At 46.1% G+C, this 72,089-nt stretch overlaps 1 protein-coding gene across 1 annotated transcript; it reads left to right on the top strand.

Annotated features, from left to right (window-relative positions):
- Positions 1–37,501: 37,501 nt before the first annotated feature.
- LOC112886746 (oxysterol-binding protein-related protein 1D) lies at positions 37,502–45,656 on the top strand. Its single transcript, XM_025952728.1, has 8 exons — positions 37,502–38,105; positions 38,530–38,886; positions 39,619–39,703; positions 41,366–41,817; positions 42,615–42,770; positions 42,966–43,274; positions 44,300–44,644; positions 45,364–45,656. Exons 1-8 carry the CDS (start codon positions 37,728–37,730, stop codon positions 45,526–45,528), a joined length of 2,247 nt encoding a protein of 748 aa, XP_025808513.1. The 5' UTR covers positions 37,502–37,727; the 3' UTR covers positions 45,529–45,656.
- The last annotated feature ends 26,433 nt before the right edge of the window (positions 45,657–72,089 follow it).

The raw sequence follows: 72,089 nt of genomic DNA, 5'->3' as shown, positions 1-72,089 counted from the left end.
ACCATGTTCTCGATGTCAGCACTACTTGGGTCTGCGGATCGTCCTTTCTTCTCACCACTGCCAGCGACTTCACTCTTCCAGGAGTCTCCTTCAGCCGTGCAGATAGTCGCCCTCCCAGTCGTACCACAGCCACTACATTCAGGGGAAGGTGGAGAGGGTTCCTTACTTCAGCAGTCGACACAGCCGGCAGCTTCAGCACTTACTACTTCAGATATTGACACATCTTCTGCTGAGCCGGTTACTACTTCCACGGACCCTCTTCCAGGCAGTGCCAGCACGCGAGCCTCGACGATAGCTACACCCCCCGTCAGCTCAGCTCCAGCAGGCAGTTCTGACCAGCAGCTCCCGTCCGTCACCGAGGATCCACCGTCCGACGACGACGACGATGATGACCCGGAACGTTTCCTCGCCGTCCCGCGACAGCCGGATCAGTAGCTCGCCTTTTTGGGTGCTTTGATGCCAAAGGGGGAGAGGGAGTTGGAGTCAGGGGGAGGGTAGAGTTAGAGAGAGCTCATAGTTATCAGGACTTTGATATTTTGTATCACATTTGGTGTTAGTTCATGGATATGTACATTTGTCACTTGAGTATGCTGTGTTTTGAGATATATCTATGGATTTCGTTTGAGCCGTTGAGCTCTTTGGTTCTCTTCTTTCGAGTTTGCTTGTGTTTATTCTTGCCTTATCTTTCTTGCTCTCTCGATTATTTATGTTTGTGTTGTCATTAATCACCAAAAAGGGGGAGATTGTAAGCATCTAGGCCCTCAAGGTATGTTTCGGTGATTAATGACAACCATTATTGTGACTAATGAGTTTGTGCAGCTTAATAGATCATTATCGCTCATTTGGTCATAAGTCAAAAGAGGCCCCTAATTTTCGTTACTCTAAAAGGCGATCTCGGCATTCAACTCAATTATATGTCAAGACTAAGGATCTTTCTAGTCCTAAGTGTCATAAGGTTGAGAAGGACACTTAGGTTAGTACAGGTTTTTATAGTTTTGTAGTGATCGCACTATTAAGAGGGGTTAAGGCTAAGTAACTTGAGCATGGACATGGTCATTTGAAAATAGATGCACACAATGGTCACTCAGGTTTCTAGAAGCTCAAATAAGTGGTTCTCAACTTATATCTCAAGAATATTTGGATTTCATTCAAGACTCAAATCAGAAAAGGCAAAATCAGAAAAAATCCTTAACACCGGTTTAACCGACGCTCTCACTTTTCTATATGCGGTTAAACGAAGTCAGCAGAGTCTGGACAAGTCAATACACCGGTTAAACCGACGATGTTTGAATTTTACGTCGGTGCAGTTGTCCAGAGACTTGGTTTTTTAGTTGATCAGTGGACAACTACACTCACCGGTTAAACCGATGATACGCCGGTTAATCTGCCCAAGTTGTGACGGCTAGTTTTCAGAAGGTGGCAGTTTACATTCACCGGTTAAACCGACGATGACTATTGGAGGTATGTCGGGTTAACCGGCGCTACGCCGTTTTCTGGCAGCTTTTTCTCCAACGGCTCTATTCGTGTGAGCTGCCTATATATACCCCTCCAATGGGTCATTTTACTGTTCTTGACACCAGGCAACATCCAAATACTCATAGTCAAGAGCCACCTTGAGCTTCATCATTTCACACACTTGTTCATTCAATCAATCAAGAAGCAAGATTAAGGACTAGAGTAGAGAGAAGCTTGTGAGCATCCGTTCTTGGTGATCGGTTCTTGCTCAAGTGAAGGCCTTAGCTTGTTACTCTTGGTGATTGGCATCACCTAGGCGATCTTGGTGATCGAGGTGTTTCTCGCAGAGCTTGCCAAGGATTGTGGGAGCCCGGAGAAGAAGATTGTACGTGGCTTGATCTCCACCACACCGGGATGGTGAACGGAGACTCTTAGTGAGCGCCCTCGTCTCCGTGACTTGGGAGGTGACAAGACTCTTTGTGAGTGTCACAACGTGGATTAGGGGTGTGTGCCAACACATCGATACCACGAAAAAAAATCCAGTTGTCTCTTGTCCACTTTCTTCATTCAAGCATTTTTGTTCATGCAATTTATTCATGTGCTTGACTTAGGGATCATCACTTTGCTCTACCTTGCTAGGCTTTACCTCTCTTTTTATCTCTCCTAGCTTGTGTAGGTAGCTTAGTTATCCGGTTGGCGAATTGGTGCCTTTCTAGCTTTGTATAGGTTAAGGTTGCTTTACCTCGTTTTAGAATTTGAAAAAGGCCCAATTCACCCCCCCTCTTGGTCCATCGATCCTTACAGATGTCAGGACGGCAGTAAATCGAGAGGTGGGCTTCGGGAGCTCGAGCAGAGGAAAAGGTTTAAAAGATTTTTAATCGAGTGATTGGTAATGCAATTTAAATAAGATAAAAATGCAGGTGTTACAAACCTACCCCACTTGAAATGAATCTCGTCCTCGAGATTCGGCTGGCTCCTAAATAGATGGGGAAACTCTTTCTTCAGGGCATTCTCACGTTCCCATGTAGCTTTTTCCACTCCATGTCTGCTCCACTGAACTCTGCAAATCCGTACTTCGGAGTTTCTAGTCCTTTTTGTGACAGTGTCCAAAATCTTGACAGGTACTTCCTGGTACCGAAGATCTGTCTGTAAAGCTATTTCTTCTTCTGGCACACGCTCTTTCTCGGGTTCCCTCAGACATCTTCTCAGTTGGGATACATGGAATACTGGGTGTATGTCAGCCATTCCTTCTGGTAGCTCTAGACGGTATGCCACGGCTCCAATTTTCTTCTGTACTCGGTACGGTCCAATGTACCGAGGGGCTAGTTTCCCATGTACCTAAAATCTTCGAGTCCCTCGAATAGGTAAAACCTTGAGATAGACGAAGTTTCCTGGATTGAAGCTTACTTCTTGTCTCTTCTTGTCTGAGTAACTCTTCTGTCGAGATTGGGCGGCCTTCAGTTTTTCTCTAATTTCGGCCACTCTTTCTTCTGCTTCCTTTATGAGTGCGGGTCCAACTAGGGCACGCTCTCCAACTTCTGACCACATCAGGGGGGTTCTGCACTTTCTCCCATAAAGAGCTTCAAATGATGACATGCGCAAGCTTGCGTGATAACCGTTGTTGTACGAAAACTCAGCATAGGGTAAACTTTGTTCCCAATCCTTGCCATAAGTAAAGACACATGCTCTTAGCATATCTTCCATAATCTGGTTCACCCTTTCTGTTTGACCATCGGTCTGCGGGTGATAAGCCGAACTGAAATCCAATTTGGTGCCCATGGCCTTATGCAAACTTTTCCAAAACCTAGAGGTGAATTGGGTTCCTCTATCCCAAACAATTCTGCTAGGCACACCATGCAGGTTCACTATGTTGTCCACATAGAGCCGGGCTAGCTTTTCTCCACCATAATTGATCCGTACGGGTAGGAAGTGAGCGAATTTTGTGAGCCGGTCCACTATCACCCATATGGAGTCATGTCCTTTCTATGTCTTGGGTAAACCCACAACAAAATTCATCCCTACCTCATCCCATTTCCAAACTGGGATGGGTAAAGGTTGCAGCAATCCTGCTGGCTTCTGATGTTCGGCCTTGATTCTTTGACAAGTATCACAATGGGCGACGAACCGTGCAATGTCCGCTTTCATCCCACTCCACCAATACTTTTGTCTTATATCCACATACATCTTGGTGGATCCTGGGTGGATGGAATATGCCGAGTTGTGGGCCTCATCCATAATAGTCTGCCGGAAGTCTCCTTCCTTTGTCATCCACTCGAAAATTCGATGCCTTATTTTCTCCAATATGCATGCGGATTTTCATCAAGTCCTTGTCTGAACCTTGGGCCTTTTCGATCTTATCCTCCAGAGTGGGTTGAACACTCAACTTGCGACTGGAACCATGGGGGGCGATGTGCACATTTAATCATGCCATTTCTTCTTGTAGGTGGGCATCCTTAGGTCCATAAGATTTTTGGCTTAAGGCATCTGCTACCACGTTTGCTTTACCAGGGTGGTAATAAATTTCCACATTATAATCCTTAACTAGTTCTAACCACCTTCTTTGCCTTAAGTTTAAATCTGGCTGGGTGAAGATGTACTTTAAGCTCTTATGGTCTGTGTAGATCTCACACTTATTCCCAATCAGATAGTGTCTCCAAATCTTGAGGGCATGCACTACGGCTGCAAAATCCAAATCATGGGTTGGGTAATTCTGCTCATGTGGCTTGAGTTGTCGGGAAGCATATGCCACTACTTTCCCATCTTGCATAAGGACACATCCTAATCCTTGACGGGATGCATCACAATAAATAAAAAAGTCCCGTTGAATATCCGGCAAGGTTAATACCAGGGCGGTTGTCAGTCTTCTCTTTAACTCCTGGGAGCTTGTCTCACATGACTCAGTCCAGGTGAACTTCTTCTCTTTCTTGAGTAGTTCTGTCATGGGTCGGGCTATCTTGGAGAATCCTTCAATAAATCTCCGGTAATATCCGGCTAAACCGAGAAAGCTCCTGATTTCACTGACACTGATTGGTTGCTGACAATTGGAGACTGCTTCGACTTTTTTAGGGTCCATTGCTACTCCTTCTGCGGTCAAGATATGACCAAAGAATGCTACTTTCTCAAGCCAAAATTCACACTTGCTGAACTTAGCGTAGAGCTTGTGTGCTCTCAACTTTTCCAAAACCACTCGTAGGTGCTGCTCATGTTCTTCGACACTCTTAGAGTAAATAAGTATGTCATCAATGAAAACTATGACAAACTTATCTAACTCTTCCATAAACACCTTATTAATGAGGTTCATGAAATAGGCAGGTGCATTGGTGAGTCCAAAGGACATCACCGTAAACTCATATTGCCCATAGCGGGTGACAAAGGCCGTCTTCAGAATGTCACTTTCCTTAATCTTGAGCTGATGATATCCTTACCTTAAGTCTATCTTGGAGAAGTACTTGGCTCCCTTCAGCTGATCAAAGAGGTCATCAATTCTGGGAAGAGGGTATTTGTTCTTGATGGTGACTTCATTTAGTGAACGGTAATCCACGCACATCCTCATGCTTCCATCCTTCTTCTTGACGAACAAGACTGGAGCTCCCCATGGTGATGAGCTTGGTCTAATGGAAACCACTTTGTTGTAACTCTTCCAGTTGTTTCTTTAGTTCTGCCAATTCAGAGGCTGCCATCCTATAGGGTCTCTTAGCTATAGTGGAGGTTCCGGGGATAAGGTCAAACAAACTTTATATCCCTATCTGGCAGCATTCCTGGGAGTTCTTCAGGGAAAACATCTAGGTATTCATTTACTACTGGAACTTCTTCCAAGGATTTAGCTTACATACTAAAAATCATTGGGTCCGGTCCACTTCCCCGAGTATGGCAGGTTACTAATACTCCTTCTAGGTTGGTTAGGTGTACCACCTTATCAGCACAACTTATAAGGCCATTGTGCAGGCTTAGCCAATCCATTCCAAGGATCACGTCTATACCTTTAGACTTAAGTACTACTAGGTCTGCTAGGAACTCTACCCCACTTAAAATGATCCTTACCCGAGAACAACCCAGTTGACACTTAATGTCACCTCCAGGCATTTGGGTTAATAGGGGTGTTTTTAGTAGTACTGTAGGTATATTGTGCTTTTCCATAAAACTTGAGGATACGAATGAATGTGATGCTCCAGAATCAAATAATATTGTTGTCAAAACTGAGCTGACTAGAAACTCACCGAGCACTACGCCCTAAGCATCCTGAGCCTCTTGCGTGGTTATGTGGTTGATGCGGGCTCGTCCGAAGGACTGCTGGGGCGGCCCCATCTGCTGGTTGTTGTTGCCGGTGTTGTTGTTGCGGATGGGTACACGATTGGCTCCTTATAGAGCTGGCCTTGGTCCATTCACCGAGTTGGAGAAGGCTGATGCTGCTGGCCTGTTGTTGGCATATGGACAGTTGGCCATGAAGTGCCCTATCTCACGGCAGTTGAAGCATGCTCTGGCATTGTTGCTGGTAGTAACTTGGCTTGCATTGCTCTGTGGGGCCTTCATGGTATTCTGGCTCTTGAACTGTCTGAACTGGGTGTTGGGGGCCTGAGAGCTAGTAGCTTGTGACTGGGTCCTGTACTGCATAGGGGCTTGGAACCTAGGCACTGGAGGGCCGAAGTGCCTTGGCTTCTGGAAACGGTCCTGCTGGTGAGCCTTGGTTTCCAGGAACTTACGCTTATTGTCTCTCTTTTCCTCTGCCATGGCTCTCTCGATGATGATAGCCATGTTCATCAGTGTATTGAAGTCTAGGTAGATGCATGGGAAAAGCAGCTTCTTAAGTTCTGCATTCAAACCCTTTCTGAACATATCCTGCTTCTTTTCATCCTTATCCACTTCCTCCGGTGCATAGCGAGCTATTTCTATGAACTGATATGTGTACTCTTTAACGGACTTGTTGCCTTGTTGCAGCTCACGAAACTCATCTGCCTTGTGCTTCAAGGTGGCTGCTGGGATGTGATAGCGATGGAACTCATCAACAAATTCCTTCCAAGTGATAGTGGAGGCATCCTGAGCAGCTGCACAGTAGTTCTCCCACCAAGCCAAAGCAGTTCCGGTGAGCTGGTGAGCAGCCAAATGGACCTTATCGCGGTCTCCATGCTCAAATAGCTCAAGTTTTCTCTTGATAATACGCAGTCAGTCATCTGCATCCAAGGGGCTGTTGGATCCTGCAAAGGTGGGTGGCTTGGTCCTCAGAAAAAGCTGTCAGTTTGTCATTTGTACTCTGCTCACGGGGCCTTGGATTGGTAATGACATTGGTCAAAGCTTCCAGTAGGAGGTTCTGGTTGTTCAACACTTGCACCAGGTCAATGGCCGGTGGGTGGGGCCTGACGTGCTCCCACTTGGCTTTCTCCTCCCTGCTGGCTTACTTCCTGATCTTCCTGATCTTCATGGCCGGGGGCTTGTCCTTGTACACCCTTGCTACCTCTCTGCACTTGGAGTGGTACGTGCCTGACTTTGGGAGGTCCTGGTGTTACGCCTGGGGGCCATCTATGGATTGGGTCAAACTTTTATGAGACTTAGATTTGGAATTAAGTGATGTTTAAGTTATTTATTTTCATATTTTCGAAAAGGCAGAATCCACCTCCTGCCGACAAGCACACAAACTAACAAGCATCAAGCACAAACAGTTTTATTTATTAAGCTAGGGGTACAACACTTGGGAGCGTACAGCCAAAACACGCACTACACGGTCGGGTATAAAGGGTACAACAGATGGGGGGGCACAACCCCAAGCCTGGGGTCGGGACAGCTTCATTCCTCGGAGCATCTCTGAGGCATGCTACTCGGGGGGGCAAGCCATATTCCGGGGCGGAGTGCACTTCCAGTGGGATGAGTAGCTCTTCCTCGTCGTCCTCGAGGATCCCATTTTCTCGGGGTTGTTCAACAGCTCCTTCTTCTGCGGCTGCAGCTGACCTTTCGGCACCTTCGGGTGGAGCTTGCGGGCTCCCAAAAGGTCCTCCCCATCCTATGACGGGTGTTCCAATTAGGACTTGGGTCTCCCCGATTGCTGGGACGGGTGTTCCACTGCTGGTCCACTCTTGCATACGCCGATCCTGGATCTGCCTGAGGTTCTCATGAGCGATGCCTTCGCTACTTATAGCGGCCGCGGTTCTTGCTTCGGCTTCAGCCACCCGGATTTGGTGCATCCTCACTGCAAGCTCTGCTTGCTCGGCCGGTGGGTTTGCTCCCTTAGGAGTCGGGCTTGCTCGTTGAAGAGCTTGTCCAAGGAGACAAGGTAGGCAACCACATGGTACAAAAGGTCTTCTTGATGGCGGCACCGTTCCAAGTTCCTCATGTGGGCCTGCCAGACTTGCGTCCTGATGGCCGGGGGAAAAAGCCGCATTGGTGTGAGAATGAGGTGTTCTTGAAGATCCGGCACAGGTAGCGAAGACCCTTTCTGATGGCCAAGGGATAGGCATCCCGATGTTGAAATCCTGTGGCAGTCGCTCGCCACGGCTCGATGTCGGGGTAGCGGGTGCTTCTGGCAATGGAAAGAACCACCCTACAGCGAAGAGTGCTGAGGTGTTCGTACTCTCTGCTGTAGTACCTTGGGCGCTCAGTAACACCGAGGCGCTCTAGGGAGTTGATCAAAAGGCGGGGGAAACTAGGCTCTTCTTGGCAAATGCCCTGGGTCTAACCATTCTCAGCCATCTGAAAACAAAGGTAGAGTGAACAAGCCTTGCACACATGGTAGGGTACAGAAAGGATAGACGGTCTGCATTTTTCAACAGGGTCGGGTACATCTCCCAAGGATACATTATTACTAGGATGATTGCTCTAGCTTAGGTACTCTACTCTTCCCAAGGGGATTCTTCCTCGATCCGGTTAGGGCGCTTCTTTGGTGGAAGACATTGCTCCAATACCTCATCTTCGGTCTGAGTGCCCTTATCCCAATGGGTTTCTTCGAGTTCTCCTTCCAGTAATCCAGCTTCTCTTCTACGTGCCTCGATACGTTCCCTCTCTCGAGCGTTGCTTCGCCATATGTCTTGGAGAGAGGCTAGGGAACTCTCAGCTTCCGCCTCAGCTTCTATTGTTCTCCTCCATTGTATTTCCAACTCTTGTTCTACCTTTTCTGCCCTGCGGATTTGGTGCTTCAGTTGTCTTGCCTGTTCGCGGTAAAGTTGGTCTACGCCAGTGAGGTAAATGGACAGGTGGGAAACCGTATCTTCTAGTTCTTCTTCCCTTCCCAATCCTCTAATCTGGCCAATCCATGAGCGTCCTCTTCCTCCAGCAGGTGGGAAAAATCCCATAGGAGTTCGCTGAAGATGATGCTTATAGACCATGCGTAGGCGTCGCAGGGCTTTTCGGGTAGCCTTTCGGTAGGTGTCTGGGAACCCAAAACTGGTGGTGGAGATGAACCAGGGATCCACATTGGGGTAGAGTGTGCTTTTTCCCACGAAGATCATCAGGCCACACCGAAGGGTGCCTCTGAAGTTGTACTCCCGGTAGGTGTACTCCGGTGGGTCCACAACTCCGACGCGTTCCAGGCTGAGTAGCAATAACTTAAGAAGGCCAGGCTCTGCATGGTAGATTCCATCACTCCATCCATCATCAGCCATCTGAAACCAGACAAGGGCCAAAGGTAAATGTCGTGTGGAAATGTGAGTTAAGTGGGGAAAGATCTAGTGGGAAAAGGTTTAGAAAATATCCTCAGTCCTAAGGGTCACGTCCTAAGGCCAACCTATGGCTTTGATACCACCTAAAGCGTCCCCTCATCCAAGGTGACTAAATGTGATACAAATATCAGTCCCAGGAGGCTGATAACACATTTATTACATCAGATAGTTCATTACCGTGCAAACCGTCGAGGTAGCGGGCACTAAAGTGCCACTATCATGAGGGACAACATAAGGACTACAAGCCAAACTAAAGTGCCAATGAAATCTAAGATAACATCAGAGTCTTGCGCCATGGTAAGCTTCCTGTGGAGATCCTGAACCACAGGCAAGGTTGGGTGCAGGACGGCGACCTACTCGATATCTTCAGGAACGAAGTTCGGATCCTCCTCTGTAAAAACTAGGCAAGAATGAGTACATACATATCAACAAGTCCAACCACACCCACGGAGGGGGATAATAAAGATCATGCACAGGATATATCAAGAATAAGGCTAGGGTTCATTTGCGATAAAGCGAGGTTTTACACATGCAAGGGTTCATTTAATAAAAGAGTTTTCTCAAAACATTTCTGTAGTATTCGAATAATAAATGGGGTTGATCCTACACAAAGGATCCAAGTTTTAATGCTATCGGACTCCACATCCACAGTAGCTCACGGCACAACTGCCGGACACTTTCAAAACAACTCACGCCACAAAACCAACCATCCCAAAATATCTATTGAAGTGACCATGCCGTAACTCGTCCAACACCGTGGACACGGCTATTCGAATAGATTTTACACTCTGCAGAGGTTGTACACTTTACCCACAAATAGGGTACCGTACTACGAACACCTTAGTGTCGCTGCGGATCCTAACAAAGCCATTACCCACCTTAACTGAATCTAACTAGCCAACACGGAAGCAACCATGGGGTTAATGACCTATCAACAAATTCATAACTGGGACATAACTCACACAGATCGTATTTCTTCTCCATGATCTCTCGTTGCTCACCAGCTCTCCTTTTAGCTAGCAGAACAACTAGTGGGGTTTATGCTAAGTCGTTGCCCACACAACGGTAGAGTGGTTGTAAGATAAGTGGGTTAGGCAAGATGACACCTCAATTTATCCTTACATTGATAAGATGGACATCTCCCAACCATGCTCAGCCACAAAGGTACAAGCTCACCAGTGGCATTTCACACAGAAAACACCGTCCATCTCGTCAGGTTATATCTTTCTTTTATTTTCCCGAAATCCTATTTTATCTTTTGAAACACTCACACCTTTATTTTTTATAAAGCGTGTTATGGTCATAGTTAAAATATAATAAAGGGAATAAAAGGTCCTAAGCATCTCTAGCAGTAGTTAACATCCAACAGAGCAAATCCTATATAGACATTAACCTAGGTCATCATGGAATAGTCATAGCAATCAAGGGGTGGCTATCCAACCATGTCTTGCAATAAAACAATGCATTTTATAAAATAGGCCAATAGGTTATGTTTATAAAACTAGGATAAATATGCATCAAAAGATGGGATTGGACTTGCCGTCCTCAAAGCCGTCCGAAAGCTCCTCCTCGAGGCCCGGGTCTTCGGGCTCCGGCTCGCGGTCCTGCTCCTCCTCGGTCACAATATCGGCTACGACACACAAACAATCACACAATAAAAACAAAGTTCGCCAACGAGCTTAAAAAAAGAGAGGGAAATAGAGAGCTTCGATTAAAAAAAATAGAGAAGACTATAATATTTGTCGGATGTGGATCCTGAGACTTGGAGTGAATATTTGAGGTGTGGTGGAGTTTGGAATCGATTCGAAACAAAATGTCGCATGAACTGATGAGTTAAAGGTCATTTAGGGAGTAGTTTAAAAGGGCGAGGACCAATTTGTAATGAAATAAAGAGATAGAAGGAGCTCTGGTTAAATATTTGGGAGAGGGAGGTGGAGGGCTGTGGACTGCGTAGGGAGAAAGAGTGGAGGGGGTTATGCACAAGTCTACCTTTCTTCTTCCTCAAGACAGAACAAGAGGGGAGGGGAACGGTAGGGGGGGCGGTCAGGCCATGGGCGTTGGCCCCCTGGTGCATGGCAACACCCGGGGAGGAGGGGAAAACGGAGAGGAGGCCGAGGAGGTCCGATTCCGGCCCTCACCTCGTGCGGAGACGGTCTACGGCGGGCCGTCCACGCAGATGGGTGGTGGCCGGCAATGGTGAGCTGCGGCGGCGAGCTGCAGCGTGAGGTAGAGGAGGGGAGGTGCTGGGGCGGCGTGGGCGGAGTGAGAGGCGGCTCGGAGGCCGATTTATAGGCCGAGAGGGAAAGGGGAGATGGCCGGCATGGGAGGGTCACAGGCAGCATAGGAACCTCAGCATTAATGGCGGCCGGGATGTTCGGGGACAACACGCAAGCTGCGAGGGCGAGGGGACGCGACGGAGACGGACCGGTGCAGCAGCGGATCGCACGTCGGCTTGGCGTGCACGGGCAGCAAGCACACAGTGGCATAGCGAGCGGCGGCGGCCGTGGCGTGACACGGGCGGCGCGATGCGAGCGCGTGTGCACAGCCAGCAATGGGGGCAGCGTGCACCGCCAGTAGCTCAACAATTTAAATAAGCAAAGATATGAAATTTAAATTGTTGCCTTACTCAATAATTTAAATAAGCAAGCGGGAGGATTAAAAGAGAGAAATAAAATGGATTTGAACAAAAAATGGGAAAAGAAAAGAGGGGACACGCGCGCGGCACTGACGATCGCGGTCGGGCAGGCGCACGCGGCCAACCGCGACACGATGGGGATGCAACAGGACGGCGGGGCTGGTGGAAAAGAAAAAGGGACAGGCGGCTCCGCGAAGAAATAGGAAGAGACTGCATGATGTCAGGATGGCGGAAAATCGTGAGGTGGGCTTCGGGAGCTTGAGCGGCGGAAAAGGTTTAAAAGATTTTTAATCGAGTAATTGGTAATGCAATTTAAATAATATAAAAATGGGGGCATTACACTCACATGAGGAGCAATTTTGACTACGCCCAGAGTCGTTGCACCCGGGGTAGTTTCGATTTTCTTACCATAAGCACGACAGTCTCGCGATGATGCTCACGTTCTTTCCTAACTGGTTAGACCTGCTCGATCGGGTTATGTCTAACTTGTTGGATGGGTTCCTACTCGGAGCTACTATGACTACTTCCAGGGTCACTGCACCCGGGGCAGTGTCTACTACTTAGCTTTTCAACTTGGATGACAATTCAGTTAAGGCACATACAAGCGGAGACATCAAATAAAAAAATATATACAAGGAAACGAGTACTTGTTTTTTACATCTCAATCCTGCAGTACACTTTTTACTAGCTGTTCTGCTACAGGTTGTGTTTCTTGGAGGTACTAATTGAATTGTTCTTCAGAGCACTCCGCAGCCACACCCTGCGCAAACACCTCTAGTCGAGCCTCCGGCCAAAAGGATTTTACAAAGGAAAGAGCGTGGCTGACACACGCGACCGGGGCTTCAGTGAGGAAGTTGACGACCTTCTGCGGCGCTCTGAGAAGTCACTCCAGCAAGGGCCACTCGCCTGCTTCGCCGCCTTCTTGTGGGTCCACCATGTCCACAAGCTTCTGGGCAGCTCCCCTGAGGTCCTCCAGCTCCTTTTGCCGCTACTCCTTCTCCTCGCCCAGCATCTTGATATGCTGAAGGCAATCGGCGAACTGTTGTTCAGTGTCGGCGATTACCTTCTGCAACTTCTTGACATCAGCTGTGCGGCGATACAGCATATTCTTCATGTCAGTAAGCAGCTCTTCTTTATATGTTAAGATTTTCCTAAGCTCTGCGGTGAAGGTTTTTTCAGAATTCAAGATAAATTGTTAAGTGAAAGCACTCGAGGGAAGAAAGGGCTTGCCTTGGTGCGCCTTCTTCTGGTCTTTGAGTTGCTCCTAGAACTCGGAGTTGGCCTTCTCGAGATTGCGAAGATCGTTCTTGAGGAGCCATGTCTCTCGCGTCCGCTCCAACTTCAGCTTGTCAAGCTCTCTCTGAAGATAAATGTTCTTTATCTTCTCTTCGAATATGCGTTTTTCTTTTGCAGCGAGCTCCTGTGGCCACTCACAACTGCCTTCAGTTTTTTGGTCTTCTTTTGCGAGTGCTTGATCCCATCCTGCATAAGGGGGATGATTAAGACAAGCAACTCGACAACGTATACTGGCAGAAGAATAATCATGCCTTACCAGGGTAAAATTGTACATCTCTTTGGAGATCTTCTTGAAGTATCAGATGTTGTTGTCCGTCAGGATTGGATCATCTACTAGATCTATGGTGATGATATTTTGGTATCTGCTCCCGGACGTCAGCAGCTCATCAGTGCTCCTTGTGGTCCTTACGGATTCTTCAGCAGATGGTTGTTGGGCTCCTGCAAGTCAAAGATGCATTCAACACATAATGTTTGTGGTCTAAGTAGCTAGCCGTAGGCGGTCAGACACTTACCTGTGCCATCTGCAGGAGCGGCTTCAGTGCCCTCAACTTGTTCTTCACCACCAGCTCTGGCTTCGGCTTGCTGGGGCTCGGGGGGTGGCAGGTCGGGCAGTGTTGTGTCCGCCTTGGGGGCTGGCTCCTTGGGCGTGGGCTCCTCTGGGGCTGGCGGCTCAGGAGTTGGGGTAGCTGCGGCAGGCTTCGGCTTGTGCCTCATGTTGCTTGCAGACCTAATGAAGTAGAATCAATTATATTATTACACAAGTTGAGAAGAACAGGATGTTTATTATGCAAGAAAAGATCTATACTTACAGTGAAGATTTCTTCATGACAGCCTTCTTTACTCTTAGATCCCATGGTGTTTCAACCACCGTACTCGTTGCTGGTGGCGGGGTCACACCAGCTGGTGGCGCGGTGCCCGCCACGGCAATAGTAACCGTTCCTGTCGCGATAGTTGATGGGTCCATTCCCACCTCTTGGCGCTTGGGGTCGGGAGGAGAAGCAGATGGACTGCAAAAAAGGCAGTGTTAGCATGCAACAATACCGATATTCGATAATTCAACAAGGCAGCAACTTCATACCTGGAGGACTCGACTACATGCGCTTTCCGTTTGCGCATTACCCGACGACCCTGCGGGACCGAAGGCAGAGTTTCGGTCAACTCCACGGATGGTCCGGGGGGTTGTTCCCTCTCGCCTCCCCTTCGGCTTCCCTTTCCGCTAGGGGGCTCTCGCTTTCCGTGGTCTCGCTGTCGGGCTGAGCCTCGGCTGCTTGAGCCCTTTTCACTTCGGCTGCGGCGCTGGGGAGAAGGTGGTCCGGTCGGGGGATGTCGGGTTGCGGTGGGTAGCTCCGGTACAACTCTGTGTCCCTGCAGAAGAATTTCAGTTAGCAGTAGCAGAATAGCAGAACTTGTTATAAACAAAACATAGTCGAACACTTAACGGTTTCGGAGGATTTTGTGCAGAAAACAGCTGCGGGATGTAGGGAACTGCATCCAGGTCCAGCAGCACTCGCCTGACCCGGATGAGTGCGTCGTCGTCAGTCAATTCTTCTACGCACATCCGAGAGGGATGTTCAGCACCTATGTACTTGAATCCTAAAGTGTGGCGTTGTTGGATTGGCTGGATCCGGCGCTTGAAGAAAGAAAACATTACGGACGCTCCGGTCACTCCTATCTCTTTGTGAGCTGCTATGATGGCCAGCAACTCGTCGACTTGGTCCAGGATTTCTCTGGAGGGTTCGGTGTTCCATTCTGGCCTCATGATAGGGGGTTTACTGGATTTTTCAGGAAGCTGGGGGGCATGGTTTTCGATGTAGAACCAGTGGTTCTTCCATCCAGGAATGTTGGAGGGGAATTTATAGGAAAGGTACCTATCGCCGGCTTGCTGTCTAAGCTAGATGCCGACACCCCCTACAACGGATAGGTTTTTGGCTGTGGGCAGTGGCTTTACCCGGAAAAGGAAGCGGAAAAGATCACAATGGGGTTCAATTCCGAGGAAAGCTTCGCAGAAATGGATGAAGATGGCAATATGGCAAATGGAATTCAGGTTGAGGTGATGGAGCTCAAGCCCGTAGAAATAAAGAAGGCCTCGGAAGAAAGAGCAAGAGGGGAGGACCAGACCCCGTTCGGCAAAATGGTAAAATATGACGATTTCGTCTATATTTTCCATGGGGAAAGGTTCACGAAAAGAGGGGCGCCAATTGACAAGACTCTTGTCTTGGAGCAAACCCTTGAAAAGAAGTTTTTTGAGGTCGTTGTTGGAGCACTTACTGTGAGTCCACTCCCCAGACGGCGGCTGCGACTCCTTCTTCTTCCCATCCTTCTCGGAAGATCTCTTTGGCGCCATTTCTCGATCCGTTTACCACGAGTTGCTCGGGGGCTGTGGAGAAAGGGGCGGAGAGATTTGGTTGGATTGGGGCTCTCTAAGGGGGTGAAGGCAGAGTGCGGCTTTGATTGGAGGATTTGGAAAGTTCTTGGCGGATTGCAGATTGGAAGCACAGATTTTACTTGGCGTTACCGTGGGGTTAAATAACCAGCGGTTGGATACAGTTTTACAGTTTCGAAGTTGAAGAGTCATTTCAGTGAATATTCGGAAGACGAGGGGTCTTTTGGTGGATTGTTTAGATAAAATATTTGATTAATTATTTTTCAGGGTTAATTGTCCTAAAAAAGGGGTTTTTCAAATTCCAGGTCTAACTTCCATCATTTGTACCATCACACTAATTATTTATCACGGGAATATTTTTTCACTGCATGCCACGACCTTTGGATCCTTATTTCCAAACCCTAAGAGATTTGGATACAAGGCTCGGGGGCTGCGGGATACGTGGCATCGGCTACTTATTTTTTTGAATTTATCTGAAAAGTAAGTAAGGAAGATTCAAGACTAATGTGACCCTCAGCCTGATTCTCCGATTCAACCTAAGGCTCGGGGGCTACTCCATATGGAGTGCGATTTTTCAATCGCACACCATACCAAAGGAGTAATTCGGGGCATGAGCACCTCATACCTTCGATGCAGCCAAGAAAGTACTCGAAGAAGAACTTCAAGACGGAGCTTCAAAAGAAGCCGAAGACTATTTCGAAAGTACTCGAGAAGCCTGCAGTACTCAGCTACGAAGAGCTCGGGGGCTTGTCAGACCCGGGGCTACGGGACTGTGTACATAACGCAGTTTAAACGAGATTAAGAGATAAAGCCTGTCTTATCTCTTATTTATGTTGTTTTCTACTCGTATGAGTAGGAGATAAAGCTAGTCGGTACAAAAGGAAACTACTCGAGTTATACTCGGGTACGATTCCTTGGCTAGTATTGGGCTAGGATTCATGTAACCCTATCCTCCTGGATATATAAGGGGGGGCAGGGACCCATTCAAAACACAACAACATCTACACCCAAGGCAATACAAACCACCATACAGGACGTAGGGTATTACGCACCTCGCGGCCCGAACCTGTCTAAGTCTTGCGTTCCTTGCACCTTCGAGTTCCTGATCTCAGCGTCTCCTCACCTAAACTTACCACCTTGGGTATATCTCTCGGTGGGCAGCCGGTAAAACACCGACATGAGCGAAAAAACCTTGCATGTACTCGTGTTGTTGCCTTGCCCACTCCTCTTGCCTTTGCATCACCTCTCTATGCTGCCTTATCTCCTCCTGCAATTGACTTTCCCTTTCATAGCCCTGAGAATTCTGAGAGAACTGAGAACACCTTGCCTCACTCAAAGCACCACTTGTGTTAATAACATCATTCAACATGCTGAACCTGCCATACTTCTTCCCTCCCCCGCTTGAGTATAAGGCACCGACATCCACATCACTCCGCCTCCAATCGTACTCCTCCCCATGATGTGCCACCATTTCATCACCATATCTCACCTACCATTCAAGCAAGCAATATTAAGATAATATTTGTTTCATCGCTTAATTGAAATCAAATTGTTGTATTAACTAGAGTCTGTGTGGTATTCTCACTGTAAAGCAACTCTAGCTATGTAGGATCAGCGCCGTGGTGGCCTCGAATGTATGTCTCAATATAGCTTGGGGCCACCCCACTTTGTGCCTCCTGCCAAAAAAGAAATTGTGATATTGCAAACAAGTACATAATAATCAAATTGAAATAATAAACAGCTACCATTCGATGAGCCAAACGAAGATGTCCATCGGCCCCATATCTTTGTGTAACCTGTGGTTCTGCTTGACGATTAGCTCTCTTCATCCTGGGCAGCGGCGCGCGGGCAGCGGCGGCCGGCGGGGCTGCGGGCAGAGGGCAGGGGCGGCGGCCGAGCGCAGGGGGCGCGGGGGGCAGCGGGAGGCGTGGGCTGTAACATTCAAGTAATTAGAAACATAGACACTAAGTTTTAACATAATGTATGCAGGCTTGTTATGGTGTATGTGAGTAGTACGGAGAACCAGGGGTATAATTGTAATTTTGAAACATACAGATTCTTGAGTGTAATTGGGTAAATAGGAGATAACATTAAAACCCAGGAAAAATATAATATTAAGTGTCAAATCTAAATGACCATAGAGAAGAAAAGTGTAAAAGGTAAGTTAAAACCTAAGAAAAATAGGTCTTTGTATGAAACTAGGGATCTATGTGAGATTAAGATAAAAATTAAAGGGCCTATATGCAAAATAGTGGAAGTGTAATAGTAATATTCAGGTTTATTTAAGGACTAATATGTAAGAATACAAGTCATCATGACATTCCATGACAAAATGTAATCCTACCCAAAATTTGATCAAATTTAATTGGATAAAGACAAAAGTAATTCAAGATCCACCTTTACTCAAAAATTTAACATAAAAAGCTGTAAACTTTGAGTTTCTGAACTTGAGCCCTAAAGCAATGTTGTAGAGTTTGCAAAACTCTACAACTTTCATTTTGGGCACTTGCTCATTTGACCTTTGTAGCAGTGAGAAACCTTAGTTTACCGAGAGGTCCTTGAACTTTCTAAAATTTTCAAATAAGTCCCCCCGGACCTACTCTCCTCTCTTCTTCTTCCTCGCGCACGTGCCTCCCCTGCTCTGCTCGCCTGCTGCCGGCAGTGCTGCGCCTCTAGCCGCCGCTCTACCGCCGCCGTCGCGCCACCTCCTGCTGGGTTATCTACCACGCGTCGTCCTCTCCCTGCCTCTGATCTCTTTCTCCTCCCCGCTGTCCCCTTTTGCGCGTGCCACGGCTTCCCCGAGCATCCGCCGGCCGCCACCTCCTCGTCGCCGTGGAGAGCCCACTGCGGAGCTCTAGACTTCTTTCTCTCGCGCACTTTAGCACCACATCAACCTCCACAGCCCATTCCTCTGGTTTCCTTGCCAATTCTCGAGCACCAGACCCAAATCCCACCGCCGCCTTTCTTCCTCCCCTCCGGCAACGCTCGGCATTGCCGTGGGCAGCCCCCACCAAGCATCCTCCGCCCCAATCAACCCTCGTGCAAGCTTCCCCGTTACTCAATCGTACTCGTCGACTCCTTGCTGCCCTCCAATTGCGGCCGGAGCTTCGTCACCAACGAGCGCCGCCGTCGCGGCCTTCGGCCTCACCGTGGGCAGCACAATTCAAGCATTTCCACACCCCCCACGACTCCCTAGCCAGCACCACATCATCACCCCGGAGCTCTACGACCACTTAGTGGAGTCTCTAGTGCCCTACATCACCCTCCCGACGCTCGCCGGCGTCTGTCCTCGCCGCCGCCACCCCTGTCTTCGTCGATCACCCCTAATCCGAAGTGTATACCTCCAATTGACCACATCACCACCATCCCCACGTCTCACTGATTCTTGCGCGCAGGTTCTTCACCGGTGTTGGCCGCCGGAGCACCACCGTCATCGTCGACCCCTCCACCGCTGCCACGGGCTCTCGTCGGGATCCCCTTTTCCAACCACCATGACCCTCGACACGTGGTGCATTCAAACCCCCGTGAGCCCCTGAGTCCTCTCCTCCCCTCGGACCTCGCCGCCGGCGACCTGTCTCGCCGGAACACGGCCGTCCTTTCTTTGCTCTGCGTCTGTCTCTAGCCCAGGGACCTCGAGTTAGAAGAAATAGAAACCCAGGGGGTTATCTGCAAACCATAGACTCATATGAATAGTGCTGAAAGGACCCCTTATTGTTATTTCTGATGCAGACTTTGAAATTTGGTATCAATTCAAGGAAAAATCACAAAATTACAAACTAAAATTTGTTAGGATCCTCTTTTTAAGATCTATAACTTTACTTAAAGGATGAAATTCAGTTTCTGAATGTTTGGTGCTCTAATTTAAATGTTAAGTTTAATTAGTTATAGGCTTAGAAAACACATAGTAATTGATAGAAAAATAATAAAAATGTGAAACCAGTTATGGTAGTTTTCCTTTGGCATGTATAATTCAAGTAAAACAATTATTCTATCATTTAAGTACTATTTTCTTAATATACAAGTTTATTTATGAATAATGCATAATTACCTTAATGAATTAATATCTATGGTTTTAAATGCTCAAAAGTTATGAAAATGTTCTAGGGTTCTGTTTTTAAATAGTATAACCTATCTTTAAATTCCCAACCTAGGCTTAGGTGTCAAACAACGAAAATAGATTGGACATATTATAATAGGTCCATAATTTAATATTAACATAGGGTTCATGAAAATACTTGGTATAGCAAATGAATAAAGCTATTTAATATGGTTATTGGAAACCCACCCTAACCTGTTACCTTATGCCACTAGTTAGATGCTTAGTATAGTTAACCCCGCTGCTTAATGTATCTAGGTAAAATAGTTAATACTCAATAAATGACTGCCCAGTGCAGGAATAGATTACCTAGGTAATAAATAAAATCTACTTTCTTTGGATTGCAACTTTATTGTGAAATAACATAAAAGAATATGCATTCTTCAACTTATAGTTTTGCATATCATGTAGACTCGACTACTCTCGCCGACGGTGATTACGAAGTGGTTCTGGAACAAGGAATAGAACCAGCTGAAGACCCCGGGAACGCCGTCGAAGGTTTAACTGAAGCTCCGAACCAAAGTTCGGAAAACTTTGATCTTACTACCCTCAGCCCTACGCAAGAAGGCAAGCCCCGGATATAATCCACTATTTTATTTACACTGCAATTTATGTCTATCTATATATGTTTATGCATTGAATCCTTAGGAATTGCTTGGAACCCTAGTTGCATAATTCCAGGAACCAATGTACTGAACACTAGAACTGGAGTCCGACTAGCTGCTATGCTAATAGGACCGGTAGAAGTCAGGTGATTTTCTGTCACTCGCGCGATATAGGAGTTGTAATGTTTACATTCCGGTTATCACTATAAGGATGACGGACGGGAGTTTTGTGGAGTATCATATTCGAGATAATACCCTGTCTGTGTTGTTGAAGTGGATAAGGCCGCAGTGTGTGGTAGCGGTGGTTAAGCATTTGAAAGTACTAGCCACATGCCGCGAAATATAGTAAGCGGTAAGCCTAGTAACCAATCAGCCCGAGGAGTGGACATACCCCCCACCACATGTATTTGGTTCTTTTGGTTACTTGGTTTGACGTGTAGGAATACGTGTTGCCGGGCAACCAGGAGTACGGGTTTTGTAGTCGCGCTACAGACGTACGTCCTGCACTTTCGAAGTGCGTATGGTCCTGCAGTCGCTTGTGGTGGCTCTGATCCACGAGTCGGAATGAAAGGCAAACGGTTGCTTCGGAACGACCCTTTGGTGTTCCAAACGTGTGAGTTAGGTTTATCATTGCAAGGTTGAATTCGATTCAGAATCGTCCGCTTCTCACGAAGATTGAGACTGCTTGATTCCTTTACCACATAGAGTAACAAGAGCAATGTTATGATTATCAAAGATGATGTTTGGTTAAAGATTTTACCATGCTTGAGTAGTTATAGGTGCTTACCTAGAATGGATAATCAACTAGAACCTGAAAGCTAAAATTTGAAATTAAGGATCTACTCTTTGTTGCTTTTCAGCTGAAAACTCTACTCAAAACCTGAAAAGCCTGCATAAGTCTAGGTACATGGCTAAGTATACCATGAGCGGGTAAGTCTTGCTGAGTATTAGCATACTCAATCTTGCATTATGACTTTCTACTTCAGGTAATCTCCCTGATGAGCTAGCTTTCATTACACCGTGGCCCTACCCCCTACCTGACGGTTGGTCCGTGGAGTGGGATCCGTCCCCGGCCAACACAGATTCCGTCGAGTGATATCACGCCAGGGCTAGCATGATAGCCATAGTGACGACGTGTACAATATCCGTGTTTTCAAACTCCGCTGCTGTGACCTAACACTTAAACTGTTTTGTAATAATGTCCCTTCATTGGGAACTAATGTTGCTTTTATATACTTATGTAATATACCTGCCTGTGATGTAAAGTGCAATGGTATTTGTATCTCTGGACTTACCTTCATGCAAGGTACCTTGTTTGATCCTGCTTTCGATGGTTTATCGGGACGTTACCCGACAGGCCAAGGGATTATACCGTTTGAAGCATGAGGTAGCCCTCAAGAGAGGACTCGCGTACTTGAGCCGGTGTAATTCAGGTTGGTTCTGCCACATGGGCGGCGGCCGAGCGCAGGGGCGCGCGCGGGGCGGCGGGCTGGGAGAGCGGCGGGCGGCGGGGCGGCGGCGGCGCAACAGGCGAGAGTGAAATGAAGTGAAAGCAACGGGCGGCAGTGGGGTGGAAGGTGAGCTGCTGAAGAGATAGGATAAATTCAATTTCATCGGCCAAGTTAGGTCGACGAAAATACTTTTATTTTCGTCGGCTTAGATCAAGCCGACGAAACTATTGAAGAGATAGGACCAACTATAATTTTATCGGCTTAGCAGGCTGACGAAAATATAGTTACTTTCATCGGCTTAGGTCAAGCCGACGAAAATAGGTCATTAGTTTCATCGGCCACTGCCAGGCCGACGAAAATAAATGTATAATTTTGTCGGCTTTGGAGGGAAATTATACATTTATTTTCGTCGGTTTGCCGTGGACCGACAAAAATAAATGTGGCCGACAAAAATGAACTGTTTTGGTGCAGTGGCACAGTGGCACAGGGACGAGGACCCCCTGGCCACGCGTTGAGCAGTCTGAAACAGTTTCGTTTCCGGTTGAATTGTTTTCTACCATGAACAGTGCCACATAGCAACTGAAGGCTCCGGCCATAGAATTTTTAGGGCGTAAGATCGGTCTTAGTGAGGAGTGTTATCGCACATTTACTAAAATTGGAAATTTGGTATCTATACCGGAGGAGTATTACGGTGATAACAGTTCTCTCTCGTTACATTACACTTCCCTTCTTCTAAGTGATTCTATCATGTCAGCAAATTTTATTAATATGGTATAATATTTCATGCTGATGACTTTACATTAGCCTAACAGTTAAGATTCGCCTTAAGAGAACATATACACGTAAATACGTACAATATGCCTGGTTGGGGACACCGGAAATTAGCCGTTGCACAAACCTCCGACTCTCCGACCATTCTCCCTGAAAAGGATGGACACGTCTCCTCCGAGTCGCGCCCCACAAACGGCAAAAATGTCTCACGAAGCGGCGGCATCCGGCGACGCAAGCGCCACCCTCCACCCCTCCTCCACCTCCACCAGCGCCTTCGATGCCGTGGCGGAAGAGCTCCTCTCCGACCCCGCGCAGGACGACGGGATCGAGGCGCGGGTCGTGGCGCAGCTCTTCCGCGGGGCGAGCCCCGGGGCGCGCCGGCGGGCGGCCGCGCGGCAGGAGGCGCTGCGGGCGCAGAGGGAGGCGCTCCTGCGGCAGGTGGCGTAGTGCCGGGCGCAGGCGCGGCGGCTCAGGGGGTACTCGCGCCTCCTGCTGCGGGCCGACGTGTCCGGGTACACGGAGGCGCAGGCGGAGCAGTACCGGCGGGAGCTCCGCCGCCGCAGCGAGGAGCTCTTCGGTAAATAGAATTATCACTACAGCCGCTAGCCCGCTTGCTAGTAGATGATGGATGCTGTCGGCTTTGTGTATTCAGTACTAGTAGGTAGCGCAGCAATCTGGAACCTTGTCCTAGTTGTGGGTTCAGCCAACTAGCAATCTGGAAGTGTACTGTAAAAGTTAGTACTAGTAGGTTGCTATGGATGGGGCGGATTCAGAAATTTTACTCAGGGGACAGCTTAACATATCGATATAATTGCATGGTCAATAAATAAGAATTCAATATATATGTTATAGAAAATATTCGCTACATACGAGTCACTATGTACTACTGGCTACACAATAGCACAGACGAAAATAAATTAAATCAATAAGAAAAAAAAAGGAATGATTTAGCGCACAAGCCATAGACTAGCAATGTCACCGATCATTGGCTTGCTGCATCCTACATGACGGTGTACCATACCATGGAGAGTTGGAGTTGGAGACGATGTGCAGCATGCAGGTCGGCGGAGCACGCCTAGAGGCCGGATGACCGTGCCGGAGCAAAGTGAAGCTAACGTCACGAGACGAACTAGGATCGTATTTGTGATTTTAGGATCACGTGTGTTCTTGAACGAAAGGAAGGGCATGCCCTCGTATATCCATGGCGAGGGCCATGTAAATAAAAAATGATCCTCTGGTCCATTCGCACTAACACTATAACCTATATCAATGTTAGCGATAAGCATTAGGTTGTCTGTTATACATATAAACGTGACATAGATCCTAATTTTGCCAGAGTTAGTTAGGAGTTAGTTGTAAACGTGACAACTGCATTGGATCATTAGCCTCTTCTAAACAAGGGTAAAAAAGTTTGTGCTGCATTGTTGAGGGGGGCCATGGCTCCTGCTGGGCCCCCTTGCCTCCGCCAGTGGCTATGGATGTTCTTGGCTGTCCCATGATGATCAGCAAGGATTTTAATTTGATCCAGTTGACTCTTGATCGCTTTAGACCGGCATTGAAATTAGTTTGCTTGCCCAGCTAATTAGTCCGAGCAGATTGTGACAACATTCTTGTTCACTTGACATAAGATAAAAATGAACAAGCAAAGCAAGACAATAAGATGAAAGTGTAATTGTTGTTCAAAAATCCGGTTTGCGATACATTTCGGACGAGCTCTTTTAGTGGCAGAACTGCACACGGGATCTCTGGTACATTTCGTGGTCTCAATGTGAAACTAGCATCATCCCCACCATGGTCCCATACTCCCATCCGTCGCAACAAGCTCATGGGGATGTTTTGGGTGTGTTTGGTTGTCCGACTAAATCTAGCCTGGCTAGGATTCTGAGCCAGGCTAGCCTAAGCCAGCATAGAGTAACGCAGTCACCCCGTGTTTGGTTACCTGCATTTGCTAAGCCTGCAGAGGAAAGTTCTTGTTTGGTTGGGTGCTTTGCCCTGTGTGAAATCACCTGTTCTTCGGAAGGGTGAGCTTACCCGGTAGCTTTCCTCCACCGTGTAAAAAGGAAAAAAAAAACTCCAGGTAGAGTGCCGCCTGGTACCCGGCGGCAGCAGCAGCAGCAGCAGCTGGCCTCGAGCGCAATGCCCTTGAGCTTCTCCAGGAACGCCGGCCACCTCGGCGGCGACGAAGGCCACCTCGGCGAGCACCTCTCTTCCTCTGCTCCCATGAATCTCCCCAAGATATCCTCCTTGCAAGCAGTAGCTGCCACGGAATAAACAAGCGACCTCCATGTTCATCACCACGCGCCACACCTCTTTCTACCCACCGAAAGCAATCATTGGCACCAGCTCCAGCCATATCGTCTCCCGATTCAAGAATTGATTATTTCAAAAAAAAAAGATTCAAGAATTGAAACAGCTCAATCGAACTCCACTGCCGCGAATTGAACTCCAGCGGCCGAATCAAAGCCTCGTAGCCCACGAAATTCCCTCCTGGCCTCCTCCCAAAAACTCATCCTTGTCTAATGTCTACTCTTCTCAGACGCAGAGCTGTGCCGCTGTCCGTGCACCTCCCGGCATCCGCGCGGCAAATCCGTTTATGGGACTCGACGGCGCTGCTGTGGTGCCTCAAAGCCGCGCGCGCTGCTGCGCCCAGAAGTGGGCCTCAACGGCTGCGGTGCCGGCCACCTCGGTGGCGGAGGGCGCGCGGATCCAGCATTCGACGCAGTCAGCGGCGGCGAGGGCAAGAGCGTGCGTGTCAGAATAACTCTTGATCGCTTAGTGTCAGGTTTGGTGTTTGTTAGTTCAGAGCACGACCGAGTCGTCAGGTTGTGCATGTTTTCAGCTCGAGGTGTGCATGTTCACTTCGGAGCGGGTCTTTAGCTAGTGCATGGGACGGCATGCCTGGACGAGCGGGATGGCGCACGAATTGGAGAGGCATGGCCGGTGGCCATGAGTCCTTAACAGAGTCTTCATATTCAGTTAACAGAGTCCAGAAAAGGCTGCTAGTTTGCAGCGCCAAAAACAAGACCGTGTGTTCCATTACTCGCGTGAGTCGTTGTGTTCTCGCCGGCGGGGTTGTGACGTTGCTACTCCAGCGATCTCCGACAAGTGGCATCAGAGCCGATTGCAGGCGGAGGTTTGATCGCGGCGAGGTACCGCCTTTGGAACCATGACCGTGCGATCAATTATGAGGAATTTGTCACCACAACCAGACGGCGACGGCTAGGTCGTCAGCAAGGGCGACAGCTCAAGCGGAGCCAAGGACAGTGGCGTCATGATTCGGCGGGTGGTTCGTGAGGTGGGCGGCGGGACTGGCTATCCTGTCCTCACCAAAACCAACTATTCCGATTGAGCGCACCTCACGAAGGTGAAGCTCAAGGCGTGGGTGCTCTGGCGGGCGATCGACGTAGGTGGCGAGGACCAGCAAAAGCAGATGATGGCGCTCGACGCGTTGTGCAGCGCTGTTCCTCCAGAGATGGTGACTGCGATTGCCGACACGGTGAAGGCGGCGTGGGCCACCATCGCCACCATGCGCATCGGCGATGGACGTGTCAAGAAGAACACCGCCTAGCAGCTGCGGTAGGAGTTCGAGCTCGCGACCTTCAAGGACGGTGACACGGTGGAGGACTACGCGCTCGGTCTGACAGCTATGATGGCCACCCTTGCGACACTGGGAGAGGTCGTTGAGGAGAGCAGGGCAGTGGAGAAGATGCTGCGCAGCATGCCGTTGCGGTTCAAGCAAATCGTGATCTCAATCCGCACGCTTCTCGACACCTCCACGCTCACCGTCGCCGATGTGACGGGTCGACTGAAGGCCGCAGAAGAATCGTTCGAGCCACCGCCGACGCTCCAGCACGACGGCAAGCTATATTTGACGAAGGAGGAGTGGGACGCGCGGCGCAGGCGGTGCGAAGCGGAGAACCAGGCCGGCGGCGGCGCGAGCGGAAGCTCTGGACGTCGCGGCAATAGGAGGGGACGCGGCCGTGGGCGAGGAGGCGATTCGGCGTTGTCTTCGTCTATTGGGCCGACCAACTTCTCCGGCAAGGTGGGTAAGGACCAGTGCAGGCGATGTGGCAAAGTTGGGCTCTAGGCCCGAGAATGCCCTTCCAAGCCCAAGAAACACGAGGCCCATGTCGTTTAGGAGGAGGAGGCCTCTTTGTTGCTGTTACGGGCGTCGGTGGGGCAGTCGAGCTCCTTCCCGTCGCCTCCACCCAGAGATTTTTTTATCGGCCGATTTTTACCGATATTTCCGATATTTCTCGTTTATCGGTGGGGTCCGATTTTTTCCAATACCGGCCAAAAATTTCGGCCTTTCCCGTGCGCGCCACCGTGGTCCAAAATTTACCCAGGCCGGCCCATTTACCTTTCCAGCCCATCAAACCCCTAAAAAATTTGAATTTGATCCGATATTTCCGATATATCCTGTTTATCTGTAACCTCCGATAATTTCTTTTTTCCGGTAATGAAAACTCTGCCTCCACCTCTGCTCCGCGAGTCAACATCATCACCGCCAGCAGGATCTTGCGCCGCTCCACCAACGCGGGCGCGGTCCCCATCATCGGCGAGGGCGCCTGCGGTGGCAGCGCCTCCTCGCGGCCAGGGGCATGCAGCGGCCGGGGCAGCTCGCGGCCAGCCGCCGGCGGCGGCCGGGGTACCGCGCAGCCGGGTGCGGGCGGCGGCCGGGGCACCACATGGCTTGGCGCGGGCGGCAGCTGGGCCTCTTCACGGCTGGGCGCCGGCAGCGACCGGGGCCCTACGCTGCCTGGTGCGAGCTGCAGCTGATTCCCCACGCAGATCGGTGAGGCTATGGGAACAGAAGATCTTCTGCAGCTCGGAGCGGAGGAGGAGAACCGCGACACCTCGCGGTGGATCCTCGACACGGGGGCGACGAACCACATGATGGGTTCCCGCGGCGCGTTCGTCGAGCTGGATACGTAGGTCCGCGGCACGGTTCGATTCGGCGACGACTCCATCGCGCGGATCGAAGGTTGTGGGACAATGATGTTCGCCTGCAAGGACGGCGAGCATCGCTCGTTCGCCGGGGTCTACTACATCCCCCAGCCCATAAGTAACATTGTGAGCGTGGGGCAGCTCGACGAGGATGGCTACAAGGTGCTGATCGAGGATCGCGTGATGACGATCCGCGAGCCAGGCGACGACTGTTAGCGAAGGTGAAGCGCTCGCTGAACCGCCTGTACGTGCTCAACATCACCTTGGCACGGCCGTTGTGTTTGGTGACACGCGGTGACGATGAGGCCCGGCGCTGGCACGCACGGCTGGGCCACCTCAACTTCCAGGCGATGAAGAAGATGGCGCGTGAAGGGCTGGTGCGAGGGCTCCCCGAGCTCTCGCAGGTGGAGCAGCTCTGCGATGCCTACCTAGCCGGGAAGCAGAGGAGGACGTCGTTCCCTGACCAAGCTCAGTACCGCGCCGAGCGGGTGCTAGAGCTAGTGCACGGGGACATCTGCGGCAAGATTGCGCCGGCCACCCCGAGCGGTAACCAGTACTTCCTCCTTTTGGTGGATGACAGGAGCAGGTTTACGTGGATTGCTGGGACCAAAGGATCAAGCTTCTGAGGAGATCAGGCGGTTCCAGCTAGCTGCTGAGGCAGAGACAGGCCAGAAGCTTGGTGGGCTGTGCACCGACCGTGGCGGGGAGTTCAACTCAACAAACTTCCACGAGTACTATGTGGAACGTGGTGTGCGGTGGCAACTGACGGCGCCCTACTCACCACAGAAAAATGGTGTGGTGGAGCGCCGCAACGCCACTGTGGTGGGCACTGCTCGGAGCATGCTGAAAGCAAAGTGGCTCCCAAACTGGTTTTGGGGGGAGGCTGTGCTCACTGCAGTGTACGTCCTCAACAGATCGCTGACGAAGAGCGTGGAAGGTATGACCCCGTTTGAGGCCTGGTACGGGAAGAAGCCATCTGTCCATCGTCTGCGCACGTTCGGCTGCATCGTCTATGTGAAGAACATGACGCCGCTCTTGAAGAAGCTTGAGGGCAGGGCCGGCGCATGATCTTCGTCAGCTACGAGCGGGGTAATAAGGCGTTCCGCGCCTATGATCCCTTGACATGGCGTGTCCATATCACCAAAGACGTGGTGTTTGATGAAGGTGCTCAATGGGACTGGAGCAGCGAAGAGGGAGGTGGAGCGGACATCGACGGCTCCTTCACGATGGAGTACATGGTCACGCATGGGCATGGTGAGCTCGAATGGGAGTCTGCAGCAACGTCAACATCTCCACGGGGCACGTCTGTGGGAACGGACATCACGGCGTCGAATCCAATGTAACACCCTAATTTTCAAATTAGAAATCTAAATAAATTTTGCTAGAATTCGTTTAGGATCCATAAGACTTTTATTCCATTATTTTGATTTTAGAGCATTTCCCATAAATTATAAATTAATAGTAATTTACTTAACTATAAAAAGAAATATAAGAAAATATAAAAAGAATTGCATTCAAATGCATTTGAATTTAAACTTTTAAATTCAAATGCATTTGAATGCAATTCTTTTTCTCCCTCTTTTTCTAATTGGGTCCGGCCCACTCTCTCTTTTCTTTTTCCCTCTCTCTTTTCTTCCTTGTGGCCCAACCCAAGCTGACATTTTCCTCTTTTCCCGCATGGCCCAGCTGGCCCGGCCTTTCCTTCTCTCTCCCTCCACCGCGTGGCTCGCTTCTCCTTCTCCCTGGCCCAATTCGCCCACGCAGCCTGCTTCCTTTTCCCCTCCCCCATCGCTCGCTGACAGACGGACCCTACCTGTCGGGGCCGTCTTCTTCCCTGAACCGGGCCCAGACTCGAGTCCGAGTTCGGCCGGCACACGGCACCGTCCCACGCTGCGCGGAGCCCCGGGCCTGCACGCCAAGGCTTGCGACCGCCCTATAAAATACCGCCCCGTGCCCTAGGTCTTCCCCAAGCCGCAGTCGCCGCCTTTGCCCGAAAACCCTAAGCTGCTAGAGCTCTTCCGCCGCCGCCGCCTCCACGCCTTGGCCGCTCGCCGTTCTACCGCTCCACCGCTTCTCTGCCCCCGCAAGCCACCGCCGGAGCTCCGCCGTGGGGTAAGGATCATCACTGGCCAGTTATCCCTGTTTCCTCGCCTTCCCGTGCGCACAAATCGCTCGCTGTCGTCCCAGGCCGCGTCTTGCCACCGGCCGCCGTCTCCGGCCACCATCGCCTTCTCCCGAGCCCCTAGATGCACTCCTCACCTCGCTCTCTTGCTCCCAGGCCAAACCCGAGCGTAAGCCATGCCCGGAAACACATTTACACTTTATTCCGGCGAGCCACCGCCGCCCACCGCCGCTTCCCCTCGCCGCCGGCGCTCAGCGCCGCCGCCCCGCGCCGTCAGCCGTTCCTAGCCGTTAGATCCCGATCCAACGGGTTAGATTAGATCTAACCCGAGTCAAGTAAGCTGGATACCGGTCAAACCTAGGCTATTTTGCACATAAGCCCCTGAGTTTCGTAGAAATCAACCCGCAGTCCACGGCAGTTCAAAAGTATTCACGAATAGATCCTTTTTCTTCTGTTTAGGCCCCTGTCCTTTTCTAAAATAGAACCCACCATCCCTAGCCCTTCTGTTTTGCAATCTAAACCGTAGATCTAAGGTTTAATTATGTTCTAGCCCTCGGTTTCTTTGTCCAGAGACCTTCTAGTTTCAAATCTCCTACAAATAAGCCCTTAGAATCATGTTTTAGCCATAACTTCTCCGTTTTAACTCCGTTTTCATCGATTCCTGCGCTCACGCGACCCTTGCGACATATACAGTAGCTTTATAATGTTATTTTGCTCTGTTTATATTGTTTGATGTACCATTTATTATTTATTCTATCGTTTGCTTGTATGTACTTGTGTGTTATGATAGACGGTGCGCAGTTCGAGGGTCCGCAAGAGCCAAGCTTTGAAGACGTTCCCGAACAGCAGCAGTTCTTTGACGAAGGCAAGTGGTTCTTGATCATACTTCCATCCCAATAATATTATAAATACACACATTTACTTTATATGCATGCATGTGTCTAGAATATGATCAATCCCAAACTAAGGATGTGCCTAGTTTCTTTTAAACTTCCTTGATTAAACTTGGGTTATTATACTTATGTTGTAGCTACACTAGTTGCTTTTACTTAGACTTTGGTTGGATAACCTGAAATCATGCTACACTAGTTTACTCATGTTCTAGAATACTTTTATGAGGATAATTAAGATCATTGCATTAATTGGAACATGAAGAACCACCTAGGAAAACAGTGCAACCACAATACTATATGGCTCTGGTCTTGCCTAATTAATTAGAAACTTTAGATTGTAATGGTCTAACCGAAAGGGCAAGAGGGGAGTGCGTTGATGGGGTATAGCTCGGTCCTCTTGAGGCGTAGGTATGATCCTGGGTAAAGCGTTTTCCTCATTAGGGAGGGTTATGACCACTGCGGCCTGAAACCTTAGCGGACCGTTGCAAGTTAGGGAATCTTTGTAAAGGCCTCGTAGTGAATCCCTGCCACTCACCTTGGAAGTGTTTAAGAGTCTTGCAAACCCAGGCATCAAGAGAAACACGAGTTGTGGGTAAAGTGTACAATCTCTGCAGAGTGAAAACTGATATATCAGCCGTGCTCATGGTTACGAGCGTCTTGGACCCTCACATGATAATTGAACTTGAAGATGATCTAAATTGATGTTCTTTATTTATTATTGATATCATATATCTTTTATTTATTTAAGGGTTTGTATATATACTTACACTTAGTTAACGCTTGCTAAATAAAACTTGATCAACTAAAAATACTTATTACAGTCAAACCATGTCAGCTTTTCCTTAATTTTGGCCTTGCATGTTATATAATTTACTCCACTTGCTGAGTACCAACCATGAGTGTACCCACACTTGCTTTATTAAAATCAATGCTGCTTAGAACAAGATAATTGTCATGAGTTCGCCGAAGATTTTGAAGAATACTAGGCGTATGTCTCCCAGTCATCTGCTTGTGAAGTTGAAGTTCGCTGCTAGTTATAAACATTTATTTATTCGCTTAAGATTAAAACTTTTGGTCATGTAATAAAGTACTATGATACTCTGTTTCGTTAATGCATTGTTTCGAGTATTTATTCCGAAAGCATGGAATCAGAAGCTGGATGATAGCTTGGCCTCCTGGGTTTCAGGAGGAGTCCATCAAATCATGCTGTTTATTGCAGAGGTGCTGGTGGTGAACGTCTGGTGCTAGGAGTATATGTTGATGATCTGGTGATCACAGGCTGCAGTAGCTCTGGCATTCAGAAGTTCAAGAAGGAGATGACTGAGCTGTTCAAGATGAGTGATCTGGGGCCGCTGCATTACTATCTTGGGGTTGAGGTGAAGCAGCAAGCAGATGGCATCTCACTCAATCAGAGAAACTATGCTGCAAAGGTTCTGGAGAAGGCAGGGATGTCTGATTGCAATCCATGTAAGATACCCATGGAACCAAGGCTGAAGCTCAGTAAGGAAAGCACAAGTCCGCCTGTGGAGGCAACCATGTACAGAAGTCTAGTTGGCAGCCTCAGGTGCTTGGTTAATATCCGTCCTGATCTTGCATTTTCAGTTGGGTATGTCCGTAGGTTCATGGAACAACCACATGAGGATCATCTTGCAGCAGTGAAGCATATATTGAGATACATTGCTGGGACTTGTGGATCGGGAGTGTTCTATGCAAGGAAAAAGGGAATAGAACCAATTCTTGAAGGGTACAGTGATAGTGACCTGGCTGGTGATGTTGATAGCTGCAAAGAGCATTAATGGTCTTATCTTCTTCCTTGGTGGGGGTCCTATTAGGTGACAGTCAACAAAATAGAAGGTTGTGGCTTTGTCTAGCTGTGAAGCCGAGTATATTGCTGCTGCAACTGCTGCCTGTCAAGCAGTTTGGTTAGCACGGCTGCTAGCTGAAGTCAGAGATTCAGAGGTGAGCAAGCCAGTGCTGAGAGTGGACAACAAGTCCACCATTTCACTTGTTAAAAATCCAGTGCGTCATGACCGGAGCAAACATGTAGATACAAGATTTCACTTGATCCGGTAGTATGCAAATTCAGGCCAAATTGAAGCGAAGTTCATCAGAACGGAGGAGCAGATTGGGGATATTCTCACAAAGCCTCTCTGCAGAATCAAGTTCCAGGAGCTTTGCATGAAGCTTGGTCTCCAATCAGGTCAGTAGTCTAGCGAGTCAAGACTTAGGAGGAGATTTGTCAGAATAACTCTTGATCGCTTAATGTCAGGTTTGGTGTTTGTTAGTTCAGAGCATGACCGAGTCGTCAGGTTGTGCATGTTTTCAGCTCGAGGTGTGCATGTTCACTCCGGAGCGGGTCTTTAGCTAGTGCATGGTACGGCATGCCTGGACGTGCGGGATGGCGCACGAATTGGAGGGGCATGGCGTGCATTTCGGATGGCCGGTGGCCATGAGTCTGTAATGGAGTCTTTATATTCAGTTAACAGAGTCTATAAAAGGCTGCTAGTTTGCAGCACCAAAAACAAGACCGTGTGTTCCAGTACTCGCGTGAGTTGTTGTGTTCATCAGGGAGAGCTCGCCAGCGGCGTTGTGACGTTGCTACTCCGGCGATCTCCGACAGTGCGGAGGAGCGGTGAGGGGGCGGAAGGGTGGATGTCGCCGAGCCGCATGAAGGGGAGCTCGGGCGGGGAGCAGCAATCCCCTGCAGCGACGACCTGCGCTGGGTCCCATCATGTGGCGGCGTCGAGTGCGGCCTGTACGCCTGCAATTGGGTCTCGACCTCCGCGGCGCTAGCCACCTCGGCGGCGATGAAGGGCGTCAGAGATTGCGGGGACGGTGGCGCTGATCCAGCGGTTGGCGGCAGCGAGGAGTAGCGGTGAGGGCGAGAGCGTGCAGAGGAGCGAAGTGAGGAGAGAGGATGGAAGTCCCCGAGTCGCAAGGAGAAGAGTCCGTGGCGGAGCAGCGGGAGGAGCGGCGAGCGGAAGAGGGGCGTGACCGCGCGAGGGAGGTGAACTCTGGATAAAGCTGCATTATGAGAGTCTGGTCAGCATCTGGCCACCCAACCAAGGAGGCCCTTTTGTGATTTTCGATGTGAAACTTGCATCCCGGTGTCTGCCCTAGCCTCACCGAAGAAGTACAATCCAATACATTGGATCACAGTTTTGTCGCCTCTTTATTTGTTTCTTTCCAAATATTTTTTTTCCAATCCATGATCAATGAAACTGATTCATGTACCAATAAACATCCTACTCCCTCCGTCTATAATTATTAGTTATTTTAATATTTATAGATATATAGTCTTTGTTATGCAATGTTCAAATTCCTATTCATATTCATCACAGGAGTAACAAATATTTAGACACAACAGCATTCTTCTTTTATTTTGTAGAAATGATACTGATCTTTCATGTCCAATTCTAGATTTAAGCAACCAGAGCCTTTATGGCCCGTGTGTTTTGAGAAATTTCAGAATTTTGAATTCAATCCGCGCGCCTCAAAGGGATTGACATCCAATCCGTAAATCTTTCAGATTTTGATACTATGCACGTGAATTATTTTAGTTTGGGTGTTTCTAGTTCTTTTCTCCCATTCTCTCTTTTCCCAATTTCTTTTTATTCACATTCACCAGGCCACGGGAAAAGACGGTCCTGCCCCTGGCCATATCGTTGGTTGTTTGCTTGCGTGCTTCCTACTGCATCCAACCCGAATTGCTTTCTTGTTGCGTTACCAAATCCTCCAATTGGTTCAGACGAAATTCTCTTTTGAATTGAATTGATCTCCTCAATCTCTCTGTGCGATCAGATAGGCGTGCAGATCGAGCCGGTGTTCGACGCCCTGGCGCGGACCAACATGCGCCGACCAAAGCCCACCGCGCCGTCCTCCGAGGCCGAGACGCCCAGGACGGACAGCCTCGTCGCGCGCCTCATGGGCATCGACGGCCTGCCGGACTCCCAGCAGCCCTGGTCCGCGGCGCACCACAAGAAGCAGCCCGCTGGCAGGCACTCTTTCAGGAAACAACAAGCCGCCGCCGCCGCCGACAAGGAGAACCACTGCGGAGGCGGGGAAGAAGAAGCGCGTCATCCCGGAGTCCATGAACCGGGAGCCGCTGCGGAGCCTCAGCTGCAACGTCGGTGGCGACGATGCCGAGGCGCGGTCGCTGCCGGACACGCCGCGCGGGTCCACGTCGGCACGGGCGTCGTGGGATGGGCCCAGGCTGTCGCTGCAGGCGCTCAAGGAGAGCTTCCTCGACAGGGCCGCGCAGTACATGTCCATTCCCAGCTCGCCAACGTCCTCCTCCGCCGGCAAGAAGACGAACTCATACCAATTTCCCTCGGCGGCCTCCGGTAGCGGGCTCCGGGAGAGGCGAACTGCTCGCAGGAGGGAGCCGAGTCCAAGCCACCGGCGAGTGGCAGCGGATTTGGATGCGGGAGCTCCTGTTCTTGGATGAGAGAGAGAGAGAGAGAGAGGGCGGCGGTGGCGGCGCTGTTCTTCGCGCGCGCGAGAGGGGGGAACGGGAGAGATGAGAGAGGAACGCGACAGGAGAGAGGGGATCAATCGATCAGGTGATGAAGTTGATATGGCCAGGGGTAGGACCGTCTTTTCCTGGGGGCGTCTATTTGTAGCCGCGTGTGATTGCAGTCGCCGTCGTCGCAGAAGGCGGCTCTCGGCGCTGGGCAGTGCACATGTTCAGCCATGCTTACAGGAAGGTACAACCATTTTAATTTTAAATAAAAAATTATTTTAGAATACAAAGCAACGTTCTGAGAATATTATTTCTAAGAAGAAAAGTTCATCGAAAGAAATTGTTCTAAAGATAAAATAAAATTAAATATTCTAAGAACAATGTTATAGAAAAAATGTTCTAAGAACAAAGAAAAATGCTCAGAAAAAAGTTGTTTAAAAAGTATTTTCAAATGTAGGCAAGTGTGATGTAGTTTTGAAGATTTCAATGCAAGGTATAATTAAAATTTGATTTGAATGATTAATTTGCGAAGTAGAGAATTTTTAGGGTGAATAAATATGTTGCATGCTGGTCGAGACATCAGCTGCAGCAGCGGGGACTCTTCTACGACGTGTCGGAACCTACAGGCCTGGTGATTAAAAGAAAATTAGAAAAGAGAGAAATTGGAAAAAAGATGAGAAACACCCAAACTGAAACAATTCGCGTGCGAATTGGGTGTCAATTCTGATGAGGCGTGCGGATTAAGTTCCAAATTCTGAAATTTCTCATTTGTTTTAGCTAATTGGGTGTCAATTCTGATGAGGCGTGCGGATTAAGTTTCAAATTCTGAAATTTCTCATTTGTTTTAGCTTGCTATTGCTAGGTTAGAATTTACAATTCAAAGCTCAAACAAACACCCTTTTTTCTTATAACAAATTAAACACCTAAGGTTGCAATACTATACTACTACAACAACGTAGCCTTTAGATTGTATCAATAATTCAATACAGCAACATGAGTTCACCAATTTTTAAGAACAATCTATAGTTTCAGAATCTGCAACTAAAACAAACAGAACGTTACTATATTAGTTATGCCACCACAAAATGAGCCCTTTCGCTAGTTGGGATTGCGGCAATTGCTAATCCACTGGAAGTTTCTAGCCCTTTTGCACCCAGTGTGTCCTATTCGTTCTACAAGAACTACGCTACAAACTAAAATAAAATGACAAGTACATATTCAGATTACTTAAGGATGCAATGTAGCAACAGTTCTATTTAGGGTGCTAAGATTTCCATTGCGAAGGTATTATGTCTTTAGTCTCAAATAATGTCCGCCGGTTGAAACGTCATTATTCTCGGCAAGAGGGAGTAGTAAGTTCAAATAAAAGAGCCAAAAATCCGTATAGTTTGTTGATGGGGCTGTAAATTTTCTTTTTGGCTTTTCTGGTGCATTAACATTGATTGAGATTGATCTGCGTCTCAGTAAAATGAAAAATAAAATACAAATGGACTAGGATAGCAATCTAGATTATTCCATCCATTCTAAACAATAAGTCATTCTATTCAAAATTATCCAAACAATAAGTCATTTTATCCTATTTGGTAGATGCATGTGTATACAGAAGTCAATTAGTTCTAGATATGATTAACAAATAAGGGCAAGCAAGATTATTTTATATCTCTAATAATCTGTCATAAGCTCTAAAATAATTTATTGTTTTAAGACGGGGCATACACTACTGTCATCTGTATTTTCTTTGCGAAATACAATACAATTATCTTTATTTGCTCGAACAACGCCTGAATATACTAAGCCGAGCTCAAACTTGCACTGTTCTAAAGTGTGGGATGCAATGCATCATACGTGACCGAGTTTTAGGTGATCCTGTCGATCCTACTACCGGTGGTCACTCCACTCCCGGCTTTCGTCCAAAGCGTGTCCCTGTTTAAAGACCCGTCCGGCCATCCATCCGTCATCGTGGATCCATCCACCCTCCTTCCAACGGAGATCCACCAACTGCATTCGCCGCCCGCCACCGACGCCACCGTCCCTTCCACGTGCCCCTGCAGAGGCAGCCACCACCACCACCGCCCGGCGCCCGCGCAGCGGATCCCTCCTCCCAGCCACCCACGCGTCTCCACGTGCCCCGTACGCTCCCGGCGCCTCACGTGGCGAGACCTCAACGCGAGGCCACGCCGCTGCCGGCCGCACCGGATCCCGCGCAACTCACGTCGGCCTCGCCGCACCCCCTTCCGCTGCCCGCCCTACATCCGGCCACCTGACGCGGCGCCCGCCTAGCCAATGGCAGGTCGGCTCCACGTACGCCCCGAACCCAGCAGTCGGTGTGACCGCAGCCATCGCGGGGCTCCGTGCCCGCTTTCCCGTTGGGCCCCACCCGCTGCTGCCGCTGTCTGTGCTGCAGCGCTGCTCAGCGATGTTAATGGATCGCCCACAAAAACAAAAAGGGTCCAGCTCACCCGCTGACGCGTGGGCCCGACCCGGCGCGCTAGCACCACACCAACGGTCTCCGTCCGTCTCACTCCCCAGCGCCGCCGTTCCCAACCGAACCCACCTCGCACCCCTTGCTCCCACTGACATGCGGGCCGAGTGACTTCACGGACACACTCGTCAGTTGCGCGAGCGGCGATGCCCGCACCGAAGCTGTACGCCACCACGCGAACCCATAGCCCCCTACCGCTCGCGTCCCTTCTCGCTGCCTGCCTGAGATAACTTTGTTGGCCTCTCTCTCTCTCTCTCTGTGCTGCCGTCGCTATTATTAATCGCCATCAAAACACACTACCAACGCCGCGGTACTGGCCAGTACTCCTGCTGCTACCGCTACGCTGCTGCTGCTGATGCCTGCGAGGCGATCTCGATGGCCGGGCGAGCCCTAGGCGCCGGCGGCGGCGGGCGCGGGGCGGCGGCATCCTCCGCCTGAGCGGGGAGCGGGGCCCTGATCCGCGCGCGGGCGGCGGGCGCTGGCGCGATGAACCCGCTCTGCTGCATCGCGCCGGTCTCGCTCGAGCACGCCGCGGACCACCTCCACCACCAGCAGCCGCCGCCGCGCATCCTCGCCGCCGCGCCGGCGCCGCCTCTGCCGCAGCCGGCGGCGGCGGTCGCGGGGGTGCTGCAAAAGTGGGTCAACTACGGGAAGGGGTGGCGGTCGCGCTACTTCGTGCTCGAGGACGGGGTGCTCTCCTACTACAAGCTCCGCGGTGGCGGCGGCGGAGCGGGCGGCGCCGGGGAGGCGGTCGCTTTCGCGGCGGCGAGGGTGATCGGGGAGGGGGCCGCGCTGCGGCGGGCGCGGGAGGAGGCCGCGGCGGCGGGGAAGCAGTGGAGGCCGTTCGGCGAGGTACACCTCAAGGTACGTACGGTCCCGCGGCGGGGTTTTAGCACTAGCATTGCGTCGGATTGGGTCTGCTCTCAGGCGTGCCATGGGGTTGCGGGCGGCTGGGAGGAGTGAGATTTTTGAAGCCGCATTGCTCGGGTAATGATTGGGCGATGAATATTGTATTCGCGGAATCGCAGTGGGGTAGATGAGTTTGCGGTTAAAAGCAATTGAAGGCGATGTGCACTCTTTTTAAGCTCTCATTCTGCCTTTTGCAACTGATGACATGTCATGGTAGGGAACCCTGGTCATAGGTATGCTTGCGTCCATGCAGAAATTTTAGTTTAATGAGGAAATTGACCATAATTACGGAATCATCTGAATAATTTGGCACAATGCTGGAGCAAGCAAGACCAGGATTTCTTAATCTTATAGGGATTTCCTTCTCTGGTGTTTATAGGTTTCTTCAATTCGTGCAAGCAAGTCTGATGATAAGAGGCTGTATATATTCAGTGGTACCAAGACGTTACACCTGAGGTGTGAAACTGAGGAGGACAGGAATGCCTGGATAGATGCATTGCTGGTGGCGAAGGATCGCTTCCCGCGGTCGCTTACTAGCAATGATCTTGGTCCCATGGCAGACATTATGTTGTCCACCGAGAAGCTGAGGGTTCGGCTGCTGCAGGAGGGTCTGGGTGAAGCAGTGGTCAAGGAGTGTGAGTCTATTATGATGAGTGAGCTGCTGGAACTGCACAACCAGATAAAGTCTCGGCAGCAGCAGCATTCTATTTTGATAGACCGCCTCAGGCAATTGGAGGTAGTCTTCTATCTCTGGTTTGTTTACTTCTTGATGTTCTGATTATTCTTTTGTTAGTACTATACTCATGATGATGACTATTAAAAAATACTAAAGTAGGAAAAATATCTCTTATCCATTTTGGTGAAGTAAAAAATTTAAATAATGATTTTGAACAAAGCTTGATCTGAGTTAGGGCTTCAAGTTACATGCTGTCTTCTAAGTACTAGCATTAATACCTTGCATAACTTGTTTGTCTTATTTATGCTTGCATACCGTCATCATTGCTAGCTTCAGTCTCATTATTATGTGGTGCTTGCAAGTGACAGGAATAATGGGATCACCATTATCATATGCTGATATGCATGCAATGCACGCCTAGCATATTTTGTGTGAAAAAAGTCACTGACATTTTGTAAATACAAGCTATATCAGATTGAGGGATATAATAATACCGCCCATAAATGGAATTCATTCGCATTTCCATTTTGTTTACTGGAGAGCAAATTTGTTGTGTTAAAACCATTCTTTTTTTTGAAATACTTGGTCTGTAGCAAAGTATGTTTATCTGTGTCTTAGTCTGGCATAATCTCTTTAATAGTTATAGAGCGCATTTCAACTGTATAAGTGCATCGTTGTCAAGTTCCTTGACGATTCTTTTGTTGTTTAACTTATGCAAATGATTTTTTTCTTCTGAAGTAAAAGAATTTGACCATAACTTTAACAGTCAATATGGTCCATTTCTTGGTGCAGACAGAAAAAGTTGAGCTGGAGAGAACAGTTGTACATGAGACTAAAGAGAGGGAAACACATGGTTATGCTAATGGCAGACAAAGTGGTTAGTAATTTCATTACTCACACGCTTATGATTTTGCTAGCTCTTTGTGTTTGCAACCTGTTTTACATCATCTTTCAATGACATTATTAACCTCCAGAATTTTTATGGTTCACATAGCTCTTATGCCATTTTGGTGTAAAATACTTAAAACATCTTTGTGCTGCATTATTATTCATTTGTAGAAAAATGGAAGTATTTAGCCTATGCAACTTGACTTAGCTCCTCCACATTTGACATAAGCTGATCTGATTATGATACTGTCATAGTTTCAATTTTTAAATTTACATAACTAGCCAAGGTCCAGCTAATGAGTATGGTTAAACATACTTGTCTCTATTAGACATTATAATCAGGTTTCTGTTGTGCAACCATTTTCACTTGGTCTGCTCTCACCACTTCAGTACTTGTTGTACAACTGTTGCTGAATGCTCAATTTTCAATATTTTTTCAAGATGGTCTGTCCATATGTTCCAACTTTTCTGGAATCTGGTATGTTCCAACTTTCAAAAACTGTCTCCAACAATTGTCCTTCTGTAAAGATATTTTCTTCACATGCTTCTTCAGATTCTATTGCGATGAATGAAAAGAAAAAAAAAGCTACATGTCATACCAATCTATTAAGAACTTGAGCAGTCTTGCCTGTTGGCCCCATTGTAACTGTTCGATATTTGCTTTCCTTGTGTTAGATATAAGGCTTAAGTGCCACCTTAGTTGTATTTATATACAAGCATATTCTGCTCTACATGTGCTAATGGCCTAATGCTGTGAGATATGGGCAAAGTTTTGTCTGTTTAGTGTTTACTCATCTAGTCTTGTAGCTGGTATGCATATACATATTATCTTTTGTAAATAGCTGCTCAGTGAAGATGGAAAGTTCAAGAACTAAAACATCTTTGTAGAGCTTGTGGTAATTAGTAATACAGTTTCTGCGAAGTTTATATGCTTCTATCAATCAGACACCTTGTGGTAATTAGTTAGCAAGCCTTAATTAAATAGTTGATACAGTTTCTGCAAAGTTTGTGATTGGCTTTCATCTTCTTTAAAGCTTATCTCAGGAGATGACTGTTCAGTTCTATGTTTTCTTTTGTCTTAAGAGTATGTAGTCACATGGCTTGTTGTTTTGGTCCCATTACATATGCCATATTATGGAGTACTGTAATACAAATTATGTACTTCCATAGTCCTCTCATATTGTTTTCAGCAGAAAAATAGTTCAGATGCTTCATTTGTTACTTTGTTTATATATTTAACAATTTGTGAGGAAGCAGTGAGTTTGAGTGATAATATGGCATTTTTTTTTATTTGCATCATATCCTGTGCCTGTAAGTATTTAAATTCAAATATGGAAAAGAACATTCTGATATAAGTTACCTTATAGGCTACATATGCTGTTTTGTCCAATGCTAGTTACCTTATTAGGCTACATTTTGCATCATAACCTGTGCCCATAAGAATTGCTAGTTAACACACATTGGCTTAAGTAACGCATATTTGTATGGTTTATTCCAGCGATATACACCTGGAAGCCTGCATATTTCCCCCATGTATGGAAACTTGGAATGTTGTTGGCAAAAAGAAACTTTAAATTATTTTGAGTCTAAATTTATGTCCGACAAATTCCTACACTTCGAGCTCATTTTTGACTTTTTACCAAATGTGCAGATTTCTATTCAGTTTTATCAGGAGGAAGTACAAGTGAATCAGACCCTGACACTGCAAGTCAAGTGGCTGAAGTTGAAACCGAGGAAGATGAAGTAACATACTTCGATACAAGAGACTTTTTATCTGCAGAATCTTTACGAAGTGCTTCATGTCGAAGGAAGGAGCTTGTAACAAATGGTTGCAATGGATCAGAATATGTTGGAGATTCTGTTACAAATACTGTCAAAACTACTAAATATCCATTTGTGCTACGTAGAGATAAGCTACCAGAACCGAAGGAAAAAGAGAAACCTATAGGATTGTGGTCAATAATTAAAGAAAATATAGGGAAAGACCTCTCAGGTGTTTGTCTACCTGTTTATTTCAATGAGCCTCTCTCGTCTTTACAAAAATGTTTTGAAGATTTGGAGTACTCTTACTTGGTTGACCATGCACTACAGTGGGGAAAACAGGTAGAGTTCCAACACTTTCTGTAAAGGATTGGTTGTGTGGACATTTTGTTTGGTGTTTCTTGATAGTTCTGTTTTAATTTTGTAAAATCTTTCCTATATTTCTTCATCTATTTAATCGAACATTTTTTGGCATAGGACAAACTTTAAATATTAGTGCGTGGCTGATGCTTTTTCTTTTTGGTAACTCTAATTGTCTTTTTGGTAACTCTAATTGTCTCAGGTAATCTTAGCGTACATTGGGTGCTTTATGTGTTGTGACATTTTAAGTAACTAAACTTGGTCCACGTAACAAGACTAACATTTAAGGCCTTATTTTGCTAGTCCTATCGTGGCCAAGCAAGGATAGTCCTGGATTGGGCTGAAATCGTAGCCAGTTTTGGTTTATCCAAACAAGTTATGTGAGGAAATTGGATAACTGTAGTAGCTAATGTTTAGCTCTGAAGAACCTCCATCAACATCTAATCATAGGATAATTCGATATCGTATTATTTCACTTGCTGCTTGCTACATATTCTAATGTGTGTTGGAGTTTGTGTCTTGTATTCTTTGGTACACTTTCTTCTTAATGAAATGACACGCAGCTCTCCTGTGTCGTTTGAGAAAATTGTATTATCGTATATCCTGTCTCCTCTGGTTTCTTGTTAGGCTACGTATTATGTCGTTTACCGCATACAATATGCATCTTTTTTGGGAAAAATGTTTTTTTTAGCCTTTACCCTAATTTTGAGCACTATGCTTCTCTCCCTGTCAATACTTTATTTGTTGCAATATAACGATTCTTGGTAAATACAATGTAGGGTGACAGCTTGATGAGAATACTTCATGTAGCAGCGTTTGCAGTATCAGGTTATGCTTCAACTGAAGGTCGGCAATGCAAACCCTTCAATCCTCTACTGGGGGAAACATACGAAGCTGACTATCCAGATAGAGGACTTCGCTTTTTCTCTGAAAAGGTTGCATATCTGTTTGTGAAAATTATGAACTTTTTCTGAGCAGTGTAATTCCTAGTTCCTATTATTGCTTTTGTTAGTACCATGCAAGTTTTCCATTAGTAGTAGTAACCTATAGAGCTCTCTTAAGTATTTTGATTAAAAAAGTATTTTTAACATATAAAATCATTATTTTTACAAAAGTAAAATTTATTTCAGGTCAGTCATCACCCTGTGGTTGTTGCATGTCACTGTGAAGGTAGAGGTTGGAGATTCTGGGGTGATTCCAATCTGAAAGGGAAGTTCTGGGGTCGGTCCATTCAGCTTGATCCAATAGGCGTTCTTACCCTCCAATTTGATGATGGAGAAACATTTCAGTGGAGTAAAGTGACTACCTCCATTTACAATATCATAATTGGCAAAATTTACTGTGATCACTATGGCACAATGCGTATCAATGGGAGTGGCCAGTACTCCTGCAAGCTTAAATTCAAAGAACAGTCGATAATTGATCGCAATCCACACCAGGTAAATTGGTAACTTCTACATAGAATGAATTTACATCAAGTAAATATAGTTACTTGTGTGCTGTGAACTGTCCAAAGGATCTTTTGCTTTATTTTTACATTAAAGTCTAAGTTTATATTTTTTCAAACAAACTTTGAAGATTTAGAAACCACACCATGCATTTCTGTTGTATTTTGTTTAGGTTCTTCTATACTTCTGCTAATATATGCCGCTTTTTGCATGAAGTAGTTGTTAAAAAGAATATTGTATTGAGGAGACAATACATCTGTACTGAGCCTTGCTAGGAACACATCATGTGCCTTTGTTTTATTTTTATGTGCTTCTATACTTTTGCAATTACATGTCTGTTATCATATGGGGTAGTTTAATACATTAAAAATAGAGTATTGTGAAAAGGAGATTATCATGGTTTGCCTAAATTTGATAATAGGTCTTGCTTACTTCTACGTTGCTACAAAGCTATAACAATTTGTCTGAAATAATTTTTCTTTGCTAAGCTGTACGCAGTTAAGGCCATTCTCTTTCTTAAGCTGTACACAGTAAAGGCCCTGTTGGATTCCTTACCATACTTTACCACTTTGGTCCCAAAAGTTCAGCATGGCCACAGTTTTTGTGGTGATCAAATTGTCTACCACAACTGAGGCAATATTTGGCAGGAAGCTGTCCTCAGTGATAAAAATGTTGGGCATGCCACGGATCTTACACTGAACCAAACACCAGCCACTGTAGGTCAAAACTGCCATAGTTGGTCAAACCAGCCTGCCTAAACTGTTGTGATGAACCAAACAAGCCTTAAGTGTTTTAAAATTGCAAAAAGGGAAAAAAACTCAAACCTCTAGGTTGTCCTTATATCTTGATATTTATAGAGAACTGTTGGTGATGTTTGCTGATTTCTGAACCAGTTATGAGATTCAGGGGTAGGCTAAAGTCAGGAGCACTCTTACTTTGTAGCTGTATAATTTCTTAAATATATATTTGAACAAGCTTATGTTCTGACTTTTAAATTGTTCAAATCAATTGTGCAGGTGCATGGATTTGTGCAAGATAATAGAACAGGGCAAAAAGTAGCTATGTTAATTGGGAAATGGGATGAAACTATGTATTATGTGCTTGGAGATCCAAGTGTAAAACCCAAGGGTTATGACCCGATGTCAGAAGCGGTTCTCTTATGGGAGAGAGACAAGTCTCTTAATCAGACACGATACAACCTTTCGCCTTTTGCAATTTCTCTGAATGAATTGACACCTCACTTATTGAAGAAGTTGCCTCCTACTGATTCTCGTTTGAGGCCTGATCAAAGGCATCTGGAAAACGGTGAATATGAGATGGCAAATGCAGAGAAACTTAGGCTTGAACAACTGCAACGGCAGGTAACCAGCAATTTTATATGATATGACTTGGCCTATTTGTCATATATGTTTTTACTTGGCTTTTTCATTGCTTCATAGATTTTGCATGTTGTCATGTAGTGATAACAATTGACAGTTTCATACAATGTTCAACTCATAAATAAAGTTGTTAGGACATGCAATGTGGTGGCTCTGAATGTCTGATGTCTCCATCTTAGTGAATCTTCTCTATCTGAATTATATCAGTGCCAATTGACTTGGATTGATGAACTACAAGTATGTCAGCAAATAAAAAATAGATGCAGTAATTGATCTTTTAACGCTAAACACACTTATCGTTCATTATCTCAGCACAGCATGATCTCTGCGAATTAGTAAAACAGCAAATCAAATTCAATCAACATTCTATTATGGGGGAGGGGCAAGTCTGTACATTCGTTTGACTTGCTTAGCATTCCTGTTATAAGGCAATCATATGTTTTAGTGATAAACACGCAGCTGCTAACTTCTAGAGTCTTCCATGTCATGGAATAAGACAAATGACTAGTTACCTCTTATGCTGCCATCTTATGGCTCACAATCTGTTGGTTCCTTGAACATTATTTATAGCGAACAAAAATCTTAAATCAAAGTTCTTACTCTAATTCACAACGTGTTAGTTGGTTTTTTTGAGTTCATGACCAAACAAGTATTCTCCGTGCTCCTCTCGGTTATTTACCTGTAACTATTGCACTTTGCAGGCTCGGCGACTGCAAGAAAAAGGATGGAAACCAAGGTGGTTTAAGAAGGACGATGACGACAGCTACCGCTATGTGGGTGGATACTGGGAAGCAAGGGAGAAGGGAAACTGGGAAGGCATTTCGGACATCTTCGGCCAGAACAATGTATCACCAGGGCTGCCGTAGTTAGTAGCTACCCTGCTTGTGTTATACTAGTAGCGTGCATCAGAGGGTTTCGACGCAGAGAAAATATTTTGCGGGCTACATATACGTGGTAAAAGAATGTCAATATTGCCAATTTCCTTGGTCGCGAATCCTTGTATTGAGCAGTGAGCGCTCTGGCACGCGTCCGCAGAGCATCGATGTCCGCAGCCCCATCCAGGCTTTGCATTGCTATGGTGAGAAGTGGGACAGCAGGTGACAAAGAACTCGCTGGTTCCTTGGCCAGCCATTGCCGTCAAGGTACTATGGTAGCCTGCCAGCTGTGCATCGCGCATTGCAGTAAGGACTTGGATCCTTCTTGCAATATATATTGCAAATTATAGGTTGTTTTGGCAAATTTAGATATATAGTTTTGCTATATATCTAGATAGTAAAATTATATATTTAGATTTGCTAAAATGATCTAAAATTTGGAATGGAGGGAGGAGGAATTGGTTTTTGTTGAGCTTCTTAGGCACCGGTAGGCAAGTGTAGGAACTCACGATTGATGATGTGTAGGGACAGTTGCTCTACATGGATTGTCCCCTAAATTCGAGTCCTCTGTATTTTCTAGGGCTTCAGATTCAGCCTAAAATTTCAACAAAAATCCCTATACGTTGGCCCCCTACTTTCTTGCGGCAGGTGGGTCTCCCCTGTCAGTGGCTTAGATTTTTTTTCTTTTTTCTTCCTTCTATCATTCTATCCTCGCTCCCGTCCACCTAGAGCTTGGCAAATCCAGAAGCGGCCGATACTCCCCTGAATCGACGACGTGGGACGAATGGAGTGTGCAACAGTGATTCTGATAGGGAGCACGGTGGGAAGCAGATGAGAAGTGATTTTAGAGTGATTCTAGTATAGAAGGAGGTGAGTGCAAGCAGGTATATTTAGCTCCTAGCTTGTAGTATAAATGAAGAAATGATTCTTGTCAATCCCCATCGGAATTAAGCTGTCATTTAACTATTTGGTATAACTTATGGAATCTGTTCTGAAAAAGCTGGGAGCGGATCTCCACCAAATAAAGCCTTAATTCTTGACAAGGCTTGTGGAGGCAAAATCGTGCCTTCCTCCACTCTTTGGGCGCGAGCGGAGGAGACGTTGGGACGGCTAGGTAGCAGAGCTCACTTGGTGGCGCATGCATGGAAGAGAGGATGAACGGACCAATACCAAGTTATAGACAGCTAAAAGGGTCGACCATATAGGTGGCATGAAACATGATCTAGAAATACGACACTAGCACGATCTAGCCTAACAGTTACAGTGATGGTGCCGACCCGGTCACGATGGCGCTAAAAGGCTAGAGTTGATCTTACTATCAAACTAGGTGAGAGTTTTAAACAAATTGTCATTTTGTATCAGATCGGATAGATACTTCGTGTTAATATATAATTATGCACAAAGTTATGTCTATAAAAGGGATAAAGTTACATGTATACAGTCATAGAGGGAGTTTAGCTTGGAAAAATCTACATTAACCAAATATAACAGAAAATCTATTTTATTTATGAAAATTAACCTATCAACTCTAAGGGCCCGTCCCCACTGTAGCACTAGTCAGTGAAACCGAAAAAAATGCCATCTCTCAGTTTATTTTGTCATAAATTTGCAAAACAACGTATCACAGCTGGAACGTTATGGTTGCCTGGCGCCCTCCCTGGTTGGTGAAGCCAGCAGGTGCAGCACTTGACAAAGTGACGAGGCTTCAACTGCAGATTGCAGAAGATGCCAGCACGGAGCTGGCTCCGGTGAAAGGTGTGCCAAATAGGACGTACACCTGACAGGCAGTCTACCTGTGTGCCGTGACATGTCCCTCTACTGATTACTGAAGGCTGAACTCGCTGGCCAAGAAGATCCAGCTGCTAGGCTGCTACACCTGTTGCTTGTAAACCACTGGGACCATCAGGCCCTCCACAGTGTGATGCCTGGAAAAAATGAACTCCACGTTGAGTAATCTGGCACCGATGCTATCAGAGCTGCAGCGTGCAAAAGTTTAGACATGGAAGCCATCTAAACCGGTGGGTCTACATGAAATAAATTATTGCTACTCTTTGCTTCTATTAGAGGTGAGCAGCAGCACACCGAGGCTGCGTTTGGTTCAACTTTCTGAAAGCAGAAGCTGAACCAAAGAGGTTTAGATTTTGTGCAGCTGCTTTGAAAAAGCTGCTTTTCTGTACTATAAATTTGAAAGAAGGTTGTACCTTGCTTTTGCAGCTTTTCCAAATTTATGAAAATTACACACCTACTATTGTTTACATATATACCCTTTCAATTCCTTTTTATATATAAGAAAATAAAGATTTTCATATATAGGAAAATAAAAATAAAAAAGAATAAAAAAAGATAACTCCAAATATTTTCATATATATAAAAATAAAGATTTAAAGGAAAAAGAATTTGGTCTACACAAAGAAATATTGTATACTGTCAATTTGCATAAAGACAATATAAAACTTTTTTACGGTCGACAACTCACAGCAGTTTGAACCAAACGACTTTCAGCTTTTTCATAGCAGGCATCTCACAATAGCTTTTTCACAGCAGACATCTGATAGCAGCTTTTCACAGCTCACAGCTGAACCAAACGCACCCTGAGGATAAGTAGAGAAGCAACGAAATACTATTTTATTGAGCGGGCACCGGAGGATTTTTTGGCCATCCTTAGGAATTGGCATCGCCAGCACGTGAGGAGTGATGCTCTAACACCCTCTCTCTCTCTCTCCTTTTTAAAGATCATTATTGGCACACATTGTGGAGGATGTTATGAAGCTAAGGAATCTGACGACAGTGTCAGGCATATCGGTCTCGTCAGGAGATTGATGGAGATGGGTAGACGGCCACGGATTGCCGGGATAGTGATTCTAATTGGTAGATAGATAATGGTGCTTAGAATAGATAGGAGCACTAAGTAGTTCCATGTTAACTCAATGACAACATTGGTATTTGATATTAGGGCATAGGGCCCCTCGATACAAGAAGATTCTAAGGTACTGTTTGGTTGGGTCATTTTTCGTTTCTCCTTATGGCTGTTAAGTTTCTTAGCAACCTATTAATTAATCTCCATAATAAAAAGGTGTGTCGCTCTTATGATGGCTTTTCTAATTTCCCTCATCGGTCATAAAAATTTAATTTTTAATCTTCAGCTACAAAATCGGATAATAGAGACAATCCAACCGTTAAAACTACACAAATTTGATCTTTTAAAGATGGTTTTCTATTTTGTTCAAATTTTAAAAAATCAATTTTAATCTAAATTTTTTTATAAATAATTCTTTTTAAAGTAAGACATGAAACTACTACCAATATTTTTCTACAAAATGTAACAAAACTTATCAATTATTTTGATCCACTTTTTTTATTTTTTATTTATTATTATGCCTATTATTTTTAATAAATAAAATCCAAATAGAGCACCAATAGATTGGCTACATTTTAGAAAAAATTTAGTACCAATTTCATATTTTTTCTAATTTATAATGAATTAGTTTTAAAATTTTAGGTCGAACCAGATTTTTTTTATTTTCAGAAAAATAAAGGACCCATCTTTAAAACTATATTGCCCAGTTTTAACAGTTAGATAACTCCTGTTTTAAGGTTTTGTATTGAGGGTTGAAAATTGGACTATCCTGCTATTCCGTCCGTAGGTAAAAATTAGACTTAAAAATACATCGTCGCTATAGAAACCACCTGTACTGGTAGCAGCATCGGTAGTTTGAGCGGAGGGATTCGTATTTTGTTGCATTTGTACCCTCCAAAGAAAAGTAATGGTATTCCCTACTTACATGATCCTAATTTTTTTCTTAAAAGCCCCCGCTCTCCCACGTCTCTCCAGATTGTGGCGAACAGACCAAAGATCTTGTATCTGAGGAAAAATTGTGGATTTGAGAATGTGCAAAAACCTGTGGCGTGGTTGTATATTGAGAATGGGGTAACATGTATGCTTTTAGGTTCTAGGGTCAAGAGATCGGAAGGATTTGTACGGAGTAGTCTTTCCTTTTGTTGTCTTTGCAATTGGACAATTCTAACCTTTTTCTCCCAGAAATATAAATTATGTTATAGAGCCCGCTGATCCTTGTGTATGACAATTTACATATAAATTATGAAATACTCAGCGAAAAGATCTTACAGCTGATTTGTACATCTGCAATACCTTGTGCATTCCTCATCAGCAGCTACCTTGCAGTGTTCCCAGGCGGTAAGAAGCCTGTATTTTTACCCTAGACTATGTTAGATAAATCTCACATATGTGGGTCCATTTATCTATCTATTGTGACACCCTAGGTGTCAAAATTGTAACATATTAGGAAAGAAAGTGTAATGTATGTATTGAATTGAGTGAATGTGTGGAAATAAGGACTTATGTGTAATTTTTCAAAAATATGATTCCTTTTATGTAAAATATTTGAATTACAAATGTAACTTCCAATTTTGACTAGAGGTCAAAGTGTAAGAGTGATAGTCATCATTACATTACAAAAACTTGCAATTAAGTCCAAAAATACATGAAATTTACCCTAATAAGGAAAAACTTTATAAAGTTTGAAATAAGTCCAAAGTTTTAAAATAAAACTCTATCCCTTGAGTTTTTGGATTTGAACTCTAAATAAAAGTTGTAGGGTTTGAAAAGTTCTACAACTCAAACCCTACAACTTTTATTTTGACCATTTTCTCATTTGAGCTTTCGAATAGTGGGAAATTTTGTATTACAGTTAGGTACCTGGAATTTTTGAAGTTTACATCTCAGCCCCTGGCGCCCCCCCTTTCTTCTTCCTCTGCTCCCCCTCTGCCGCGCAGCAGGCCGCCGCCGCTCACCGCCGCTGCAGCTCTGCGGGCGCCACCTCCTGCCTCTGGCAGCTCCCACGCGTCGCCCCAAGGCCGGCCGCCGCCCTAGCCCCTCTCCTCTGGCCTTCTCCCGCACACGCCACGCCGCCCCGCCTCTGCCCGAGCTCTGCCCAAGCGCCACCTCGCCGCCGTCGTGGCTAGCGCCGTGCGTGCCTCCCCCACCTTTCTTCTCTGGTCCAAGACCTTCAGTAGCTTCCCCTCCCTCCGATTTGCTCTCTCTTGCATTCGCATTTCACCCCGAGCCCCGGATCCACCAGCGCCGCCTGCTCTTCATCTCCAACGAGCTCTGCTCACCGTGGGCAGACCACCCCAACCCTTCCCGATCCATGACAGCCCCTTCCATAGCTTCGCCTTGACCCTATGAAGCTCGCCACCCTTCACTCGACTTCTTTGAGCTCCAGTTTGGCCTTTCCGACACTCGTCGGTGTTCTTCTCCTTCGCCGTCGTCACGGTCACGGTCGGTCACCTCTTTCCTGAGCCGTTAGCCTCAATTGAATGTAGCAGTGCATCACCCATGGCTCACCGATGCTCGTGCGCAGGGCCTTCGCCGACGTTGATCGCCGGAGCATCACCGTCACCGTTGACCTCTCCACCGCCGCCTCGGTCTGCCATGGGGACCTATCTTTCCGACCACCCCAACCCTCACCAAGGTGCTCAATCGAACCGCCTTGCTCCCCTCGAGCTTCTCCCCAACCTCTGGACCGCTGTCGGTGAACCCCCTCGCTGGAACACCACCACCGTAGTCGAGCTCCATCACCGCCACCTCGGGTCGCCATCGTTCCACCCCCTCCGGTCGACCCCGACCATCAGATCACCCCCAGCAAGGCCCGCACTAGCCCCCTGGTCCTTCCTGGCCGGTTCCCCCTCGCCGCCGGCGACCACCGTCACCGAAATTTGGTCGGCAAGTCTCGGCTCTCTTCCCCGATGAGCCAAGGACTTGATTGCAAAGGACTTGATTGCAGTACTCTAAATCTTTCTGAGGGCCTGACTGCAAGATTCCAGTCCCTCCCTCCAATTCAAATCAGTGATCTTTAGAAATTTGTAAAAATTTATTGGAAATTCAGAAAAATGTCAAACCAGTTTTGTTTGAATCCTTGAAGTAAACTCTACAACTTTTGTGTTATAACCTTAAGCTGAATAAGTGAATATTTTGAATTAGAATAAATACTAGGAAATGGGTGTGCTAAATAGATCTTAATATCGCAATGCTGATTTTGTTTATTTTATAGCATAATTGCTATAAGGATAAAAATCTTGATAAAATCACATTAGCTTAGATTCAGATCATCCTTTTTTCAGTAAAATTTTTATCCTTAGGTTTGCAGTAGATCAAACTAGAAAAATAGTTTATGATCTAAATATTGTTTGATTGAATTAATTATTCCGATTACTATGCTGCATGAAATGTTCTAAAAATTTTATGATAAGCTTATCTCAATTAGACCTATTGATACTAATTTTTATAGCATTAGTAATCACTCCTAACTTAGGGTTTTATTATTTGACCAAGAATTAAAATAATAACCCTTTTTCTTAATAAGACCATTAGTATAATTGATAAAGTAAACTAATAATGTTTAAGGGAATTGGTTAGATAAATTAGGATCTTTTCCAATGCTACTTAATTTAATTAGCTTAGTTGTTTAGAGTAACTCAACATGTCATTCAATGCAATTAGGTAATTATGTTTATACTCGATAAATGACTGCCCGTAGAAGGAGTTTAATTAACTTGTTGGATTGCAACTTTATCGTGAAATGAAATGGAAGTGTATGCATTTCCTCAACTGAGATGTTTGCATATCATATAGACTCGACAACTCTCGCTGACGGAGACTACCAGCTGATCCCGGCACCAGAAGGGGATATTTCTGAAGACCCCGGGAATGTCATCGGAGATTTGACTGAAGCCCCGAACCCCGGTTCGGAAACTTTTAGTGTTGACATCTCTGACCCCAACCCCACCAGCGAAGGCAAGCCCTGGACATAAATCGGTATTTCTACTACACTGCAATTTATATATTCATATATATCTACTTATGCATTTAAGTTTTCAGGAATTGTATTGAAACCTTAGTTGCATATTCCTAAGAACCTATGTATTGAATACTGGAACCTGAGTCCGACTAGTTGCTAAGCTAGTAGGACCGGTAGAAGTCGAGTGATTTCCTGTCACTCGCGAGCTTTATAGGAGTTGCATTGTTTGCATTCCTGCAACCACTATAAGGATGACGAACGGGGTTGTGATTATAATTCATGACTTTGGCAAAAACCCCGTCTGTGTTGATGAAAATTTGATAAGGTCACAGTGTGTGGTAGCGGTGGTTAAGCATTTGAAAGTACTAGCCACGTGCCGTGAAATATGGTAAGCGGTAAGCCTAGTAACCGATCGGCCCGAGGAGTGGACATACCCCCCACCACTCGTAATTTGTTTTTTTCGCACACGCACTGATGTGCGGGAATACGTTCCGCACAGCGGACAGGTGTACGGTCATGTAGTCGCGCTACAGACGTACGTCCTGCACATTTGATGTGCGTATGGTCCTACAGTCGCTTGTGGTGGCACTGATCCACGAGTCGGAATGAAAGGCAAACGGTTGCTTTGGAACGATCATTGGATGTTCCAAGTGTATGAGTTAGGTTTGCCCTTGCAAGGTTTGAAATTCGATTTAGAATCGTCCGTTTCTCGCGGAGATTGAGACTGCTTGATCCCTTTGCCACATAGAGTAATAAGAGCAACATGATGATGATCAAAGATGATGTTTGTTCATAAAGTTCTACCATGCTTGAGTAACTATAGTTGTTTACCTAGAATGGATAACCAACTAGAATCTGAAAGCTAAAAGTTAAAAATAAGGATCTACTCTTTGTTGCTTTTCAGCTAAAACTATACCCGAACCATTACAAGCCTGCATAGTCTAGCTATATGGCTAAGTATACCATCAAATGGGTAAGCCTTGCTGAGTATTAGAATACTCAGCCTTGCGATGTGACTTTTGTTCAGGTAATCCCCTGAGGACTCTGCTTTGCCTGTACCGTGGCCCTATGCTCTTCCCAATGGTTGGACCGTGGAGTGGGATCCGTCCCCGGCCAACATAGGTCCCTTCGAGTGATGTTGAGCTTGGGCTTAGCTCAATATCCGTTCCGCGACGTCTGGTAGTGTCGCGTTTTATTTTCCACTGCAGCTACTCTTACTTTGAACATTTTTGTATAAATTCGTACTAGTTAGGTTTTGCTACTATATATGTTTGAATACTAATGTAATATTATGCCTGTGATGTAAAATTGTCGGCGCTTGTATCTCTGGACTCGCCTTTGTGCGAGGTACCTTGTTTTGATATTGAGTTAGGTGGTTTTATCAGGACTTTACCCGACAGACCACGGGGTTACACAGTTTGAAGTGCGGTTGAGTCCTTACTGCCTTCCGAGAAAGGATTAGCGCACTTGAGCCGGTGTAATTCAGGTTGGTTCTGCCACAGCTGGTATCAGAGCTAACAAGTGTACAACGGAGATATGAATTGCCTTAAAAATGCTTTTAGTATAAAATTGGACCAACAAAGTATTTTAGAAAACTATGTTGGTTTTGATAAGGATTGTGCTTAGTACGTAAAGCACTAGGATGTGTTTAATAAGGGAGTTAGAGGTGGCTATAGTATATATATATATATATATATATATAACTCTAACTTCCAGCATTACCATTTTGTTAAAACTTAAATTTATGCACCATCAACTTTACATTATGTAACGACACCTTCGACGATGAGGTAAGAAGGTAAGAATCCTCAGCTAACTGGGGAGTTAGCCTTTCCGTCGGTGATGCGAATCGAACGCTGTTTCTCAAGCAGTGGCCTACTTGAGATGCTGCCAATATATCAACTTCGGTTGGTTATATTGGGAGTATATGGTTAGGCGCAGGGTATGGTGATCGCTGTTCATACCCCCGCATTTTGCGGTACCCCCGTGAATACGTTGTTTCAATAACGTATGTTAACGTTGTTTGTACGGCGGTAATGGTACATATGCTATTTCTATAGTAAACAGTAATATTTGGGAAGGCTTTCATGACATGCTGGCATGAAAGGTTTATTGGATATATATATTGTGGTTTTCTGCAGGTACGCTAACCACGAATCGATAGGTTCTGAACGGTTAGGATTTGTCGACTAGATATTATAGGGAGAGACGTATCTATATTATGCCACCATAACTAACCACATAAGTCCAAAGATATTTGGCAGTTATTTTTGTTTGTGAGGACGTAGTACGTGCATGCATCTTTGAACTATTGTTTATGCTTATGTTGTCATAAGGATACCTAGAGTGTGGTTATTCACAAGTGCAATTTTGTATAGTCTTGAAATGATCATACAGACAGCCATAGGGTTAGTATCTTAGCATCTTTTGTTTCAACCTCAAGATCTATAGTATCCATCTGATGACCAATCTTTGCTATTATCCGAATCAGATGTCTCGTTCCCTTTATCTTGTAAGTTCCTAGTGGGATTGTAACACCCTAACGTAAATTTCCTAAATTTGAATGAATTTATTTTGGCTTAAATAAAGTTTCTAATGTTTTTCTTGATTTATCCTGCATTTAAATTAATTTTATACCACAAGAAATTAAAATTTATCATAGGATCAACATGTTTGTGCATTCATGCTGGAGCATAGTTTTAATTGTGTTGAGTGCATAGGGTTTTGAATTCAAAGTTTATCTGAATTCAAATAGATTGGCGTTTAGAAATTAGGAAAGAAATAGAAAAGGGAAAGGAAAAAGAGAAGAGAAAGCAGCCCAAACCACCAGCGTCTAGCCCGGCCTGCTCTCCTTTCCCCTCCTCCCTCTTGGGCCGGTCCCTTTCCCCAGCGGCCTATCTCCCACTCCCCTCTCCCTTCCCTCCCACGACCCAGCTCGCCCGCGCTCGGCCCAGCAGCCGGCCTGCTCTCCCCTTCCTCCCTCTCTCTCTGGCACAGCGACCCCACACATCAGCGCCTCCCCTCTCCTCTCCTTCCTCCTCCCCGCGCACCGGCCGCCCGAAATCTCAGGCGAGCCCTAGCGCCGGGCCCGCATGCCGAGATCCCCGGCCTAGCCTTTATCTAGCTTCCGTGGACCCCCTGCACCTCATCTCCTACCCTGCAGACGCCCTAAACCCTAGTGCCGCTGCCCCGTTCTGCTCTGCTGCACCGAGCCTCTGCGCCGCCGTGCACCCGTCGCTCCGGTGCACCCCAGCTCCGGCCAAGACCCGCAGTAGCTCCGCCTCGCCACCAGGAAGCTTCCCGAGGCTTCCGCTCTCAACCCCGAGCCCTGCCGCGCCGGAATCGAGCCCGAGGACCGCCGCCGGTATCCTGCTCCGCCCTTGCGATTCCTCGCCGCCGGTGATCCCCGGACCTCCCTAACCCCCATAGAACCTTCGCAGGATCTCCATGAGTCGACCCACGGTGACCAGAAGCCCGGAGACGCCTGCATCAGTTCTCCCCGCGAGCGCCGCCCTGTGGCAGAACCGCCTGAATTATTCCGGTTCAAGTGCGCTAATCATCGCTATACCGCCGACAACAACTCAACGCACTTCAAACGGAACAACCCATTGGTCTGTCGGGTCTCCGCCCGATACAACCATGGTTCAACAGGATCGAAGCAGGTTTACCTCACACGAAGGTGAGTTTACAATCACAGTACAGCTCATCAACTTTTAATTTACAGATATGCAAACATTATTACAAACCTTGTTCAAACTTCAAGTAAAGTATATACAAACAGTGTTTAAACTGACAAGCCAAACAGCTTGTCCATGCTCACAGCGGGAGGAAAATAAAGACGCGACTACACACGTCGCAAAGGTTGACACCATGCTCAGCCCAAGGCCTGGTGTCACTCGGGAGGGTCACTGCCAGCCGGGGACGGTTCCCACTCCACGGACCAGCCATCTGGGACAGAAAATGGCCATGCAGGGTTGTCCGTGGGGCTCTCGAAGGCTATACCTGAAAATGACACTAGCAAGACTGAGTATTCTAATACTCAGCAAGGCTTACCCGGGGTTGGGTATACATTAGCCCGTAACTAGACTCATGAGGGCATTGTAAAGGCTCTGGGTTTATTTTCAGCTGAAACGCAACAAAGAGTATGAACCAGTTTCAAATTTTAGCTTTCATATTCTAGTTGATTATCCATTCTAGGTTAGCACCTACACTAGGCAAGCAAGATAGAGATTATCATTCATCTAGATTATTTCATCAATAATTACACTTCTTACTCTATGTGGCAAAAGGGATAAGCAGTCTCAATCTCCGCGAGAAACGGACGATTCTGAATCGAATTTCAAAACTTGCAAGGGTAAACCTAACTCACACGCTTGGAACATCCAAAGATCGTTCCGAAGCAACCTTTTCCCTCATACTCCGGGTTATAGATCAGGGCCACCACAAGCGACTGCAGGACCGTACGCACGCCAATTGTGCAGGACATACGTCTGTAGCGCGACTACATGACCTGTATTCCTGTTTGCCTTGCAGAATGCACTCCCACACATCGGTGCGTGTAAACATAAAATAAAAGTCGAGTGGTGGAGACATGTCCATTTGCCGGGCCATTCAGGTACTAGGCTTACCGCTTTGCCATATTTCATGGCATGTGGCTAGTACTTTCAAACGCTTAGCCACCACTACCACACACTGCGACCCTAACCACTTTTAACAAAACAGTCAGGGTAAACCTTCAGGTCATGATATCGTACATGACCCTGTCCATCATCCTTATAGTGGTTGCAGAATTGTAAACAAGCAACTCCTATATCGCGCGAGTGACAGGAAATCACTCGACTTTTACCGGCCCTTTTAGCAGAGCGTCTACGCGATAAGGACTCGGGTACAATACATAGGATTCCTAAGATCTTATGCAATTAGGGTTTCATTTCAATTCCTAGACGTAATGCAAGATATATAATACAATAATGAAGTTGTAATAAATTAAGATACTGGGGTATGCATTGGGGCTTGCCTTCTTGAGTGGGGTTGGGGGCAGGAGTGTCAGAGGCTTCCGAACTTTGGTTCGGGGCTTCAGTTAGTTCCTCGGCGATGTTTGTTGGGTCTCCAGAAAACCCTTGGTCTTGTCCTAAGACCAACTCGTAGTCTCCGTCGTTGAGCGTCGTAGGTTCTACATGATATGCAACAATTTAATTGAGATGGTGTTTGAATTAAAAACTTTATTTCACGATAAAGTTGCAATCCAATAATTAACACACATGAACTCCTAAAACAAGGGGATTTTATCTTTTAAATTATCATTTATACTTAGGTTATGGTTATAGTATTGAATTTACTATATAGAAACTAAAACATTTGAAGTTGAATTCAAATTCCAAGTTTAAGTTCCAAAATTTAGGTAAATAGAACTATATAGCCTTAAAAATTTAATTATAGACTAATTATCAATACCTTAGATTATAAAAAAGATCTAATTAATCAAGCCTAAGGAACATGCTTAATTAATTTCAAAACATTTCAAATTTGAATTGCTCAAATTCAAAAGAACATAAAATATAAAACTGTGCTAAGTTTGAAACTTTCACACCAGTTCACACAGGGTCTATAGAGGTTACATACCAAAAATTATAAGAAACAAAGCTAATATGTAGAAGTTATACACAATATACCTCTTAACTTTAAATTTAAAATAAACTCAAAAATATTTAGTTTCAAACCAAACTTCATTAATAAAAGTTGTAGGGTTTGAAATCTAGTTTCCAACAAAGTTGGTTTGACAATTTTGGATTTTTCTACAGTTTTCTATGAATTTTACAAGACAGCAACATAATTCACATGAAATAATAAACCACTTGGGGGGGGGGGTCCTCGGTATTTTGCGTCTGGGTCCCTAGAACAAAAGAAACTCTCACAGATATGCCCTTGCCGGTGGAAGACGATGGCTGTGGAGCCTGGCTGGCGCGTTCTCGCCGGTGGCGAGGGTCGGGCTGGAGATGAGCTAGCCTTACATGACCCACATGACCTACTGATCATGATGGGAGGTGATGTGCTCGAAGGGCAGCAACGAAGCACGGCCGGCGACGAGCAATGGTGGCAGCCGCGTTGGGGCGTCGTCGTTCCCGGCGAGGGGTCGGCCAACACGGGGAAACACGGCACGCACGAGCACGGGGAAGTGCGGGGATGCTTCCCCCAATTCAATTTGGATAGAGATAAGCCGGGGAGGGGTGATCGACGGTGGGGTGGAGCTCGGGTTCTTACCGGCGGTAATGGCGGCCGGCGTTCTGTAGGCTGGGGCAACGAAGGGTGGTGAAGGAGGGGCGGGATCGCTTCAGGAGGTTGACGTGGTGCTTGTGGTGCTGTTGATCGGGGCGAAGAGGGCCTGTGCCAGTGGGTCGACGGGAGGCCGAGCGGCGGCGGAGGAAGAGAGCTCGCCGGCGCTGCGGTCTGGCGATTTGGGTGGAGGAAATTAAGATTGGATCACTTGGTGAGCTGTGGTGGATCATGTGAGTGCTGATCACATTTCGGATCGAGGATGGGGAGCGGTGGTGGGAGCTGCCGACGGGGAGCAGGGATGGCGGCGGTGATCGGGCAGCGGGAGGTGATCGGAGCAGGGAAATTGGAAGGGAAAAGAAGGGTGAAAATGCCAGGACGGGTACTAGAGAAGTAGAGAAAGCGCCCGGGGTCCAGAAGAAGCGGTGCCCATGCTCAAGCAGGTGCTGGCGCCTCGGCGGCGCGCGTGGCAGCCGCGGCGGAGTTCGGGCAGGAGCAATGTGATGTGGAGGACGCGGAGCAAGGCAGCACAAGGTCAGTAGGGCGGCGGCGAAGCAGTGAGTGGCACGTGGGCTCGTCGGGAGGCAGGAGGTGCTGCGGGAGACGCGGCGACGGCGAGCGGCGGCGATGTGCAGCTCGGGCAGGAGGCGGCCGACGTGGCCGAGCGGGGAGGGGCCAGCGCAGGGGCGGGAAGCGGCGGGGCAGAGGCCAGGGCGACACGTGCACGCGCGCAGAGAAATGCGGGAGCAGCAGAGGCAGTGCACATGGCCGGACAGTGGCGGCGGCGTGCGGCAGAGGAGAAACAGAGGAGGGAGAGAGAGAGGTAGACGAAGGGGACCCAATTGCAATTTCAGAAAAATGCAGGGAGCTTATTGTAATGCATCAATAACTTTTAAACCAATGCTCAAATGGAGATGGGCCCAAAAGCAAAAGTGTATGGTTTTTCAAAATGTACAGCTTTGCTTTAAGGTTCATCTGCAAAAGAGCTAAGGATTTGCAACTAATTTGAAGCTTACCAAGATTTCTAAACTTTGCATAAACCCTATTTTACAAATTACACCACATTTATATCCAAAGGGTAGTTTCACCTACTTTTATGATTTAAACACAAGTTTTAAACTTTTGCAAAACAACCCTCATACATTTGAATTCTACCCTCCATATTCACCCATTTAGCACAAAAGGACCTCTATTAAAACATAATTATATAAACAATCACTTTCCTTAGCATTAAAATTTTTAAACACACCTTTACCACATTTTGTACACAACAACACACTAAAAATCTAGGATGTGACCATGCTATTTACCTGAGTGTCATAGCCTTCCCCCCTAAAAAGAATCTCGCCCTGAGATTCTGGAACAGAAGAATTTGGATGATTAATTTCGGAGGTTGGCTTGGAAGAAGTCTGGGAAATTATGCTGAAGATAAGATTCGGTTTCCCATGTTGCTTCTTCTTCGGTGTGATGATTCCACTGAATCCTGTACATTGTGATGGTTTCTCTTCTAGTGCTCCTTTCTTTAGTGTCTAGCACTTTAAGGGGGTGTTCTGTATAAGTCAGATCAGGTTCGATTTCGATGGCTTGGGAATCGATGACTTCGATAGGAATCTTAACACACTTCCTGAGTTGGGATACATGGAAGATATTATGGATGGCTGCTAATTGAGAAGGAAGTTGAAGACATTAAGCTACGGGTCCACAGATTTCAAGGATTTCGAAGGGTCCGATGTATCGAGGAGCAAGTTTCCCTTTCACGCCGAACCTTTGAATACCTCGAGTAGGAGATACTCGAAAATATATGAAGTCTCTGTTTTGAAACTGTAATGGTCTTCTTCGTATATCAGCATAGCTTTTCTGTCGAGATTGGGCTGCCTTTAGATTATTCTGGATAATCTTTACCTTATCCTCCGCTTCAATAATTAGGTCGGGTCCAAAGATTTTATGTTCGCCGATTTGGGACCAACTCAAAGGAGTTCGGCATCGGCGACTGTACAATGCTTCAAATGGGGCCATCTTAATACTTGTCTCATAACTATTGTTGTAAGAAAATTCTGCCAGCGACAAATATTTGTCCCAATTTTTGTCATATTAAAGTGCACAAGCTCTAAGCATATCTTCCAAAATTTGATTTACCCTTTCGGTCTGTCCATCTGTCTGAAGGTGATATGCCGAGCTTCGAATTAACTTAGTTCCAAGAGCATATTGGAGTTGTTCCCAGAACCGAACAATAAACTGTGCTCCACGATCAGAAATGATCATCTTAGGTATTCCATGAAGATGAACAATTTGATCCAAATAGATCTCGGCATACTTTTTGGCAATATACGTAGTATGCACGGGAAGGAAATGTGCAGTTTTGGTTAATCGATCAACGATTACCCAAATAGAGTCATGCCTTAGAGAAGTATTGGGCAAACTGACAATAAAGTCCATACTGGTATCCTCCCATTTCCAAGAGGGAACGGGTAGAGGTTGAAGAATACCAGCAGTCTTCAAATGACTGGCTTTGACTCTTTGACAGATATCACATGCTGAGACATACTTGGCAATTTCCCGTTTCATACGAGTCCACCAAAAGTTTTGTTTCAGATCCTGGTACATTTTCGTATTGCCTGGGTGCATAGAGAATTTGGATAGGTGGGCTTCGTCCAATATCTGTTTACGGAGCTTATGGTCCTTGGGTACAACGATACGTTCGTTGAACCATAAAACTCCTTCTGGATCTACTCGGAAGCACTTATACTTCCCTTCTCCTTGTTTTATCTTCTGCTTAATAATTCTGACCCCTTTATTGCACTGTTGAGCTAGAACAATGCTATCCCTAAGCGTGGCTTCAACTGAGAGATGATTCAAATCACCTTGGGGAACGATTTCTAGATTAAGCTTCCTCATTTCCCAACAGAGAGTCTCATTGAAAGCTTCTACAGACAAGCAAGAGCAATGTGCCTTACGACTAAGTGCATCTGCAACGACATTAGCCTTGCCTGGATGATAATGTACTTCCAAGTCATAGTCTTTGATAAGTTCTAGCCAGCGCCTTTGCCTCATATTTAGGTCTGCTTGCGTGAAGATATATTTGAGGCTTTTGTGGTATGTATAGATATGGTACTTCATACCCATTAAATGGTGTCTCCAGATCTTTAGGGCATGAATGACAGCTGCAAGTTCGAGATCATGAGTAGGGTAGTTTCGTTCATGTACCCTAAATGCCCGCGATGCATATGCAATTACTTGGTTGTCCTGCATAAGCACACAACCAAGTCCGGTTCCTGAAGCATCACAATAGATGTCGAAGGGTTTTGACACATCTGGTTGAGCTAAGACTGGAGCAGTCGTAAGACGATCTCGGAGAGTGTGGAATGCATCTTCGCATTTTTGATCCCAAGAGAATTTCACACCTTTCTTTAGTAGCTCGGTCATAGGTTTGGGTATTCTGGAGAAATCAGGAATGAAGCGACGATAATAGCCAGCTAGACCAAGAAAGCTACGGATCTGATGGACTGAGGTTGGAGGTTTCCAATCCATCACTTCTTGTACTTTGCTGGGGTCAACGGATATACCGTTACCGGAAATAGTATGGCCCAGAAATTTCACTGTATCCAACCAGAACTCACACTTAGAGAATTTGGCGTATAAATGGTGGTCTCTTAATCGTTGAAGAATGTCATGAAGATGTTTGGCATGATCTTTTGGGTTTTTGGAATAGATCAGAATGTCATCAATGAAGACCACAACAAATTTGTCGAGTTCTTGCATGAAGACAGAATTCATGAGATACATGAAATATGCTGGAGCATTGGTGAGACCAAACGACATGACCAGATACTCGTATAGACCATATCGAGTGGAGCAAGCTGTTTTTGGAATGTCACTGGGCCGAATCTTAATTTGATGATAGCCGGAACGAAGATCTATTTTAGAGAATACCTTAGCTCCGGCCAACTGATCGAAGAGAATATCAATGCGGGGTAAGGGATATTTGTTTTTGATAGTTACCGCATTGAGAGGTCGGTAGTCGACACATAGCCTTAAGCTGTTGTCTTTCTTTTTTACAAATAATGCTGGAAAACCCCATGGTGATGCACTTGGACAAATGAAACCCTTGTCTAAGAGGTCTTGGATTTGGATTTTCAACTCGGCCAACTCGTTAGGAGGCATACGGTAAGATCTTTTAGAGATAGGGGCTGTACCAGGTTGGAGTTCTATGATAAACTCGATATCTCTATCTGGGGGCATTCCAGGCAAATCATCTGGAAAGACATCTGGATACTCATAGATGATAGGGATATCCTTTAGTTTGATCCCGGTTGCAGCATAAGTGCAAGGGTTAAGGTACTGCTGTTGTGGGAGATAGAGAATAGTAGGCTCATATTCAGGTGAATCTATCTCCACAATTCGGGAAGAGATATCTAAGGACACATGGTGCTGGGTCATCCAATTCATACCTAAAAGAACATCCATTCCTTCTAGGTCCAGTCATAGTAAATCTGTCCTCATCAGATTTTTACCCATTTGAATTGGCACGCTTCTACAAACTTGGTTTGAGGATATTCTACCACCAGGAGTTGTTATCATATATACCCCACTAATAGGATAAAGATCCAAGCCTATTTTAGTTCTAAACTTTGCACTGACAAAACTATGGGTGGCACCAGTATCAAAAAGAACAATAACGGGGTGATGGTTGATAGAAAATGTACCCGTCATTATCGGTGTCCATTCGGGAAGTTCGGAGAGTGTGGTGAGGTTCACCCTTCCTTGGCGGACCTGGACCACTTGTCTCTTGCCATTGCCCATGCTGGTTGGACTGGATGTTTGCCCTTGGAAAGACTTCCTAGGTTGAGGGCAATCCTTGATGAAGTGGGACGGGCTTCCGCAGTTGAAACAACGATAGTTGCTGTTTCCTTGATTGGCTAGCGGAAAGCTCGGCCGCAGACCTTGCTGTGGTTGCTGCTGAAATTGTGGTGTCGGTGGTCGATTGAATCGTGCCTGTTGGGGTGGTCTGGCTACCCTGCCTCGAGGCGGGGCTCGAGGGGCATTGCTCGGGACCAACCGATACCTTGACGGTTGCATAGTTGCAGGCCCTATAGGTACCTTCCGTTTCTTTTCTGCTCTGTGGGCTGAGATACAATCTTCTTGAGTAATGGCCATGTTGACCAACTTGTTAAAATTGTCGGCCCTTACCAAATTCAGTCGTTCTTTAAGTTTGGTGTTCAGGCCCCGGCGAAAACGATCTCTTTTGCGGGCATCACTGTCCGCATGGTATCCCGCATACTGGCACAAGTGGTTGAAAACTTGTCCGTATTGCATGATGGTGTGGGTTCCCTGAGTCAGGTTCAGAAATTCATTGAGCTTTCGCTCAATGAGTCCTTCGGGTATGTGGTACGCTCGAAAGGCAGTCTGAAACTCGTCCCAAGTGACGACATGATCAGCAGGCTGCATAGCGTAAACATGATCCCACCATAGGCGAGATGTGCCACGGAGTTGTTGGGCTGCAAAAAGTGCCTTGTTTTCATCTGAACATGGAGCAGATAATACGATGAACTTGGACTCGATGGTTTGAAGCCAAGCGTCAGCATCCAGAGGCTCATCTGCCTTATGGAATAATGGAGGCTGAGTACTAAGGAAGTCTTGATAACTGGCCGACAGAGGTTCATCTCGGCCTCGGGATTGCTGATGGAAGTGGCCCATTTGAGCCTACACAAGCTGGTTGAGGAGTTCTGTTTGTTGGGCCATAACCTCGGCCAGATTTGGATGTGGCGGTGGTGGTTGCTGAGATCCACTGGCCTGATCTGCCCGGAAACCTTCCGGGGTTCCGCGAGTAGCTCTGACCATCTGAAACAAAGGAGATATCCATTATCAACCATATCCTTACTCCAATTTCAGATGATATACCATTATCAAACAGAAGTGCAATCCATATGCTCTATTCAATCAACTCATTTCAGATACCAAGATATTGAGCAAGGTAATAGAACACAAGATTTAGATTGCTATATGAACACTGGTGATCCTTACATCTTACATCAATGCACTTAACCACTACAAACCATTGCCTAAGTACACGTGCCACATATACAACAAGTGGCTCTAGATCTAGATAGATTACACACTGCCTATGTCACATTTTTCTACACTAATTACAACTAGAGTGTCACCCACTCAACCGAAACTAAAAGTCATCAAAGTTACCCACTGATGACTGACTACCAGAAGAAGAATGATGGGGACTGATAACAGGATCTCCGTACTCAGAATCGATCTCGGAGACTCCTTCGATTTCTTCAGGATCTTCTTCTTCTTCAGGAGCTGGTACAGCAGGAGGTGCTGGCTGCTGTTGGAGTTCATTGATGTGGGCTTGGGCATCATCAATCTCCAAGATGAGGTCATGAATCTGCTCTTGGAGGAACTCAATGATCGTGTTGCGTTGGGTGATTATCGCATCACTCTCATTTATCTGGTCCTCCCGATGATGAATAGTCTCATTTCGAGCAGCAATGATCCCATCTTTCTCGGTCACCAAAGCTCGAAGTTGGTCAACTTGGGTGACTTGTCTATCAGCCTCCCTATAGTAACTTCGCACAGTATTAATCAACTGACCCATTTCGCGATGTAGTAACAGTTGATAATGCTGCTGCACACCCATAAACCGCATAGTACCCCGAAGTGCTTCCTCCATGGAACCTTCTAACCTGTGACCTTCGGGGACTACTCTGAGATCCCACTCTGGATCCTTGGGATCAGTGGTCGAAAATATACCAATCGGCTATCCTGCAGCTTCTCTTGGATGCTGCTTACAGAAAAGATAAATGGCCTCCAGTGCTGCTCCTTCAAGGGTGTCAACTATTCGATAGCCCATCACATCAACTTCAATAGGCTACCATTGGGAACGGAAGGGATGCTGGGGAATAGTCATTCTAACTCGACATCGGGGAACACCCTCCTCCTGATATTCCATTGCGTCGTACTGTGGAGGCTCAGTATAAAGGAGCGAACGCAATGACTCCCAAAGAAGGCGAGGGAAACCCTCCCAGTGCAAGGCATCTGTATGAAAATGCCCGGCCGGATCCCACAAGATGTTAGGAGGAGCTGCCATCTACAACAAGAATGCAAATGGTGAGACTTTTTACCTTGCTGAGAAATCACAAGATAAATGGAATGAGATAATCAATTCTGATAACAGCAAAGACTGGAAATCAGACGGATGCCTAAGGTACTTAAGATACCCAACTTAAAACTACCCATGAGAATCCTATCAACCCATTCTAAGGATAAACAACACACTATTTATCCTTAACAGAATTAAACAAACATTACATTCTTTTATTTGACAACGGATTTGTGGCAGAACCAACCTGAATTATATCGGCTCAAGTACGCGAGTCCACTCCAGAGGGCTCCAACGTGCTTCAAACGGTATAATCCCTTGGCCTGTCGGGTAACGTCCCGATAAACCACCGATACACAGGATCAATAAGGTTACCTCACATGAAGGTGAGTCCAGAGATACAATCACCATCACATTTTTACATCACAAGGAATTATATTCCAAGAGTTTCCAAATGAAGTATGAAGTTTCAAATCTAGAGAAAAGATTACAAACCGTTAAAGCTATGGTTTTTAGCAGCGGAAAACATATGCGATGATTACAACACGTCGTCAAGACAGATGTCATGCTAAGCCCGGGCACAACATCACTCGGTATCATCAATGTTGGCCGAGGACGGATTCCATTCCATGGACCAACCTTCTGGAAGAGCACAGGGCCAAGGCAAGGGAAGAGTAGGGTCTTCAAGACATTACCTGCAAAACATATAGCTAGCAAGGCTGAGTATACTAATACTCAGCAAGGCTTACCCGGGATTGGGTATACTTTAGCCCATAACTAGACTTATGAAGGCTTATAATAGTCCTGGGTTAAGTTTCAGCTGAAAAGCAACTAAGAGTAGATCCTTATTTTCAACTTTTAGCTTTCAAGTTCTATGTGATTATCCATTCTAGATAAGCACTTATAACTAAGCAAGCAAGGTAGAGCTCTTTATCTCAACCATCAGTATTACTTATCATATAATTGCTCTTGTTACTCTATGTGATAAAGGGATCAAGCAGTCTCAATCATCGTGAGAAGCGGACGATTCTGAATCGAATTTAACCTTGCAAGGTAAACCTAACACACACGCTTGGAACACCAAAGGGTCGTTCCGAAGCAACCGTTTGCCTTTCATTCCGACTCGTGGATCAGAGCCACCACAAGCGACTGTAGGACCATACGCACTTCCAAAGTGCAGGACGTACGTCTGTAGCGCGACTACAAAACCCGTACTCCTGGTTGCCCTTGCAACACGTATTCCCACACGTCGAACATAAGTAACCAGAACAAGCAAGATGAGTGGTGGGAGGTATGTCCACTCCTCGGTCCGATTGGCTACTAGGCTTGCCGCTTACCATATTTCGCGGCATGTGGTTAGTACTTTCAAACGCTTAACCACCGCTACCACACACTGCGGCCTTATCCAATTCAACAACACAGACGGGGTATCATCTCAACCATGATACCTCACAAAACTCCCGTCCGTCATCCTTATAGTGATAACAGGAATGTAAACATTACAATTCCTATATCGCGTGAGTGACAGGAAATCACCCGACTTCTACCGGTCCTATTAGCATAGCAGCTAGCCGGACTCAAGTGCTAACATTCAATACATTGGTTCTTAGGGAAATGCAACTAGGGTTTCAAGCAATTCCTAAGAACTTAATCCATAGAATACGTAAATAGATATAGATTGCAGTGTAATAAAATAGTAGGTTATGTCCGGGGCTTGCCTTTACTGGTGGGGCTGGGGTTAGTCAAGTTAATAACGTCCGAACTTTGGTTCGGGCCTTCAGAGAATTCCCTGACGAAGTTCTCGGGGTCTTCAGGACAATCTCATTCTGGTTCCGGGATCTGTAGGAATTTCCACGGCTTGGTCCACGATCAGTTTGTAATCATCGTCGGCGAGACTAGTCGGGTCTACATGATATGCAAGAATATAAAATTAAGAGATGCATAGCCTTTTTATTTTATTTCACAATAAGCTGGAATCCAAAAGGTTAACACTCAAGAACTCATGGTACAAAAAGAAACCTAAGCTTTGAATCATTTACATTCAACTTATGATTATAGCATTGATTTAATTGGGAATAGAAATTAAATATTTCAAGTTTAAATTAAATTCAAAATGAATGTGAACCCTGGATAATTAGGGTTATAACATTTTGAAAATTTAAACACATATCCATTGCATACTTAAAAGGTTCTGACCAAAAGATCTAATTAGATAAGCTTTACTGAATAGACTTAGTAAATTTTACTATAAAACCAATTGAATTGATCAACTTAAAAGAATTTAAATTACAAAACAAACTTAGGTTTGAAAATTTCATATCAATTCATATTTAATCTATAGAAATTGCATACCAAAAATTAGGATCAACAAAGTTAACATGCAGGAGCTATGGATATTATACTCTCCTATCTTAGATTTAACATAGATTCTAAACTATTTGGTTTCATATCAAACTCACTTAATAGAAGTTGTAGAGTTCAAAATCTATTTTCCAACAAAACTGTTTTTTTTAATTTTTGGAATTTCCTACAATTTTCTATTGAATTTACAAGTCAGCAATACCACTCACATGAAATAACAAGCATTCAGTTACTTCTATTTTAAACACAGCACAAACCATATACTTTCATAACATGGTCACAAAACAAGAGTGATAGAGTTTGAAATAAAGATTCAGGTCCAACTAGTTTTACATTTTTTTTGAATTTTCTATGATTTCCTAAGAATTTCCAAAGTTCAGCACATTGAAAAGGGAGAAAGGATTGAAAACTTTCATTTATACCCTCGGAAAGAAATGAAGCCTCGCAGATAGGTCCTTCTGCCATGGCCGGCCGGAGCAAGCTCGGTTGAGCTCAAATCCGGCGAAGGGAGAGCTCGGGTAGCAGGGGAAAGGGGGTGGGGAGTGAGAGGACACCGAGGCACACCTGTTTGAAGGCTTGGCCGGGCTTGGGGAGGTCGGAAAGGAGGTCGCCGGCGTGGGGCCGAAGGGCGGCGGCGGGGTGGCACTGGGAGCAGAGCTCCGGCGAGAGAGAGAGGCGCAAGAGGGTGGGAATTAGCTTCAACACGTCCTAGGGCAGCTATATATAGGGAGGAGGAGGTACGGGAGGGGCAAAAGGCCGAGGACCACGGCGGCGGGATCACGGCAGTACTGGCACCGGCGTCGTGTGCGTGGCAACACCGGAGCGGGCGAGAGAACCGAGGGATAGGGTTGCGGATAGGATAAGGCGGCGCCTGGGAGTGAGGGGGGGGGGGGCAAGGGGGGCGGCACTGCCTAGCCGGAGTTCCGAGGAACGGCGGCGGCGGGGAACAGGAAAAACAGAGGAGGAGAGAGACTGCCAGAGGAAGAAGAAAGGTGGAGGGCGCCAAGGACTTGATTGCAAATTACAAAAACTTCAAGGGCCTGAAAATAAAGCTAAATTTCCCACTGTTACAGGGTTCTAATGGAGAAATGACCAAAATAGAAAATGTGCAACTTTTCAAACTCTACAACATTGCTTTAGGGTTTGAATTAAAAAACTCAAAGTATACATATTTATTTTGATAACTTGGACTAAATTTGAACTTTATAAGAGTTTTGTCCTTCCCAAAGCAAAACTCTCATACTTTTAGACTTACATGCAATTTTTCAAAACTGTCATGATGACTAACATTTTTACATATAAACCCCTAGTAAACTTTGAAGGTTACTTTTGCAACTCATGTATCTTGCACAAAAGGACTCATATTTTCATAAAATTACACATAAGGTCTTATTTCTACAAATACATCCAACCTTGTACATTTCAATACATTCATTACATTTCATACCTATTATGGTACAATTTGACACCTAGGGTGTCACAGGATTATGCATGCACGTACTACTTGTCCTCACAACCAAAAACAACTGCCGAATATGTTCGGACTTACGCAGTTAATTTCGGTGGCAAAACACATACGACACTCCCTAATAACTAGTCGATAAATCCTACTCGTCCTAACCTCTTAATCGTGGTTAGTGTACCTACAGAAGAACACATATATATAACATGAACCTTCCATGGCAGCACGACATGAAAGCGTCCCCAAACAGTACTGTTCACTATAGAAACAGCATCTGTACCATTACCGCCGTACAGACAATGTTAACATACGTCATCGAAACAACGTATTCACGGGGGTACCGCAAAATGCGGGGGTATGAACAGCGATCGCCATACCCTGCGCCGAACCATATACTCCCAATATGATCAACCAAAGTTGATATATTGGTAGCATCTCAAGTAGGCCACTGCTTGAGAAACAGCGTTCGGTTCGCATCACCGACGGGAAGGCTAACTCCCCAGTTAGCTGAGGATCCTTACCTTCTTACCTCACGATCGTAGGTGTCGTTACAAAAAGTAAGGTTGAGTTGTACATGAATTTAAATTTTGACAGAAAGTAGTGCTGCAGGTCAGAACTATCTATACATATATATATTCTAGCAGCCACCTGATATTTCCCATATACATCCCTAGGGTTTGTGTTCTAAACACCAACCTTAACGGATCCAATGTACGTTGTAAATTTATTTGTTGGCAAATTTTATCCTGAAAACACTTTTTAAGAGCTATTGCAGTTGTAAAGGTAAACCTACAGCTTTGATACCAGCTGTGGCAGAACCGCCTGAATTATTCCGGTTCAAGTGCGCTAATCATCGCTATACCACCGACAACAACTCAACGCACTTCAAACGGAACAACCCATTGGTCTGTCGGGTCTCCGCCCGATACAACCACGGTTCAACAGGATCGAAGCAGGTTTACCTCACACGATGGTGAGTTTACAATCACAGTATAGCTCATCAACTTTTAATTTACAAATATGCAAACATTATTACAAACCTTGTTCAAACTTCAAGTAAAGTATATACAAACAGTGTTTAAACCGACAAGCCAAACAGCTTGTCCATGCTCACAGTGGGAGGAAAATAAAGACGCGACTACACACATCGCAAAGGTTGACACCATGCTCAGCCCAAGGCCTGGTGTCACTCAGGAGGGTCACTGCCAGCCGGGGACGGTTCCCACTCCACGGACCAGCCATCTGGGACAGAAAATGGCCATGCAGGGTTGTCCGTGGGGCTCTCGAAGGCTATACCTGAAAATGACACTAGCAAGACTGAGTATTCTAATACTCACCAAGGCTTACCCGGGGTTGGGTATACATTAGCCCGTAACTAGACTTATGAAGGCATTGTAAAGGCTCTGGGTTTATTTTCAGCTGAAACGCAACAAAGAGTATGAACCAGTTTCAAATTTTAGCTTTCATATTCTAGTTGATTATCCATTCTAGGTTAGCACCTACACTAGGCAAGCAAGGTAGAGATTATCATTCATCTAGATTATTTCATCAATAATTACACTTCTTACTCTATGTGGCAAAAGGGATAAGCAGTCTCAATCTCCGCGAGAAACGGACGATTCTGAATTGAATTTCAAACCTTGCAAGGGTAAACCTAACTCACACGCTTGGAACATCCAAAGATCGTTCCGAAGCAACCTTTTCCCTCATATTTCGGGTTATGGATCAGGTTCTGTCACACCCAATTTATAAAGAACATAAATCGAGCAATCATATATGCGCCAGGATCAAGTCACGCATATATACAACAGAATCATCAAGATATCACAACACATATCACGAATAACAATAACATAAACTGTAATTGAATTATTTTATTACAACCGAATCAAGAATCGGTTCAAGAGCTGCGGAAGCGTAAAAGAGATACATGTAGAGCTGGGCGCCATAGGGACATCGCTTGGGAGAGAAACGCCTAGAAGTCGTCGAAGCCGCTGACGTAGTCCTCCATGTTGTCGGGCACTGAGCAGTAGTCGAAGGTATCCAAGAGAAACAGAAGAGTAGAGAGGCAAGTGTGAGTACAAACTAGTACTCAACAAGTATAACACAAACTATGAGGCTCTAGGTTGGCTGACTCAACTGCATTAGCTTTTAGTCTTGACAAAATTTTATTAAAACTATTTACTACAAGTGGATGAATTACCATAACCCAAATTTCATAAGAAATTAATCAATATTAATTAAGAACTACTGAGAACCATCCAAACCAAAACCACCCGGGGAATCTCCCTAATCAAAGGTTGATAACTCCACTAATCAAAAGGAGGATCTGGGCCGCTCATGACTGTGAGCACAGCTGATATATCAGTTTTACACTCTCGAGAGGTTGCACAACTTTACCCACAAGTCGTGAGCTACGCTAGTTGTTCATCATACTTCCTTAGGTGAGATGGCTAGCAAGCACACTACGAGACCGTTACAAAGGATCACATTGGTAAGGTGTAACCGCTAAGGTTTCTGGATCAGC

This window comes from Panicum hallii, chromosome 3 (genome assembly GCF_002211085.1).
Source record: "Panicum hallii strain FIL2 chromosome 3, PHallii_v3.1, whole genome shotgun sequence".
Classification (NCBI taxonomy): domain Eukaryota; kingdom Viridiplantae; phylum Streptophyta; class Magnoliopsida; order Poales; family Poaceae; genus Panicum; species Panicum hallii.
This window is presented reverse-complemented; position numbering and strand designations above follow the sequence as displayed.

Excerpts from the sequence above, each read along its gene's own strand:
- LOC112886746 (XM_025952728.1), top strand. The coding sequence starts at position 37,728 with ATGAACCCGCTCTGCTGCATCGCGCCGGTCTCGCTCGAGCACGCCGCG. Across the intron at positions 41,818-42,614 it reads CACTACAGTGGGGAAAACAG|GGTGACAGCTTGATGAGAAT; the intron begins GTAGAGTTCCAA and ends AATACAATGTAG. Across the intron at positions 44,645-45,363 it reads TTGAACAACTGCAACGGCAG|GCTCGGCGACTGCAAGAAAA; the intron begins GTAACCAGCAAT and ends TGCACTTTGCAG.